At 43.2% G+C, this 72089-nt stretch overlaps 1 protein-coding gene across 1 annotated transcript; it reads right to left on the bottom strand.

Moving 5' to 3' along the window:
• Positions 1–30956: 30956 nt before the first annotated feature.
• Positions 30957–53561, bottom strand: LOC126195280 (actin, cytoplasmic type 5-like). Its single transcript, XM_049933818.1, has 7 exons — positions 53401–53561; positions 44482–44721; positions 41208–41346; positions 36579–36814; positions 33406–33645; positions 31589–31738; positions 30957–31328 (listed from the first exon to the last, which is right to left on the bottom strand). Exons 1-6 carry the CDS (start codon positions 53524–53526, stop codon positions 31589–31591), a joined length of 1131 nt encoding a protein of 376 aa, XP_049789775.1. The 5' UTR covers positions 53527–53561; the 3' UTR covers positions 30957–31328.
• Between the last annotated feature and the right edge of the window lie 18528 nt (positions 53562–72089).

Raw genomic sequence — 72089 nt, 5'->3', positions numbered from 1 at the left:
TGTATAAAATAAAAAAGAAAGAGTACTGTAGTTTTATCAGAGAAACTAAAGCATCATTCATCAGGATGTCTATAGATAAGGGAAAGAACTACTCAAAAGGTTTATGGTCTTTCATTAATGAAGAGAGAGGAAAAGTAACAAATCGGGCAGAGGACATCTGTCCACTGATGAGTGGGAAAAGCAACGCAAACCCTCTAGAAGTAGCCAATACTTTTAACAGATATTATATTACTGTAGCAGACGAATTAATAAGTCAAAATAAAACAAATGCAGTAAGTAAATTGTTAAACCCCCCACATACAAATCATACTATGGTTTTCATACCTACAACAGATGCAGAAGTGTCAAACCTAATAAAACAACTTAAAATTAAACATTCTTCTGGCTTGGATGGTGTCACATCACATCTCATAAAGGAATGCAGAGAATGTATATTAAAACCATTGATACACATGCTGAATGCTGCGATAGAAGAAGGTATATTTCCAGATTCACTGAAAGTAAGTAAAGTTAAGCCAATATTTAAGAAAGGGAACAGGGAGGAATTAGGAAATTACAGGCCAATATCATTGATCTCAACATTTGCTAAAATCTATGAAATGATAATAAAGAATAGAATTGTAAGTTTTATAACAAAGTACAGTATACTGCATTCATCACAACATGGTTTCAGAGAAGGGAAGTCAACAAAAACAACATCAACAGATATAATTGAGCACATTCTTAATTTACTTGACAGGCAACAAAAGACTTGTGGGATTTTTATGGACCTATCTAAGGCATTTGATTGTGTGAACCACTCAAAATTAATGATGAAATTATATCAGTATGGAATTAGAGGAAAATGCTATGACATACTTAAATCATACATTACAAATAGGAAACAATGCACAGAAATCAGACATACTAGTGGGGGAAATATAACAAACTACATATCAGAATTACAAATAGTTAAACACGGTGTGCCGCAAGGGTCTGTGCTTGGGCCAATACTATTTGTACTCTACCTAAATGACTTCCCTAGCTATATAAATCAGAAACTTATAATGTATGCTGATGACACAACAATCATTTGCACAGCTGACACAAAGGAGGAGCTTGAGAAGGAAGCACTCCTGACTATTGAAAATGCAAATAAATATTTCACACAAAACAACCTGTTTATGAATCAGTCTAAAACAATGAATGTAGTATTTCAGACCAAGCATAGTGAAATTTATAATATAAATGTTAATATAAATGGAAAGACTATTAAAGAAGTAACCAGCACAAATTTTCTAGGAACTATAATAGACAAACATTTGGCATGGGGGGAGCACATAGATGCACTGTGTAAAAAGATAAACAAACAGATCTTCATCATGCATAAAACAGCTAAGACTGTGGATGATAAAGTCCTCAGATCAATGTATTATGGACTTGTCTTCCCACATTTGTCTTATTCAGTTCATATATGGGGAAATGCACAAGCTGGCTACCTAAAAAGAATATTCACAATTCAGAAAAGGGCAGTGAGATGCATTGCAAAAATACCACCAAGACAGACCTGTAGGCAAGCTTTTGTACACTATAATATAATGACATATTCACTGTATATATACCAAAGCATAATGGTGGTAAGGTCAAGTGATAAACACCTCCTAAATAAAGATGTACACAAACACGGTACAAGAGGAAATGAAAATTACTACATGATAAACAGAAATCTAAAACTGTCTATGACTGCCCCAGAAGAAGCAGGCAAAAGGTTTTTTAATAAACTCCCCAAAATCATTAAAAAAGAAACAGATCTAAAATGTTTTAAAAATCATTTGAAACTATATCTCACAGAGAAATGTATATACAGTTTGAGTGAATACTAAGATGGTGTTTAAATATATCATTACTGAAATGTACCTGTAAAAATTATCATTTCTGTATGTTGTTTGGATTTGTGTGTACGTATAATGTGAAACATGTAAAACCTTTGTATGATTATGGACTATTTCTGTTTAATCATTTGTTTCATTTATATATATATTGAAATCAAGCTTGATGTTAATAGGCTATTGTATGACACACCCAATACTCCCAGCTGGATTTTCAGCTGGAGTCCATGGGCAAAGAATAAATAAATAAATAAATAAATAAATAAATAAATAAAGTGAACTGACTAATTATTGTGGCAGTTTGGCAACAGTGAATGGTTTGGGAGTGATTTTGAGTGCTCTGACTGAAGAAAACCAGCTACAAGGCATGAAGAGTCACTTGTGAGACATGAAGACTTGTAACTGTAGTCATTTTTTAAAAAAGTAGCAGTATTGTTATTGTAATTATTATTATTCTCATTGTTATTATTATTGTTATTGTTTATAGTTATCTGTTACTGCATGGCATCCTGCCCTAATAATACATTAAATAATTTTGTATGCCGTCTATTAAAGTGCAAGGCCCACCCTCGTAAAGATTAGGCCTACTGGGCGAAAATACCTGTTATTATATCTACATGAATAAGGATGATATTAACATTTCTTGTACCTGCTGTTGTATGTATATCTGAAGCCAATTCTGTGACCCTACTTGTTGAAAACTTCTGTCACTGAGTCATAGAATTACACTAATTTCACAGACTTGAGCAACAGTATTTCAGTGGAGAACAAAGTGAAGTGAGAAAGTCTGGTTTTTTACTATTTCAAAGATAAGTTTTGAATACAGAAAATGATCTTTTTGCCAAAGCACTGATTGCAGAATCATTAAAATTAATTTCATTACTTTTGAGGCTTCAAGTACTGCTTCACTGAAACCCCAGGAAGTGAAAAGTTGAGTTTGTCTAAATAGTGGTTGGTTCCACAATTTGTCTGAAGAATATATCATATCCAATTCAGCATACCTGTCACTTAATTGACCCGAAACAGTATCAATGATTTCACAATAAGCAGCATGTACAGTGTTTCTCTGTAGTCACGCCATCTCATTTCTTCTTCATTGGAGGCTCATTGTCACCTTCTTCTAGCTCAGTTTTAGACCACACTTCTTCAGAGTTATCACAAAGTTCCTGTAACTCAGTCATAACCTGGCCAACTATCTTCAAACAATAGTCAGCAACAAAGCGTTTATTTTGCAGTATTTTGTAAAGAGCTGCTAACTTGGGAAGCATAAACGAAAAAAAATATTAAGCACAAAATTGAAACTAAACTGCTTAAGTGTCAGATAAAAGCCTTTGGCACACTAGTGTCTCACTGTCCCATGCATTATTAGAATCATCTTTCATTGACTTGAGAAGCTCTGTGAGTTCAGTCTTATAGTTCACCACTAGATTCACTACTGCTGTTATAACCACCTGGTGTTGGATACTGAAGGAAAACATCATTACTGTGCTGGCATATGCCTTCGCTAATACACCAATCGGCACAGGAAACACTGTATAGCAGGTGCTGAACTAAGTGCACCTATGACAAGAGAAGACCAAGACATGCCCCTAGGCTATGCACTGATAACGCCCTCTGGGCAGTGTGCATATAGGCCGCTGCCACTGACCGAGCTGTCAATCAGTTAATCTCACAATCTGTGTACTTCAGTATGTTGCATCGTAACTCAGTTCGCATTGCACCTCAGTGCATCGCACTGTGCTCTAGTCTTCCACAGTGACAGTCATTGCTTTACACCTGTGAGGGAATGTTGGTCATAGTATGTAGTTGATTGCAGTTAACCACAGAATTTCAGATTGGACATCATCGAAGTTAAGTACTCAACTGGTTCCTGTAATAAAGTGTATTTTAGCCATGTGTGCATTTTGTGTTGTAGTGAGAGGAAACCTGCCACCCACCTGTCATACCAGAATCTCCTCATCCAGCCAGGAACCACAAATCATTACAGGAGGGCACAGCTAGAACAGTAACATTGTTTGTTCAATTCATACAAAACATTGACTCTATTAGATGATTTGGAGAGAAAAAAAGGCAAAACCAGAAACTGTGTGAAAAAAGATTTTGCGCTCCCATATATGTTCAATAGAATGTTTCAGCACTAAATTCAATTTACAAGCATAGCAATGTACAAAGAGAGGTGAGGGGTATTCGCCTCTCACAAGTTTTTGTCCTTCATTACATTGTCCAGCCATGAGCTACAAATTTTCTGTCACCATCAATTTCACAACTACAGTTAAACAGATGCTCTTCTAGGCTAACAGCACTTCGTTTTTGACTGACATAAACAAATCCCATAGTCCCTCACATATTTCACCAGAGTATTATACATCTCACAAAATAGTTAGAAGTTGGAACTGACTTGAAACATCTACTGTTTCATCCATAATAACCTCAACAAATGCCATTTCTTTTACTTCTTTCAAAATATCTGTACAAATGACTCTAGCAGTGGAATCAATAAGAGTCATTCTGTATGTCACCTGGGATACCTTGGAGAACACCTGAAGTCTGCAAGAGATTTGACAAACATTAATTTTTTGTGCCAATAAGTGTAACATTTCAAGATAATTGCTTTGATTATTACTCACCTCTGTTTCATCACATCCTCTGAAAGGAAGTTTTTGGGCAGCTAGGAAACGTGAGCTCCAATGTGCCCATTTTTCACTTGTTTATTATGCTTCTGAACATTTAATAACAAGGTATTGTTCAAATAAAAATCTATCCTTGTACTGCCAAATTTAATGAGTAAAAAACACACACACACAGTTATGCAAAGACTAATTCAAATTCGTTGAAAATATTCCTGCTCACTAAAACTATAATAAATAAATAATATATGTACTAAACACTAGGCAACGGCCTTGCCACAGTGGATACACCGGTTCCCGTGAGATCACCGAAGTTAAGCGCTGTCGGGCGTGGCCGGCGCTTGGATGGGTCACCATCCCGCCGCCACGTGCTGTTGCCATTTTTCGGGGTGCACTCAGCCTCGTGATGCCAATTGAGGAGCTACTCGACCGAATAGTAGCGGCTCCGGTCAAAGAAAACCGTCATAACGACCGGGAGAGCGGTGTGCTGACCCCATGCCCCTCCTATCCGCATCCTCACCTGAGGATGATCCGGCGGTCGGATGGTCCCGATGGGTCGCTTGCGGCCTGTAGACGGAGTTAGTATAGTATAGTATATAGTATGTACTAAACACTACAAAATACTAAAATATATACACTGATTTATATCTGAACTCTTTCAGCACTGTAGTGTGCAAAAGAATAACACACACATCCTTAGAAGTGGTAGAGAATCATAGGTGCTACACAATTATCAGCAGCCTTTAACAGATGCACAGCCCTCCTTGTCTTTCTACAGCAGAAGTGAGAGAGGGGATGGATCTTGCAATGGGAGGCACATGAACCATTAACCACTGTTGCTGGGAAGTTATAGGGGTGTAGCGTGTAGCTGATCAGCCCCTGTGGTTGTCGAAACTGGTGCCTGTTACACAGACAGCCATTAATGTCTTACGTGCCCCCAGGGTAACTGTGTGTTTTACAAGTGTGGAATATGCCTGCAACTGAAATTGTAGAAAATATATATACCAAGGTTATTTAAATGTAAAAAAAATTATGAGTCTTACTTCTAACTGCAATTGGCAGTTGCAGCAGTTACTAGCACACCTCATCTCTGTGAAGCCTCAACTATAAGGTAATTTTAACCAGACTACACTCAAAGTTTTCAGTAAGATAATATTTACACTGCTACTCAACATTTCAGAGGCTCCATAGAAGGTAAACATTTAATGGTGTTCACTGACCATGTTCTCCTGATGCCATTTTTTTCGCAAGATAACAGGCCTTGTCTCACCCCAACAATGCAGACAGGCAGCGTATGTATCACTGACATGTGGAATATTTGTGGCAGCAGCAATATGGCTGCAGATTACCTTTTGTGCTGCTGCATGAGCATGAAAGCCAACCCTTGGCAACAACCTGCAGTGGAACAAGAAACAGGAAGCGATTTCAAATGTTACAGGAAGACACTACACACAGTCTCAATCTGTCACCAGTTTACGTGCAAGAACTCATAACTTTTTTATGGTGTGACACATCACACAGCTTACAGTGGATATTCACACCACAGAAACATCAATGCATAATCTTCAACACTTTTCACAACATGGTGCATCCTGGAATGCAGGCTACCATGGAACTTTGATATGCTGATGGCTCACTTCTTGCACATTCCTGTTGACCTAGCATGCTCCGGGTCAGGTAACTACACCCTGATGGTGGTGATCAATTTCAGGGTCATCTATGAAGTTCATTACCAAGGGTGAACCCTTGTCAGTCTTATTGTAAATGTTTTCTGGGCTAGTTTTATTTTGCTCATTCTGTACAAAAGTAATAGAATTTAGATGATTACTCTACCATTTCATTGTTTTATCTACAATGTAGTAGTTTATACATAGTGCTATAATTTGTAAGACCAAGGTTTGATAAGAAAGTGAATGTTGAAGCAAGTTTGAAGTAATTTCATGGGTGGAGTGATTTGAGTCTGTTTTAACTTTGGGGAATGGCTGGAGCTCTAACTTTACGTAAGTGGACACAATAGACTCATGGCATAATTTTTGTGAAAATCAAATTACTGTTTGCATTCTGTGGGTCTAATTGGTTTTCTTTAACAGTTCTTGCACAAAAAAGCATTAAATACACTGATAATCATTTTCTCATTCTACATGATTATTAATTATACTATCAAGCACTGTAACTTTTTCTGTTGAGATTTAAAATTTGATGTCCTAGTATCTCCTCTTTGTATGGTGCAGTATTTCAGTGCGAACTTCAAGTACATGTTAATAATCTAGAGTAGATGAGATTTTTATAAATTGCAGCAAAACATGATTTTTGCTAGAGTAATACTGATTAGTTTGGAACTACATACGTACATGAAGTGGTATTTTAACAAGACATCTGGTGAGAGAGCCAATTGTTTGCTGCTAGGCAATATCATTAAAATTAGCTGTCTGTGGTTTTATTCATTGGCACAGAAGGCACAAGAGAATTACAAACTGTTCCACTTCTGTAAAATAGTACAAGTCTTGTATATAATTATTTTTAAAATTTTAATCTGTTACTTTAAGACTGCTACCTCCTTTCCTCATAATGGCAGGCTTCACAAACCCACATTGCACATCTCATACTTGTTGATGTCAGTACACCACTTTGTTGGTCCTCCACATGGTTGTATGTGAAATAACTGCACACACAAATAAGTACGTGCATAGAATGAATACCACTTTAATGAGAAAGCAGTTTAGAAGGTCCATACAAAGTCCAAGTACAATGCCAAGCTGAATCCAATTATATACAGAGCATCCTGAGAGCAGAGGCAAGTGAACACAGACTGAAGCTGAGTGCACTCCACTCTGGAATTATAACATGTAGATTGCTTGTCAGTCTCTCAAGGTGACATTATACATTGGCTGCATTCACTAATCTTGGTGCAATGCTGCCTTCAATATTTGATTATGCCACCTGGTGGTCACCTGTGTTGCTGGGTGCTGGCACAGGCTAGCTGAATCATGACAATATGTACTGGTGCCTTGCATCCTGTTATGATAGTGGCCACTGTGGTGCCAGCTCATTTCCACTGTATGACAAGTCTGCTCATGCATTTTCAACATTGGACAGCATTCTCCACCCAAATACCTATTGAATGGACTACAGACTAGTACATTTTTGTCTTTAGATATTGGGGCACCTTTTTATCACAGGGGACTCAGAGACTTGTCTTTGCTTAAGCCAAGCTGTGTTTACCCTCACCTAGGTATCAGAAGTTTCATCAGAGTGGGGGTAGCAATGGTCTTCTGCAGTCTTCACTTGATCCAAGCTGTATTTACCTATGCCTAGGTATCAGAAGTGTCATCAAAGTTTGGGGTAGCAATGGTCTTCTGTAGCTCCTGACCACTGATTCTGATAAAAACAATGGTTTGGTGGGAAGGGGGATGGGGGTAAATTCCAGGTACTCAGTCTTCGGGTATTGAGATGCAGCCCATTTTAAGCCAATCTGTCTGTCCAGGTTTGCACCTCATGTTGGAGTTAAATACATTTTTCATGGGATAGGATAACATGATCTGTGTAAAGAATGTTCCCGGGGTGTGGTTTATGTTAGTTAGCCACTGCTGTACACACACAGAGAGAGGATGAATAACAATGGTGATAGAGCAGAGCCCTGATGAACACTGACAGTGATATCAAAGGGTGAAGAAATTAAATGTGGGACTTGAAGACAAGAAGAGCTCACCATGTGATGTCATGCAAGACTCAATCAGATGCTTGTTCTTGGTCCAGAAATGTCAAGTGCACACTCTTCTGTTTCTCACTACATGTTTCCATCAATAGGCATGTGACATGGATTACACTGAATGTGCTGCAGCACTTAAGAAATATCTCTGTTTGGGTGTAAACTGTGTCACGCAAATATTTTCAGTGTATGGAAGAGCAAGTTGAACAGGTGTTGAATTGACTAACCACCCATGTCTCCTTTACCCTCCAGAGCAGAATTGTTATGGTAGTTGTCCATGTGGTTGTTCTCAGTGGTGATCTGGTTGTAAAGTGTGTAGGAAGGAATTCTGAAGCAGGTGTCCTTAGTATTTTCCAGATTTCCAGTGGTACAATGTCTTGATCAATTGCTTTATCCAGTTGCTATACCATTTTTTCTTCTTCTTGATGGCAATAATTACTTCCAAATATAATATCAGAGCTGTAATTGGTGTATGTGCAAATTATTCATTTCTGACCATTGTTGGAGAAGAGCTTGTTGGTCTCCATAATTGTTCAGTATCTCATCAGTCCCTTGTATTTATGTTCACAAAACAGTGTGGTTTTTTATGAAAATTTTCATTATTTATAAAAAATAAAGACATCAACCATCATCAGTCCTGTAATTCCACTGATGTAGCTACAGTTAATCAACAGCTATATAAGTGACACAGCAGTGTAAGGCATACAGGAATTGTTTTATATGACAGTGACAAAAGGTTAAGGTCAAATAGAAAAGAGTTGAGAGCAAGCATTGTTAGTTTATAGCTGATTCAATGCACTCAACAAGTGTAGCTTCTTTTTCTTATTGTGAGTTAATTATAACTTTTGTACAAATTGTAATTGTAGCTTGTGCCATACCCATATATAAGAACATACATACAGGACTTCTGGGACCAATAAAAATCAAATCAGAACAAATCAAGCTGTCTATTTCAGCAGGGAGAAGCTTTAGGGATGCAGAATAAGTGGTGAAAAAATACTAATATTAACTGGTGGTTGAATCTTAGAGATAATAATTTCTAAAATGAAAGTACACTCAAAGAAAATAATGACTTCTGTTCATCAGGAAGCAACAAATAAATCCAAAACTAAAAGTGGTCATACAATAGACTTCAATGGCCATATTAGAAACTGATATTAAGAAGTTCAGATAAACCTCTCTCTGAAAGATCACTAATACGGGCAGTGGTTCACAATTACAGGCATCAAGATTGTAAAAAGCTTTCTGCAAAATTAACATGGCTGGTCAAGCATGGGTACCACATTGACACCTCTTCATTCATTATGTTCAAAAGCTGAAGATAATCACTTCCAGAAAGTTTCCATTCTACTCAACTAAAAAACAGGAATATGCATGTGGACTTGATACACAGGGTTTCTCTCCTAAGAGTCATCAGATGTTTGAGGACCATGAAAAAAAACATAATGAATGTAAATTTTGGGATACTTTTGTGTAGATAATATATTTAAGTGATTAACATTGCAAGATCAAATTTTAATGTAAGTTCAAGCTAAGCCATTGCAAATGTGAAATGCTAGCACATTAATAGCTGGTCCAACCCCCAGAATGTTGAAAGCAAGCATGCTAAAGTGCATGCATAGTGTTTTACAGGTGCTGGATGTCAGTTTGTGGGATGGAGTTCCATGCCTGTTGCACTTGGTCAGTCAACACAGGGACAGTTCATGCTGACTGCAGATGATGCTGGAGCTGTCATCAAACAATGTTCCATATGTGTTTGATTGTGGACAGACTAGGTGGTCAAGCAACTGAGGCAACATGTCGACACTCTGTACAGTGTGTTGGGTTACAACAGACGTCTTTGGATGAATGTCATCCTGTTGGAATTCTGTTCATGAATGGCTGCACAACAGGTTGAATCATGGGACTCACATACAAATTTCCACTCAGGGTGCATGAGATAACCACAAGAGTGCTCCTGTTGTCGTACAAAATTGCACCCATGACTATAACTCCAGGTGTAGGCCCAGTGTGTCTAGCATGCAGACAGCTAGGTTGCAGGCCTTCAACTTGCCTCCTTCTAACCAACACACAGCCATTACTGGCACCCAGGCAGAACTATCATTCATCAGAAAACACAACAGACCTCCACCGTGCCTTTCTCTGAGTTCACTTGACATCACAGAAGTCACAAATGGCAGTGGTTTAGGCTCAGCAGAATGCACGCTACAAGACATCTGGCTCAGAGCTGTCCTTGAAGTAACCAATTTTTAACAGTTCTTTGTGTCACCTTGGTGCAAACTCTGCTCAGATAATTGCTGCTGTAGATGCAATATGATATTCCAGAGCCCCATACCAAACATGATGGTCATTTCTCTCACTAGTGTCACATGGCTGTCTGGTCCTGGTCTTCTTGCAATCATACATTCTCATGACCACCATTGCCAGCAGTATCACACACAGTGGCTACATTTCTGCCAAGTCTTTCTGCATTATTGCAGAAGGAACATCCAGCTTCTCATAGCACTATTATATGACCTTGTTTGAAGTTGATGAGGTGCTGATAAGGGTATCTTTGTTGCCTTAAGGGCATTCTGAAGGGAAAGTAAGCTCACAAACATTACTGACTGTATCTAAAGCAAACCCGATTTGCATCATCATAGTGGCACTAGACTGGCATGAAATTTGAATAATAAACTTTCAGATACAGAAATACACCTACTAACTTTCGTCTGTGTCACACAATTCCTTCTTGGTGTTGCAACTTTTTTCCGTCAGTGTATTTGCAGTTTGGTTTTGCAATATGTAGCTGAAGTCAGTCCAAACAAATGATGCTCATCACGTATTTCATGCAACGTGCTGGTATTCGTGACCAGCAGGGGAAGGACTGCATAGCTTCTCTGCCTGTAACACTGCCACTCAAAGGGTAGGAAGACAGTTGGCTTGTTCATGGTGGTGATGCCTGTCAACAGTGGCTTTGATGTCCCTCCACATCCTGTTGAGCTTCCTCCTCATGGATGTGTGTTGTGTCATCTGCCATTCCCAGCAGAGGTTATTTTTGGTGGTAATGCCATACATAAGATGTGGAGGCAGCTGCCTGGACTAATCAGGCTGACCATTCCTGGGTGGTGGGGTAGCAAGGTGCACCACATGGACTGTAGTCTCCATTACGTAATGCATACTCTAATTGCTGCTGACTTCATCAGCTGCAGGGAACGGTGAAGAGTTTCTTCCAGCTGTGATTTGCAGGCAGTCCATCGATGCTGATGCCAAAGATGACAGGAAGACGGTCACACAACAGTGCCATGCACATACTACTGCCTTTTAATGATGGAGTGATATGTAGAACATCTGGTTTTCTGCCATTGGTTGGATACATGGTGGGCTCGTAGGGGACAAGGATGCCAGAAGCATGTTGTTTAACAACCCAAAGACATCGTCCATCATTATGGGTCAGATAACTGTGCCAGGCAGCATGCTTCAGTAACCATGTTGCTGAGAGGTGACAGTAAGTGTAACATTATCTGGACTGAGGAAACCTTTTGGAGGTTGGTAAGCACCCACAAATATAATATGATTGTAGGAAGTCTCTAAGGCGATGGAGGTGGCCTCCATTCATTGCAGAGTTGGCAGCAAGGTTGGGTCTGAGTGAGCAATGTGAATACATAGACAGTGGAGCCTCCTCCAACCATGGTCTGTCCACCCTGTAGCAAACATAATCTGCAATGTGGAGATCGGCACCAGTTTTAGGTGTATCTCCGATACTAAGCAGACACTGATGGCCTCATCACAGAGAAGCTGTCTGCATTCACCATCTTGGGTGCAGAAGCCATAGGTATTTCACATACACAGACACACACACATGTACACATAGTGATGCATCTGCAGACAATGATGAGTAGGTGTAGAGCTGGTGGCGATGGTCTGGATGCCCACTTTGACTGCAGCTTCAATATGCTGTGGGATGTCCCTGATGAACTACTGAACCATGGGAAGCAGTTCCTTCAATTCAGCCACACTGCGGGCAGCATCCTGTGATAGCACTGGAGCAGAATGTGGGATCTGAGGCTGGAGTTCCACTGTGTCTTCCTTTCTGCCACTGACAATGTGGTGTATGGTGCCCTTGTCTTTTCCATTTCTGCTGTTGCAATGACTCGCCTTGACTGATCACTCCTTCTTCACCCCTGTGGTGTGGGTGGCCATTAGTATATAGTCATTAGCAGGTGGAGCCCCTACAACATTTGAAGGCTCAGCCCTGTGCAGACTGGCACAGGCATCTTGATGGTGACAGGAAATTGGTCTCAACTCCTTGTGACTACTCTCTTGAATCAGGAACAATCCCAGTAGCAAGTGATGAGCCTTTCTTCACAGCCATCACATGTGGGTGGACTGTTGGTTTCCATCTTGCGCAGGCACAGCTGGCATTTGCACCCACCCATTTGACACAGTATGGGGGCATTGTATAGAACTGTGTGACATGTCCCACTGCCTGCTAATTGTAGCAATGTGGCCCTCCACACTTTGATAGTAGGTTCTTCATGGTGACAGGTGCCACTGCAATCTTTGTGACTTTCCAGGAGCATGGTTGTGTGGAATATCAGCGGTAACCAGAAAAACAAAGAATGATTCTCTCTTGGTTTTGAGTGAGAACACGGGTCACAGAATGCAGGCCAAACCTGAAGCCTTCTTCCAGTTATTGCTGGCTGTGGTCCAGGCTGTACTTGTGAGGTAAACCTAAAAAAAAATCTTGAGAATCTTGTCAGCTGAGGAAGAATATGTGGAGAAGGGCATCTGTAATTCCTCCCTGAACTTGGCAGTGGCTTTTCTATAATCCTCTGCTGTCTTCAGCATCATCTTATAAAGCTCAGTCCCTGAAGGTTTGGTAATGACACTGACCTGGCCAACAAACCAAATAAACATCCTACAGAGACCATCATAGTCTTCATTATACTGTACAATGATTAGAGGTGGGTTTGGGTCCTTCCTTGCCAGTTGTTCCATGCCCTCCACAAACTCTTCAAAAGCTTTGGTCATCTCCACTTGTGGTGTCAACAAAAGCTGTGTGTTATCTGATGAATACAAAGCCATTGGCATTATTGTTGTTGACTGTTTCACTTTCTTCCACTTAGGCAAGTTGTGAGAATTTCCTGGTGGAGCTTGCACCCTCCCTTTGTCTTAGTTAAAGATGTCAGAGGCTCCTGTTATGCTGATGATTCATCTTCCAAAACTGGCAGCAGAACTTGCAAAGCATACACATCACAGTCCATACCCATAGCCATAGTCTTTGCCTAGTCTGACATAAAAGGGGGGCTGGATGGGGCTGTGAACAGTGTGTGCTTCACCCGCCAAGGATCCGCCACACTCTCCACAGTGCTTAATGCCTCTCTACGCATTGACATCACGTCGTAAACAGGGACAAATGAACTAGGACATGGCAGTCTGTGGCTGTACTTAAATATGCTGTGAATATATCACCATGTGGCGTGGACCCAGGAAGTATATCCTTCCACACTGAACATACTGATCTTCTCTGAGATCTGCATAACTATATCAAGTCATCCATCGACTTGTCTGGTGGGATTAAGAGAATATTCACACAGTAGAATTATGTGGCAGACTGGCATGTCATCTACACTAAGTGATCAAAAGTATCCAGATTCCTGGCCGAAAATGACTTAAAAGTTTGGGGCGCCCCCCCATCAGTAATGCTGAAATTCAATATGGTGTTGGCCAACCCTTAGCCTTGATGACAGCTTCCACTCTCGCAGGCATACATTCAGTCAGATGCTGGAAGGTTTCTTGGGGAATGGCAGCCCATTATTCACAGAGTGCTGCACTGAGGAGAGGTATCGATGTCAGTCAGTGAGGCCTGGCATGAAATCGGTTTTCCAAAACATTCCAAAGGTGTTCTGTAGGATTCAGGTCAGGACTTTGTGCAGGGCAGTAACCACTCCGCCACAGGCCGTGCATTCTGGACAGGTGCTCAATCATGTTGAAAGATGCAATCGCCATCCCCGAATTGCTCTTCAGCAGTGGGAAGCAAGAAGATGCTTAAAACATCAATGCAGGCCTGTACAAGCTCCCTCCATGAAGAACACAACCACACCATAACACCACCGCCTCCAAATTTTACTATTGGCACTATACATGCTGACAGATGACGTTCACATGGCATCGACCATACCCACACACTGCCATCGGATCACGACATTGCGTACTGTGATTCATCACTCCACACAACATATTTCCACTGTTCAATCATCCAATGTTTACACTCCTTACACCAAGTGAGGCGTTGTTTGGCATTTAGCAGTGTGATGTGTGGCTTACGAGCAGTTGCTCAATCATAAAATCCAAGTTTTCTCACCTCCCATCTAATTGTCATAGTACTTGCAGTGGATCCTGATGCAGTTTGGAATTCCTGTGTGATGGTCTGGATAGATGTCTGCCTATTACACATTACGACCCTCTTCAACTGCTGGCAGTCTCTGTTAGTCAACAGACGAAGTCGGCCTGTATGCTTTTGTGCTGTACATGTCACTTCATGTTTCCACTTCACTAACACGCCAGAAACAGTGGACCTGGGGATGTTTAAGAGTGCAGAAATCTCATGTACAGACGTATGACACAAGTGAACCCAATCATCTGACCGTGTCCAAAGTCCATGAGTTCCATGGAGCACCCCATTCTGCTCTCTCACAATGTTTAATTACTAGTGAGGTCGCTAATATGGAGCACATGCAGTGGGTGGCACCACAATGCACCTAATATGAAAAACATGTTGGGGTGTCCAGATACTGGCGACCCCCCTGCAGGTCCGGGGTAAGAATAGGCCCGAGGTATTCCTGCCTGTCGTAAGAGGCGACTAAAAGGAGTTTCAACCGTTTCGGCCTTCCATGTGGTGGTCCCCCTTGGGGTTTGACCTCCATTTTTCAAAATTCTACAGAAATACGAGCCTTTTGGGGAAGGACGCCTTACGTGGTGTATCACTGGTCCTCAGTGCACTAAGACCTTGGCACTCAGCATTGTAACGGTGTTGTAACCACACCCACTATTCCTCAAATTGGGCCTAAACGCCTGATGGGTTGCACAAGTTACGCCCATAGTGCGTCCCCATCTGCACCTACGATCATGATGGACTTTCCATGGCACCCGAAATCCAGCACGGTAGCCAGCCCGTTGTGGTGGGGTCGTCATGTACCCTCTAGGTTGTAGCCCCCTGACAACACAGGGATCGTACTGCCGATACCTGAGCTGCACCCTCCCCACGTCGGCCAAGGAGTAGATGCCCGTCTCCTTGGGGCATCAGGACTCCCGGCAACGGTCATCCTGCCAGGTGCCCCTTGCTGAGGCTGGGTGGCGCCCGTGGGGAGAGCCCCTGGTCGGAGTGGGTGGTATCGGGGCGGACGTTTCGCAGATGAAACGTCAACATGTATCAGGTTGCTCTGCGGCCGAGTCTTTTAAAAAGAAAGTTACTGTCTCTGGTTCCGGTTCTCCTGCCCTTTACCCCTTGGCCACTCCCTGGGAGGAAGGACAGGCCCGCCGGCTTGGGGCGAAGTACTTCCCCTGCTATTTAGTCTGTTCTCGGACCGATGGAGGGACGTTCGCCACCTCCAAGTCCATGTTCTTTGTCCAGCACATCGAGGACGTCTTCGGGGAAATCGAGGCTCTCAGTAAAATGCGTTTGGGGTCCGTTCTTATAAAGACCACCTCCGCCACACAGTCGGCGGCGCTCCAGGCGTGCGACCGACTAGGGGACATCCCAGTGTCCATTGTCCCGCATCTGGCACTGAATAGGACGCAGGGGGTTATTCTTCATCGGGACCTCCTGCTGCAATCTGATGAGGAGCTCAGGGCCAACCTGGAGTGCCGAGGCGTGCATTTCGTCCGGCGAGTCCAGCGCGGCCCCAAAGACCGTCGCATCGACTCTGGGGCCTTTATCCTCGCCTTCGAGGGGGACGTTCTCCCAGAGAAGGTAAAGGTGATGTGCTACCGGTGTGACGTGCGACCTTACGTCCCGCCTCCTATGCGCTGCTTTCGGTGTTTGCGCTTTGGGCACATGTCGTCACGGTGTGAGGCTGAGCCCCTTTGTGGCGATTGTGGACGTCCTCTTTGTGAGGAACATACATGTACCCCACCACCTCAGTGCGTCAATTGTCCTGGCATCCACTCGCCTAGATCTTTAGACTGCCCCGCGTATCAGATGAAGAAGAAGATTCAAGAATTAAAAACTTTGGATCGTCTCTCTTATTCTGAGGCCAGGAAGAAGTATGACCACCTCCATCCCGTGACGTTGACAACTTCGTTTGCCTAAGTCGTGTCCACTCCTTCCACAGCATCCTCACCCATATCCTGTCCCCCCTCCGCCTCCTCATCCCATCCGGGGTCTATGCCTCCGCCTCCCAAATCCCTCCCTTCCAAATCCTCCTCCCTCGTGGCCCCTGTCCCCTCTGCCCCAGGGGCCACCCTTCCTCCTTCTCTCCCTCTGCCGCCTGAGAAGCGATCCTCTTCTCAGGCGTCCATCGGGGAAACCCGGCTTCCGAGGTCCGGCGTTCCAAAATGGACCCCGCGCGTGAGGACCTTCTTCGGGTCCAGCCCACCATCCCCGTGCCTCATCAGACTTCCAAGAAGGCCTCCAAGAAGAAGTCTTTATCCCCCTCTCCACCCCGGCGCGTTTCGTCTGACGCTCCATCCGTGAGTCGCCGCTCCCGGCCGTCCTCAGTTTCGCCAGGACGCTCTGCTGCCAGGCGCTCAGCTGGCCTCTCGTCGGCGAATGATGATGCCCCTCCTACGCAACCCGGGAGAGCGGCCGCAGCTGGCGACGACTCAATGGAACAGGATCCGCCTCCTGCCGGTTGTAGCGTTGTTCCCTCGAAACCTGGCCCTCCGCGGCCGTCGAGGTGACCAGCTCTTCACGCGTTTCATTCCCCCTTTTTTCTGACTAGCGATGGCTTTGTTACATTGGAACATAAGAGGTATTCGATCTAATCGGGAGGAATTACAACTGCTCCTCCGCCTGCACTGTCCGCTCATCCGTGGTCTCCAGGAAACCAAGTTGCGCCCAACTGACCGTATTGCTTTTACCCACTATACCTCGGAGCGGTCTGACCTCACCCCTGTGGACGGTGTTCCAGCTCATGGTGGGGTCATGTTGCTCGTTCGGGACGATGTCTATTACCATCCCATCCCATTGACCACCCCACTCCAAGCAATAGCTGTCCGTATTACTCTTTCTGCCTTTACTTTTTCTGTTTGTACCGTCTACACTCCATCGTCATCCGCTGTTAGTCGGGCTGACATGATGCACCTGATTGTTCAGCTTTCTCCGCCGTTTTTATTGTTTGGCGACTTCAATGCCCATCATCCTCTTTGGGGCTCTCCTGCATCCTGTCAGAGAGGCTCCCTCTTGGCGGATGTCTTCAACCATCTCAATCTTGTCTGCCTCAATACTGGCGCCCCAACTTTCCTCTCGGACTCTACTCATACCTACTCCCACTTGGACCTCTCGATCTGTTCTACCACTCTTGCCCATCGGTTCGAGTGGTATGTCCTTTCTGACACCTATTCGAGCGACCACTTCCCCTGTGTCGTTCGTCTCCTGCACCACACCCCATCCCCACGTCCTTCGAGCTGGAACATACCGAAAGCTGACTGGGGACTTTACTCCTTTCTGGCGACCTTTCCGGACCACGATTTTCTCAGTTGTGATAGTCAGGTCGAATACCTCACGGCTGTTATCATCAATGCTGCCGAACGTTCCATTCCTTGTACTAACTCTTCTTCACGTGGCGTTTCCGTCCCCTGGTGGAATGAGGCTTGTAGAGACGCTATCCGTGCTCGACGACGTGCTTTACGCACTTTTCGCCGCCATCCTACGTTGGCGAATTGTATTGCATACAAACGACTCTGAGCGCAATGCCGTAGAGTCATCAAAGACAGCAAAAAAGCTTGTTGGGCCTCTTTCACCAGCTCCTTTAACAGTTTTACTCCCTCTTCTGTCGTCTGGGGTGGCCTGCGCCGGCTGTCGGGCATTAGGGCCCACTCCTCGGTACCTGGCCTGACTTCAGGTAATGAGGTCCTTGTTGATCCTGTGGCTCTCTCCAACGCCTTCGGCCGCTTTTTCGCGGAGGTTTCAAGCTCCGCCCATTACCACCCTGCCTTCCTTCCCAGGAAAGAGGCAGAAGAGGCTCGGCGACCTTCCTTCCACTCGCTGAATCTGGAAAATTATAATGCTCCCTTTACTATGCGGGAACTCGAACGTGCACTTGCACTGTCCCGGTCCTCTGCTCCGGGGCCAGATGCCATTCACGTTCAGATGCTGTCACACCTTTCTCCGGCAGGCAAAAGCTTCCTTCTTCGTACCTACAATCGCGCCTGGACCGAAGGTCAAGTCCCCATGCGTTGGCGTGACGCCATCGTTGTTCCTATACCCAAACCCGGGAAGGATAGACACCTTCCTTCTAGTTACCGCCCCATTTCTCTTACAAGCTGTGTCTGTAAGGTGATGGAGCGCATGGTTAACGCTCGGTTAGTTTGGATTCTTGAATCTCGACGGCTACTTACCAATGTTCAATGCGGCTTTCGTCGCCGCCGCTCCGCTGTTGACCACCTTGTGACCTTGTCGACATTCATCATGACCAACTTTTTGCGAAAGCGCCAAACGGTAGCCGTGTTCTTCGATTTGGAGAAGGCTTATGATACCTGTTGGAGAGGAGGTATCCTCCGCACTATGCACAGGTGGGGTCTACGCGGTCGTCTGCCCCTTTTTATTGATTCCTTTTTAACAGATCGAAAGTTCAGGGTACGTGTGGGTTCCGTATTGTCCGACGTCTTCCTCCAGGAGAACGGAGTGCGTCAGGGCTCCGTCTTGAGCATAGCCCTTTTTGCCATAGCGATCAATCCAATTATGGATTGCATTCCATCTAATGTCTCAGGCTCTCTTTTTGTCGATGACTTCGCGATCTACTGCAGTGCTCAGAGAACATATCTCCTGGAGCGCTGCGTTCAGCGTTGTCTAGACAGCCTATACTCATGGAGTGTGGCAAATGGCTTCCGGTTCTCTAAAGAGAAGACGGTTTGCATCAACTTTTGGCGATATAAAGCGTTCCTTCCGCCATCCTTACATCTCGGTCCCGTTGTTCTCCCATTCGTGGAAACAACTAAGTTTCTAGGGCTCACACTGGACAGGAAACTTTGTTGGTCTCTGCACGTCTCTTATTTGGCTGCCCGTTGTACACGTTCCCTCAATGTCCTCAGAGTTCTTAGTGGTTCATGTTGGGGAGCGGATCGCACTGTCCTGCTTCGCTTGTATCGGTCCATCGTCCGATCGAAGCTGGATTATGGGAGCCTCGTCTACTCGTCTGCTCGGCCATCCCTCTTACGCCGTCTCAACTCCATCCACCATCGGGGGTTACGTCTTGCGACAGGAGCATTCTTCACTAGTCCCGTCGAGAGTCTTTATGCTGAAGCTGCCGAATTACCATTGACCTACTGGCGCGACGTACTGCTTTGTCGGTATGCCTGCCGGCTGTTGTCAATGTCCGACCACCCCTCTTATCAGTCCTTCTTCGCCGATTCTCTCGACCGTCAGTATGGGTTGTATGTGTCTGCCCTGCTGCCCCCTGGAGTCCGCTTTCGTCGCCTGCTTCGACAATTGGATTTTGCCCTCCCTACCACCTTCAGAGAGGGTGAGAGCCCGACACCACCTTGGCTCCAGGCTCTGGTTTATATTTATCTCGACCTCAGCTCGCTGCCGAAGGAGGATACTCCGGCTGCAGTGTATTGCTCACGGTTTGTCGAACTTCGTGCACGACTTGCCAGTCACACCTATATTTACACTGATGGCTCCAAAACTGACGATGGTGTCGGCTGTGCCTTTGTCGTCGGGGCCGTCACCTTTAAATACCAGCTCCTCGACCAATGTTCCAGCTTTACGGCCGAGCTTTTTGCTCTCCATCAGGCCGTTCAGTATGCCCGCCGCCACCGCCATTCATCGTATGTACTCTGCTCTGATTCACTCAGTGCTCTTCAGAGCCTTGGAGCTCCATATCCGGTCCATCCCTTGGTGCAACGGATCCAGCAGTCCCTCCATTCTTTTGCTGATGATGGCTCTCCTGTCAGCTTTCTGTGGGTTCCCGGCCATGTCGGAGTGCCTGGGAATGAGGCTGCTGATGCTGCAGCCAAGGCTGCAGTCCTCCTGCCTCGGCCAGCCTCCCATTGTGTCCCGTCATCTGACATTAGTGGGGTTGTTTGTAAGAGGCTTGTGTCATTGTGGTGGGATACTTGGTCATCACTTCAAGGAAACAAGCTCCGGGCAGTAAAACCGTTCCCAACTGCTTGGACAACCTCCTCCCGACCATCTCGGCGAGAAGAGGTCCTTCTGACCAGGTTGCGGATTGGGCATTGCCAGTTTAGCCACCGCTACCTGCTGTCCGGTCACCCAGCCCCGCAGTGCCCTTGTGGTCATGCCTTGACAGTGCGCCATGTTTTATTGTCGTGTCCCCGTTTTAGTCAATATCGTATTGTCCTGTCTCTACCATCTACTTTACAGGATATTTTAGCTGATGACGCTCGAGCAGCTGCTCGTGTTCTTCGTTTTATTACTTTGACTGGCTTGTCCAAAGACATCTAACTCTTTCACTTATTTTATCTGCATCTTTGTATGAACTTTCTGGTGTCCCCCCCCCCCCCCCCTTGAGTTTTACTAGCTTCTATGTGCTCTAACAATTGTGACTGGGCGCTAATGATCTCAGTAGTTGAGCGCCCTTAAACCCCTCCCCCCCCCCCCCCAAAAAAAAAGAGGGAAGAAAAAAAGATACTGACGATCACGTAGTGTATCTGCTATACAAGATGTGAAGTTGTGTCAGTAAGGAACTATATACAAAGATTGTACTCTTCAGTTCGTACTTGAGTGATGTAACACTACTACCAGGTAATTCTACAAGACGAAAATTGGTATTTAAATGACAACAGAAAGATATGAGGTTCATTGTAGGATTTAGCCTGCATGGATCATATAGAGATTACTGCAAACAAGTTATTATAACTACAGTATCTAGCCTATATATCTACAACTGTCTGTCATTGTTACGTAAGACCTAACTACACTACTGGCCATTAAAATTGCTACACCAAGAAGAAATGCAGATAATAAATGGGTATTCATTGGACAAATATCTTATACTAGAACTGACATGTGATTACATTTTCACACAATTTGGTTGCACAGATCCTGAGAAATCAGTACCCAGAACAACCACCTCTGGCCGTAATAACGGCCTTGATACGCCTGGGCATTGAGTCAAACAGAGCTTGGATGGCGTGTACAGGCACAGCTGCCCATGCAGCTTCAACACGATACCACAGTTCATCGAGAGTAGTGTCTGGCGTATTGTGACGAGCCAGTTGCTCGGCCACCATTGACCAGAGGTTTTCAGTTGGTGAGAGATCTGGAGAATGTGCTGGCCAGGGCAGCAGTCGAACATTTTCTGTATCCACAAAGGCCCGTACAGGACCTGCAACATGCGGTCGTGCATTATCCTACCGAAATGTAGGGTTTCGCAGGGATCAAATGAAGGGTAGAGCCACGGGTCGTAACACATGTGAAATGTTACGTCCACTGTTCAAAGCGCCGTCAATGCGAACAAGAGGTGACCGAGACGTGTTACCAATGGCACCCCATACCATCACGCCGGGTGATACGCCAGTATGGCGATGACGAATACACGCTTCCAATGTGCGTTCACCGCGATGTCGCCAAACACGTATGCGACCATCACGATGCTGTAAACAGAACCTGGAGTCATCCGAAAAAATGACGTTTTGCCATTCGTACACCCAGGCTCGCCGTTGAGTACACCATCGCAGGCGCTCGTGTCTGTGATGCAGCGTCAAGGGTAACCTCAGCGACGGTCTCCGAGCTGATAGTCCATGCTGCTACAAACGTCGTCGAACAGTTCGTGCAGATGGTTGTTGTCTTGCAAACGTCCCACTCTGTTGACTCAGGGACCGAGACGTGGCTGCACGATCCGTTACAGCCATGTGGATAAGATGCCTGTCATCTTGACTGCTAGTGATACGAGGCCGTTGGGTTTCCAGCACGGCATTCCGTATTACCCTCCCGAACCCACCAATTCCATATTCTGCTAGCAGTCATTTGATCTCGACCAACGCGAGCTCAATGTCGCGATACAATAAACCGCAATTGCGATAGGCTACAATCCGACTTTTATCAAAGTCGGAAACGTGATGGTACGCATTTCTCCTCCTTACACGAGGCATCACAACAACGTTTCACCAGGCAACGCCGGTGAACTGCTGTTAGTGTATGAGAAATCGGTTGGAAACTTTCCTCATGTCAGCCCGTTGTAGGTGTCGCCACCGGCACCAACCTTGTGTGAATGCTCTGAAAAGCTAATCATATGCATGTGACAGCATCTTCTTCCTGTCGGTTAAATTTCGCGTCTGAAGCACGTCATCTTCGTGGTGTAGCAATTTTAATGGCCAGTAGTGTATGACCTGAGGTAGTCAGTCCATGACCACAACAGAAGAACGGCATACTATTAACATTCCACATGCCCAGCTGGCAAAGACCCATAATAGCTACAAATATCTTGGTTTTGCCTACGTCAGTGAATTACTTGAAAGTGTCCTGACATTGAATGTAAACATATTTAAAACCAACATAACAAAATGGATGAAAAATAGAGAACTTCATGCTGCTCGAGAATTACATGGCTGTGTCCAAATGAACTACAGGGTGTTTCAAAAATGACCGGTATATTTGAAACGGCAATAAAAACTAAACGAGCAGCGATAGAAATACACCGTTTGTTGCAATATGCTTGGGACAACAGTACATTTTCAGGCGGACAAACTTTCGAAATTACAGTAGTTACAATTTTCAACAACAGATGGCGCTGCAAGTGATGTGAAAGATATAGAAGACAACGCAGTCTGTGGGTGCGCCATTCTGTACGTCGTCTTTCTGCTGTAAGCGTGTGCTGTTCACAACGTGCAAGTGTGCTGTGGACAACATGGTTTATTCCTTAGAACAGAGGATTTTTCTGGTGTTGGAATTCCACCGCCTAGAACACAGTGTTGTTGCAACAAGACGAAGTTTTCAACGGAGGTTTAATGTAACCAAAGGACCGAAAAACGATACAATAAAGGATCTGTTTGCAAAATTTCAACGGACTGGGAACGTGACGGATGAACGTGCTGGAAAGGTAGGGCGACCGCGTACGGCAACCACAGAGGGCAATGCGCAGCTAGTGCAGCAGGTGATCCAACAGCGGCCTCGGGTTTCCGTTCGCTGTGTTGCAGCTGCGGTCCAAATGACGCCAACGTCCACGTATCGTCTCATACGCCAGAGTTTACACCTCTATCCATACAAAATTGAAACGCGGCAACCCCTCGGCGCCGCTACCATTGCTGCACGAGAGACATTCGCTAACGAATAGTGCACAGGATTGATGACGGAGATATGCATGTGGGCAGCATTTGGTTTACTGACGAAGCTTATTTTTACCTGGACGGCTTCGTCAATAAACAGAACTGGCGCATATGGGGAACCGAAAAGCCCCATGTTGCAGTCCCATCGTCCCTGCATCCTCAAAAAGTACTGGTCTGAGCCGCCATTTCTTCTAAAGGAATCATTGGCCCATTTTTCAGATCCGAAACGATTACTGCATCACGCTATCTGGACATTCTTCGTGAATTTGTGGCGGTACAAACTGCCTTAGACGACACTGCGAACACCTCGTGGTTTGTGCAAGATGGTGCCCGGCCACATCGCACGGCCGACGTCTTTAATTTCCTGAATGAATATTTCGATGATCGTGTGATTGCTTTGGGCTATCCGAAACATACAGGAGGCGGCGTGGATTGGCCTCCCTATTCGCCAGACATGAACCCCTGTGACTTCTTTCTGTGGGGACACTTGAAAGACCAGGTGTACCGCCAGAATCCAGAAACAATTGAACAGCTGAAGCAGTACATCTCATCTGCATGTGAAGCCATTCCGCCAGACACGTTGTCAAAGGTTTCGGGTAATTTCATTCAGAGACTACGCCATATTATTGCTACGCATGGTGGATATGTGGAAAATATCGTACTATAGAGTTTCCCAGACCGCAGCGCCATCTGTTGTTGACAATTGTAACTACTGTAATTTCGAAAGTTTGTCTGCCTGAAAATGTACTGTTGTCCCAAGCATATTGCAACAAACGGTGTATTTCTATCGCTGCTCGTTTAGTTTGTATTGCCGTTTCAAATATACCGGTCATTTTTGAAACACCCTGTAAATTTCTTAAGCAAAAGAATTATAAATAAAGAAAAGACTGCTATACAGTACAGTCATAAGTCATGTTATGTATGCAACGTATATTTTGTTCCTTACTAAGTGTCATTGTCATCAACCCAACTTTTAAATTGTTTATTGTCTTTGCGATTCACTTATCTATGCATTGCAATTATTTTCAAGTAATCTAATATCTAATTGTTTTTGCTATTGCCATTTACCTAATTATTTTGTTGGATCACACTGGCTGCATGTAAAAATGCCCCAAAGTGAATAAAGCATGTGTGTTTGCATTTGGATCAATGAGGATAAAGCCTGGATCATACGTGCAACTAATTGGTGCCACAGTTGTGGCTTCCTTCAGTGGCATCGTGAGCTACTGTTCACACGACACCACATATTCTATATAGTTGCATGGCTTTCAATATGGCATTAATTGAAATCATATGGGTGGAGATGAATGTTGTCATGCAGGTTATGGCAGTCCTAGCTGGCCACCCAGGTCACCTGATCAGTCAGTGTGCAATTGCTTTGTGTGGGGAGACCTCAAATCTAAGGTGTATCGCAACAACTCTCATAGTCTGCAGCAATTCCAGCAGTCCTGCTTCGATCCACCTTCAGCAACTTGCTGACCATGACTCAAAGGGCTAAGAGATGAATGGTGGTTACTTTCGACATCTGTTATAGTCAAGTTAGTACTGTATTTCCTTCTCCCTGCTTTGTTTCTTTGTACAATGGTACACTGTTCTCTGGGCCACTTGTGTGTCACAATCTGTATAATGAAACATGGTTGAGAACCATGGGCCACATGAATGCTTGATTAAGAGTACGATGATGAAGTACTGTAATTGTTTTCTATCATGTCTATTTTCGTGGTACTCTGCCATTCATTTAAGCATAATCAAACTCTAGAAAACTTTGATGTTATGCCTGTTCTGGTTTGAAACACTAAAGCTCTCTCTGCCTAAGCCATCCCTGTGGTCTTAGGCATTGATGGATACCAACTAAAAATTGTTACAGCTACAGTAGCCAACATGACGAAGAAAGTGTACAGTAAACAGAAGCAGGAGGATATGGACTAACCTTTACTGAAACATCGGAATGATGACACTTGAGTTAATGAAGTTAATACGTGATATACCAAAGCCTACAATGCGTCGTCATTTGAAGGGTTTAAATACGTAAAAATTTGAAAGACAATGATATGACAGCAGAGATGGTAGACAAATTAGCACAAAATATAATTAATTCAGAGCCCAGTTTCTTCTGAGTAACTGTAGCTGAATTAAGGAAACTTGCCTGCCAACTTGCTGAGAAACGTCATCTACCACATCGCTTCAATTGAAGGGTGAGGGGGTGGGGGGTTAACAGATAGCCAGTAAGATATGGTACCATATTAAAGGTGTGTAGAAGATTGTGCCACTTTGTCCTTGCAAGTTCCCAAAGCAATATAAATGGCTCGAATGAATGGGGTTTAATAAAGAAACTGTTTATAAGGTTTTTATATATAAATGAAATACTAGAATGTAGGTTTACTGTTGATCAGATATGTAACGTAGATGAAACAGCATTACCGACAGTTCACAAACTGTCTAAAGTAGTTGCCCAAAAAAGCTGACACCAAGGGCGAAATCTCAAGTTGAGAAAGGGGTCTTACAGTGACATATGTACATACAATGAATACAGCAGGTGATTTCATACATCGGCCATTAATATTTAAGTGCAGCAGAACGAATGATATCTTAAAAAGGGCAGCTCCACCAAACAGCATTTGGATGATCGACACAAATGGATAACATCAAAATTTAAAAACAATTCAGCTGGCTTGTGTTTATGGTATAATCATACTATCATTTCCTGCTCATAAGACTCTTCGTCTACAGCCATTGAACAGATCGTGCTTTGAAACACTAAAAAACCAACTGCAATGAAGCAGCATCTCTGTGGCTATGTTCAAATCCTGGCAGTGTCGTAAAACAAGCTAACATTGGGGAACTCAAGCGTGATACATATTCCAGATCAGTTTGTACAGACATGTCATTAAACAGTTTTAAGGCAACAGGCTTGTGGCCATATAATAGAAATGACGTCAAAAAATATGACTGTTGCAACTACTGTACATGTTGATCAATCAAACCAAGAATCAGCTGTTGGAAATGGAGCAACCGTGCGAAAATCTGGAAGGCCACCTAACTTTGCAACACCACTTTGGTCAGTCTGGACTTTCTACAGTGCCTCAAGAATGTGGACCCCGAAAATGATATGGCAACTGTTGCCGAAATTAACAGTTGACAAAGTGTTGCTTGAACATTATCTCCTATTTTTCTGGAAGAATCAAGTGTGCCAAGATCACTAGCAATTCTTTTAATTACTCTGACTGACTGGTTTTTGACAGAACTACGATATCATCAGTGGATGATAGTGTACATCTGTCGAAACTGGTCATAGTAATAAGGGTGCTACCGATCTTGGCAAACGTTATTCTTCAAGGATAATATAACTTTCAGATCACCTTCACCATGTGATTTATTGTTTCTGATTTGTTACTGTGACATTTTCATGGATTTAGTATGTCGTCACTGACGTCCAGTTCTTAGTAAGTCTTAGGCTATAGCGCGTACAAATTAAGAAACCAGGCGCCTTAATCATATTGGAGGTACAGATTTGAGAAAAACGAAGACTGAACTCATTTTGGAAAAAAAAAATTGTATTGTTATGGAAGCTGGTTGATACCTTAAAAAATAGTCATTGTATGCGAAACATTTAAATTATCAAATACAGTAATTCTCCCTTAAGAGGTACGACTTGGGCAACCTTACCTTAATTTGTATTTCCCCAATCCAAATGGCATCCCCAGCATGATATTTTACTGTGTTGTATAACTACGCAACTATATTTTTCAGAGATTTTGGATGTGACATATTGAAGGTCAATTACATACATTGTTTTAATATGGCCATGTTTGCCATCATTTGAAAACCTGTTCTTAGCACTTTCCAAAAATCACCTGATTCACAGTTCTATTACAACGGACGTTACAGCCGTTTTTGGCAGACATGAATTTTCCGCAATTTAAAAGAGCTTCGTTCGGCCATTATTTTTGCCATACTTGTGATACAATTCTGAAAGTTGATTTTTTCATTCTTTCATGTGGAGCAACTACGCCAAATTTGACAAAAAAGTTTCAGGTGGTTGGGGTGGCAGCTGTTTGACATGGAATTACTCCTTTATCACAATTAGCAAAGATGATTGTGAAATTGAAGTCAATCAGTTGTCATTCTTACAATGTTTACGTAGTAATTAAATTTAAAATATTTCTTGTGCTCTATGTACTGTTAGTGTCGCAGCCAAGTCTAACACTAAGCTACTTGAAACAGTAGCTACTCTTTGTACAATGTATGAACCACTGCACTAAAGCCTGGTTTATGTGACATTATGGTAGCCCTTACTGAAACTAGTTATGGAAAGCCTAGGCATCTGGCACATGAAATGTGAGGGTGATGGCAAACTATATTTTGGTGCTGGGGAGGTGGTGGAGAAAGCTATCCCCAAACTGGAACTTCGATGGCTTTCCTTCTGTTTCCCATACCGGAGATCCACAACCAGCTCAAAGCTATGAATATAATTAACGAACTATATCTTCTAATTGCCATTACAATAGACTGATTTCGCCCAGACGTCAGTAACCTTTTGAGGAAACTAGTAACTAGCTAAGAAATGAAAGAGGAAGCCACCTGGTAGAGTTTTGCACAGAGCATAACTTAATCATAGCTAACACTTGGTTCAAGAATCATAAAAGAAGGTTGTATACATGGAAGAATCCTGGAGATACTAGAAGGTATCAGATTATATAATGGTAAGACAGATTTAGGAACCACGTTTTAAATTTTAAGACATTTCCAGGGGCAGAATTGGACTGACCACAATCTATTGGTTATGAACTGTAGATTAAAACTGAAGAAACTGCAAAAAGGTGAGAATTTAAGGAGATGGGACCTGGATAAACTGAAAGAACCAGAAGTTTTACAGAGTTTCAGAGAGAGCATAAGAGAACAATTGACAGGAATGGGGGAAAGAAGTACAGTAGAAGAATGGGTAGCTCTGAGGGATGAAGTAGTGAAGGAAGCAGAGGATCAAGTAGGTAAAACGATGAGGGCTAGTAGAACTCTTTGGGTAACAGAAGAAATATTGAATTTAATTGATGAAAGGAGAAAATATAAAAGTGCAGTAAATTAAGCAGGAAAAAAGGAATACAGACGTCTTAAAAATAAGATCGACAGGAAGAGCAAAATGGCTAAGCAGGGATGGCTAGAGGACACATGTAAGGATGTAGAGGCTTATCTCACTAGGGGTAAGATAGGTACTGCCTACAGGAAAATTAAAGAGACCTTTGGAGAAAAGAACCACTTGTCTGAATATCAAGAGCTCAGATGGAAACCCAGTTCTAAGCAAAGGAGGGAAAGCAGAAAGGTGGAAGGAGTATATAGAGGGTCTATACGAGGGCGATGTACTTGAGGACAATATTATGGAAATGGAAGAGGATGTAGAAGAAGATGAAATGGGAGATACGATACCACGTGAAGAGTTTGACAGAGCACTGAAAGACCTGAGTCGAAACAAGGCCCCTGGAGTAGACAACATTCCATTAGAACTACTGACAGCCTTGGGAGAGCCAGTCCTGACAAAACTCTACCATCTCGTGAGCAAGATGTATGAGACAGGCGAAGTAACCTCAGACTTCAAGAAGAATATAATTCCAATCCCAAAAAAAGCAGGTGTCGACAGATTTGAAAATTACTGAACTATCAGTTTAATAAGTCACAGCTGCAAAATACTAAAGCAAATTCTTTACAGACAAATGGAAAAACTGGTAGAAGCCAACCTCAGAGAAGATCAGTTTGGATTCCGTAGAAATATTGGAAAACTTGAGGCAATACTGACCTTACAACTTATCTTAGAAGAAAGATTAAGGAAAGGCAAACATACGTTTCTAACATTTGTAGACTTAGAGAAAGCTTTTGACAATGTTGAGTGGAATCCTCTCTTTCAAATTCTGAAGGTGGCAGGGGTAAAATACAGGGAGCGAAAGGCTATTTACAATTTGTACAGAAACCAGATGGCAGTTAGAGTTGAGGGACATGAAAGGGAAGCAGTGGTTTGGAACGGAGTGAGACAGGGTTGTAGCCTCTCCCCGATGTTATTCAATCTGTATATTGAGCAAGCAGTAAAGGAAACAAGAAAAATTTGGAGTAGGTATTCCATTCGATGGAGAAGAAATAAAAACTGAGGTTCGCCGATGACATTGTAATTCTGTCAGACAGCAAAGGACTAGGGAGAGCAGTTGAACGGAATGGATGGTGTCTTGAAAGGAGGATATAAGATGAACAAAAGCAAAACGAGGATAATGGGATGTAGTTTAATTAAGTGGGGCGAGGCTGAGGGAATTAGATTAGGAAATGAGACAAAGTAGTAAAGGAGTTTTGCTATTTGGGGAGCAAAATAACTGATGGTCAGAGTAGAGTGGATATAAAATTTAGACTGGCAATGACAAGGAAAGCGTTTCTAAAGAAGAGAAATTTGTTAAAATCGAGTATAGATTTAATTGTCAGGAAGTCGTTTCTGAAAGTATTTGTATGGAGTGTAGCCATGTGTGGAAATGAAACATGGACAATTAACAGTTTGGACAAGGCGAGAATAAAAACTTTCGAAATGTGGCGCTACAGAAGAATGCTGAAGATTAGATGGGTAGGTCACATAACTAATTATGAAGTATTGAATAGAATTGGGGAGAAGAGGAGTATGTGGCACAACTTGACAAAAAGAAGTGACCAGTTAGTAAGACATGTTATGAGGCATCAAGGGATCACAAATGTAGCATTGGAGGGCAGCGCGGAGGCTAAAAATCGTAGAGGGAGACCACGAGATGAATACACTAAGCAGATTCAGATGGATGTGGGTTGCGGTAAGTACTGGGAGATGAAGCTTGCACAGGATATGGTAGCATGGAGAGCTGCATCAAACCAGTCTCAGGACTGAAGACAAAAATTTTTACCTCTGAACTTAGTATGACTATTACTAGCGTTTTAAAAACTATTTACAAGAATACACAGTAATGGTATTTTTGTCCTTATAATTCCAACTTATTCGAGTCATACTGTTAATGTGTTAAGATGTATGGTAACAGCTGCTGTTTCACTAAAATTCATACTGATCTTACACCTACAGCAGCTTAATAACATCTTAATTATAAAATTTAGAGGCATTTACAAATTATGATCTTTCCAGCATTAGTGTTACCAGATTTCACATTCAGAATCTTGGCCAATATTGCATCACGGGTTATCACGTGACTCAGGGTTTTAAATAACTAGTTCTAGCACGTGCACAACTTTACCAATTAGTATTTTCAAGTGAAATTTCCACCTAGCTGAGGAAATATGGAAGAGTGGAGGGGTCTCAATGAAAATTAAGACTTTTGCAAACAATATATTTATAATAGAAAATGTACAAAATATCTTAACAACATGCTTTCATTAAATAAATAAGGCTAATTGTAAGCAGATGACTTCAGTGAATGAATAACAGCGAACTTTCGAAGGCGTCACAGGTATGTATCGTTTTAAGCTTGTGACTGCAGATTTCGATGTTGGCAGGTGCAGGTATTTTTAGGAAAGGATGCAGGGTGACGTCAGAAATGACGCAAGTACACCTGCGTGGTAATCCGCAGCAAAGCATTGTAGCGCTGTAGACAAGTTGAGGGTGCAGAAGGGTGTGCTTCAAGTTTCATTGCATCCATTGCTCTAGGCGTAGAGCACACGGGAAGGGCCGCATACCGATCAGCAAACCTGAGGACAGAGGTTTTTCAAGTCTTTGTTACAGAAAGTATTAGAGTTTAGTGTTACTATCTCGGACGTTATCAGCGTTAACCTATTGTTTCACGCTGTACCTAAACAAACCACAAAAGCAATACGATTGTTACATGGATTTAAAAATGCACTGGAAGTAGTTTTTCAAAGAGCAACACAATCTGTACTAGCTAATCAATTTTCCGTAGTGAGAAGAAGCAGCCAGTTCTTAAGTACAGTACTATGAACTCAGTACTCACCTAGAAGCACTTGCGATGCACGATGGATGGGCCCGACTCGTCGTACTCCTGCTTGGAGATCCACATTTGCTGGAACGTGGACAGCGACGCCAGAATGGAACCTCCGATCCATACGGAGTATTTACGCTCCGGTGGCGCTATTATCTTCACCTGCAGGAACGGAGACAAGGCTGTCAGCATGGTTAAGTTCTCACGTCAAAACTGATCAACTTTCTTAGTTTACACTTCATGAGAAAGTTATACAGTAGACAGAAGCGACCGCTTGTGAAGGCCCCTAGAAAGTGCTGCTGTGAGCAAGTGCATTTCGTTTCCTGGCCCACATCTGTTAATAAGAGCGACGTATTCAAGTTCTAATCAATTTCGTCGTTGCTATTTATTCATTAAGCTTTGAAGAGATCGCACTGGGGAAGAGGTGAAAATTTTGGGTGGTGCATAGATCACTTCAGCGATTTACTTCCAGTGCTGCAGAAAAATTTGTATATAATCTTTCAGATGATGAGTTTTACATCGCTATCTTCTGCAGTGTCAGATTACCTCAAAAAATTAGGAGTGAATTCAGATACTGGACGTATTTATCTTTATGCCTTATTATTCAATTTTACACCATTTAAGGCTCCATTGGTACAGGCGAAGCTCTATACTCTAGTCTCAACAAACAATGGCAGAAGTCTGTACTGCAGTTTTCCATTGAAGCGGACGTTTCAACATTAAAAAACGAGACCAGAAAGTAACAATTTTTTCATTTTTGTCCGCAGTGTGGAAGGTGCAGTAGTGTTTTTACGTTAGAACGGTGGTAAATAATGAAATCATCCACTTTCATATTTTAAATTTGCGGCCAACCTGGTTCTGTCAGCTTTACAGTGCTCGAGAATTTGTCTAGTTAACTGACTGTTATACCCGTGAGAAATATTACAACACTTTACTCAGCGGTCAAATGCTTCTGTGAAACTTCCTGGCAGATTGAAAGCGTGCCGCACTGGACCCCTGATCAGCTCTGCCTTTTGCAGGTTCTATAGACAACTAACAAAGCACTAATAGCGACCTGCCGTGACGGTTTTACTACCGCAAGTACTTTTCCTGTACCTTCCAAATTTTCAATAGTTCACAGAAGATCTGCTGCATACCTAGCGGTACTAACACTGAAGGAAGTGTATTGTTGAGAATAGACATTTGAGTCTTGCTGCTGAAAATTTTCCAGTAGAGCTATAGCCTGCTGAAGGCCCGAAGTCTTGTTTGAATCCCCATGTGGCACAGTTTTAATCTGCCAGAGCCCCAGATCACTGCATAATCTTCTGCAAATTGAGAATATTTTGCAACGTACAGCCCGACATCACAAAAATTGAATATCTGGTGGATTTAGTAGTTACGAGACATGTATAGTGACTTGCCAGGACCAAACAATTTCCTAACTTTAGTGATTTAATTTGGCCTGGATACTTCATATCAAGTCAGAACTGATGATAAAGTTTTCATTGGTCTTTAAGAAACTTCAGACTTGCAGAAATTGAGAGAAACTACTGGCATCCCAGGTCGATAAACGGACAATGGGATGGGGGAGGGGGTCGTATTGCATCTTGTTGAGGATTGAGGCCTTCCTCCAGATGCTGTTTACATCTTAATATTTCCAAATATATTCAGGATTACTCGTAACATACCATGCCTAGTAAAATATTTTTGTCCTTACCCAATCTGCCTACGAATTATTTGAGAGAGAAGAGCTACATTTTTCCCCACCAGCCGATTCCACAAGAAAAACGAGCTGGAAAGGATTCACACAATTCATTTGGCCGGGAAGTGGCGAAAGTAGGGGAGGTTACCTTCATTGTGGGCGGTGCGAGAGAAGTAACTTCCTTCTGCATTCGGTCGGCAATTCCCGGGTACATGGTGGTGCCTCCGGACAGCACAGTGTTGGCGTACAGGTCCTTCCTGATGTCCACGTCGCACTTCATGATTGAGTTGAAGGTCGTCTCGTGGAGGCCGCAAGACTCCATGCCCAGGAACGACGGCTGGAACATCGCCTCCGGACATCGGAAGCGCTCGTTGCCGATTGTTATCACCTGGACAGGCAAACCACACACATTTAGGCACTGTGTCTTTCGTCTAAATATTTTGACTATATCTACATAAAAATCTGGCTGATATTTTTCTCGCGGTTTAAATTTACAGTTTTGAACTTTTAAATTTCTGTCGATTTTGTGCTGGATTTTGTCCTGCAAAATTTGTAGCCCGCGGCTTCAACCTGTGACAGCGAGAGATTTAGTCTGGAAAATGTCATTAAGATGTAGTTGGAGCATTTAGAAGTGGAATAATAATCATATCCATCATGGAAACAGCACTTCAAATGGCTCTGAGCACTATGGGACTTAACAGCTGATGCCATCAGTCCCATAGAACTTATAACTACTTATACCTAACCTAGGGACATCACAAACATCCATGCCAGATGCACGATTCGAACCTGCGACCGTAGCGGTCGCGCTGTTCCAGACTGAAGCGCCTAGAACCGCTCTGCCACTCTGGCCGAGAACTGAATACTGTGACCACTACGTGTTTTTGAAACTTTCGACACTAGTTGGCTTTCAGGCCACTGCAGGCTGATCGACATTATGGGATTTTACGGATAATTTTCTTTCCTATGTGCAGCTCTTGTTTGGAATTTTGGCAATTTCGTAACAGTGAGTACCCGGCGAATAGAAATTTCTGTAAAATCCCACCCTTGCTGGTGAACTTTCAATTGCCAGTAAACTAGCTACTATGCAGGTCTTTCAGGCAAAGTGACTGCTTGCCATTTTAATTCGTATCATTCCGTTTTTCGTTTGAGTTGGGTTGGGTTGTTTGGGGAAGGAGACCAGACAGCGAGGTCATTGGTCTCATCGGATTAGGGTAGGATGGGGAAGGAAATCGGCCGTGCCCTTTCAAAGGAACCATCCCGGCATTTGCCTGGAGCGATTTAGGGAAATCACGGAAAAACTAAATCAGGATGGCCGGACGCGGGATTGAACCGTCGTGCTCCCGAATGCGAGTCCAGTGTCTAAACACTGAGTCACCTCGCTCTGTTTTCGTGTAAGTATCCCAGATTCTGTAGAACTATATGACTGCTTCGTCTTCGTAGGCAGTATGTTTAACGTTAGGGAATAGAGATGCACTTATTTCCAGTATAGATCGAGTGCGAATGTTTACTCGTTACCTGTTGACTCCGCGACGAACTGTTTGCAAATCTTACATGAAAAATTTTCCACGAATGGACAGTCTTGCGCTAAGATTAGTTAAACTTAGCATTTAGGTGGTTATGCATTCTGAAGTTTAGCAGAATTAGGCTAGACATTAAGTGAAACGTCAAATTTTTACAGTCATCGTCGCTAGCGAATGCTAAAGTCAGACATGCTCCGCAGGTAATTTAGTTCACGGAATGTGGACAAGTGCGTAAGTAAATACACACTAGCGACACTAGTGTCATTTTTTCCATTGTACAGCGACCTATATAAATTCGGCATAATCACATTGGCACTTTCGTCTTCACGCCGATTGAGATGAAGGCATTTTTTCGTAGTTGCCACTTTCACAAGCAGGCCTTTTCAATAGATAGCTGGTATAATATTTGCGTAAACCAGACTACTGCGAAAGTACCGACTAAGTCCTAGTTGCAGTGAAACTAGTACTTCCACCACTGTATATTACGTAACCAATTAAAGCCCGGAAACAGTTTTCTCCCTTCATTGTACCCAATCAAGACTACAGAAGTCAGACACTAGCGAGATGCGTTTGTGATTAATTGTAAAAATCTGATTGCAGCTAATTAGAAGAATAATTGGGAAGCACTGAGGTGAGCGCACTTTCTGGATTAAAATTCTGAACCCATCAAGAAACTGGAAAATTCTAAACGTAATAAATGCAAAATATTACTAAATTGTTACCGAAGTACAATTTTATATTAGTGTCTTCTGAGATTAAGTTGCTCTTTAAGGAGCACTTGTTCTATTGAGTAATATCGTGTAACACTACGTTGCACACAATATGAACTTATTTCGCACGTACACATAACAGTGCCAGAAACCAGCTTAGCGCCTTCGAGCTCAACAAATGGGTGCTGTGGTAGCAGTAGAACTTCTGTCAAACATTCACCGATTTAAACACTGGTAGTAAGTAAATATACCGATCCAGGTGATAATTCTGGAGAAATTATATTGAATCTGAACAAATTGGTGTCTATTACGTTTCAAAAATTCCAGAACAGCTACAGAGGTCTCAAACCTGGGACTGATGGTACCTCACCATCACTGGAAGTACTGCGCCTAACTAGTTTAAAATCAGGTTATGGTACACGGTAGTAGTTCCCGGAAATTGATACTGCTTGGTTGAATGGATGCTTAAGGGATGACGTTTGGTTTGTGGGGTTCTCAACTGCTCGGTTATCAGCGCCCGTACAAATTCCCAACCTTTTCTCAGTCCAATCTCGCCACTCATGAATGATGAAAACACAAACACCCAGTCAGCTCGAGGTAGGTGAAAATACTGACCCCGCCGGGAAACGAACCCGGGACCCCGTGCGCGGGAAGCACGAACACGGCCGCGAGACCAAGAGCTGCGGACGGATGGATGCTTAATAGGTCCAAACTACTAGGTTATCGGTCCCTTTACCCTATGTGACTGGATCACATATAGCTTACCGTGTAAAACCCAGGGGAAAACCCTAAGGTCTACCAATGTAGCTGAGGTAAGGGATAAAAATAAGGGAAATAGCTGCAATCCAAGCTAATCTGAACCTAACCTTTTGTTACATACAAAGCTAACACTTCGTGCTGGTTTGGAGATTTCGTAAGTACAGGGATACCACTTATTTACGTGCCAGTTTGTAAAGTGTGTGCGCGCGCAATTGCTAGTAGCAAAACGATTCAGACGGGCTGTTACATTGCTAGACTACGTCGAGGCCGACAACAGGGACGGTAAGCAGAGGCAGAGAGAGAGAGAGAGAGAGAGAGAGATAACTGACCTGGCCGTCCGGCAGCTCGTAGGACTTCTCGAGGGAGGAGCTGGCGGCGGCGGTGGCCATCTCTTGCTCGAAGTCGAGCGCCACGTAGCACAGCTTCTCCTTGATGTCGCGCACGATCTCGCGCTCGGCCGTCGTCGTGAAGCTGTAGCCGCGCTCGGTCAGGATCTTCATCAAGTAGTCCGTGAGGTCGCGCCCGGCCAGGTCCAGACGCAGGATCGCGTGCGGCAGCGCGTACCCTGCAGCACACCATCTTTAATAGTGCCGCAAAGTCACTTAAAGTCAGTACAAAATGTTTTAAGATTGCCTTCATGCACTGGGCCTCTAGACCAGTCTCAGCACCTAACATACGACAAGAGGTTTCTTACGCTACAAGACTGTCTTTATACCAACTACAATAAAGACAATGGAAAGCAAATCCTGTTGTCTTCAGTACTAAGACTGGTTTGATGCAGATCTCCATGCTACTCTATCCTTTGCAACCTTCTTCATCTCCCAGTACCTACTGCTACCTACATCCTGAATCTGTTTCGTGTATTCATCTCTTTGTCTCTCTCTACGATTTTTACCCTCCACGCTGCCCTCCAATACTAAATTGGTGATCCCTTGATGCCTCAGAACATGTCCCACCAACCGATCCCTTCTTCTAGTCAAGTTGTGCCACAAACTTCTCTTCTCCCCAATCCTATTCAATACCTCATTAGTTATGTGATCTACCCATCTAATCAGCATTCTTCTGTAGCACCACATTTCGAAAGCTCTTGTCCAAACTATCGTCCATGTTTCACTTCCATACATGGCTACACTCCATACAAATACTTTCAGAAACGACTTCCTGACACTTCAATCTACACTATGTTAAATTCCTCTTCAGAAACACTTTCCTTCCCATTGCCAGTCTACATTTTATATCCACTCTACTCCGACCATCAGTTATTTTGCTCCCCAAATAGCAAAACTCATTTACTACTTTAAATGTCATTTCCTAATCTAATTCCCGCAGCATCACCCAATTTAATTCGACTACATTCCATTATCCTCGTTTTGCTTTTGTTGATGTTCATCTTATATCTTCCTTTCAAGACACTGTCCATTCTGTTCAACTGCTCTTCCAAGTCCTTCGCTGTTTGATAGAACTACAATGTCATCGGCGAACCTCAAATTTTTATTTCTTCATGGATTTTAATACCTATTCCGAATTTTTCTTTTGTATCCTTTCCTGCTTGCTCAATATACAGATTGAATAACATCGGGGGTAGGCTACAACTCTGTCTCACTCCCTTCCCAACCACTGCTTCCCTTTCATGCCCCTCGACTCATAACTGCCATCTGCTTTCTGTACAAACTGTAAATAGCCTTTCGCTCCCTGTGTTTTACCCCAGCCACCTTCAGAATTTGGAGGAGAGTATCCCAGTCAACATTGTCAAAAGCTTTCTCTATGTCTGCAAATGCTAGAAACGAAGGTTTGCCTTTCCTTAATCCGTCGTCTAAGAAGTCGTAGGGTCAGAATTGCCTCACGTGCTCCAATATTTCTACAGAATCCAAACTTATCTCACGAGGTCGGCTTCAAGTTTTTCCATTCGTGTGTAAAGAATTCGCGTCAGTATTTTGCAGCTGTGACTTATTAAACTGATAGTTCGGTAATTTTCAGATCTGTCAGGCACCTTTCTTTGGGACTGGAATTATATTCTTCTTTAAGTCTGAGGGAATTTCACCTGCCTCATACATCTTGCTCACCAGATGGTATAGTTTTGTCAGGACTGGCTCTCCCAAGGCTATCAGTAGTTCTAATGGAATGTTTTCTACTCCCGGGGCCTTGTTTCGACTCAGATCTTTCAGTGCTCTTGTCAAACTCTTCACGCAGTATCATCTCCCATTTCATCTTCTACATCCTCTTAGCAAATCCTAAGTGATCAAAATAAATGGTAAACATTCCATCTGCTGACATACTAGTTGTCTTCTCGGAAGAACACTCAAATTTTGACGCCTTGGATAATCGTAATACCAGAACCTTGGTGGATGAACAGAAGATTATCAAGACAGGAAAAAAATGCTAATGAAAGTAATCCATTTTTCCTACTTTAGAGTAGCGTGGCTGATTAACATCATGGATATTAAAAGAATTTCAAGGACTAAGCATTCTGAAATAGTAAAATAGTAATTTATAAACAACCCTCTTAGAAGGGAGTAAGAAATTGATATTTCGACCATTTGAAGTTATGGTCTGAAAGGTGGGCTCGATGAATCATTAGAAGTTTTAGCTTATGTTGAGAAGACTCACGAAAAGATCGTGGATTCGAACGTAAGTCAGTGAACTATTACTAGAAGAAATTAAAAGGGAAGGGCATTAGAGTGATATGAAGAGAAACTAAATTTGATAAGTCATTCAACTGGTTCAAATGGCTCTGAACACTATGGGACTTAAGTTCTGAGCTCATCAGTCCCCTAGAACTTTGAACTACTTAAACCTAACTAACCTCAGACATCACACACATCCATGCCCGAGGCAGGATTCGAACCTGCGACCGTAGCGGACCCGCGGTTCCAGACTGAAGCGCCTAGAACAGCTCGGCCACCCCGGCCGGCGATACGTAATTCAAAACATCTTTCTAAGAAGATTTTTGGAAGGAAATATCCTGGGGGAGAGGGGGAGAGGGAAGAAGAGAAGAGGCAAGCCCGGAACCTACGACGAAGGACTTCAAGGAGTTGCCCATGACGAGCCATGTAATTTTCATTGAATTCTCCACTACGCTTTACGTTAGATACACTGTAATTACACTAATTTTTCAACAATCTAGTCTCTGAACAACTAACAATGTTTCCCCAACGTTTCAGTTCCTCCACTATAGAAATCCGCTCCTTTGTCAGTCTTTCGAGAACTGTGAGTGTCCCTCCTTCGAAAATCTCTCAGACGTTTCAGCTTGCCGAAAACACGAAAATTTAATGGCGCAAGATCTACTCTGTACGGTGCGTAGACAGATCCGTACGGCATTGCTCAAGTTCTTGGGACTACGGCTAGACACGTTATCTCATTTGGTCAACATACCGCCACAGTTTCACGGTTGATGTACACAATTTATACGTTTTGTCCATCAAAATGACTGTCCCACATATTTTGACCTATCCGAATCTCAACAGGCTGTGTCTGAAGGATACCCAGAATATTTTCACTTCGAACGCCCGAGTATTATGTAATTGTCTTGGCGTGGGACCATGTGTAATTTTCTGGATGCCTTACGTACACGGGACTATCAGTAGAATGAATTTCAGGACGTACAACCTAATGATACAAATAGGAAAGAAGGATGGCTTCAACAAGATGTGCCTTTAATGTCTAATGATCATGTATTAATCTTCTGCCAAGACTTCAGGACGGATGAGGTATCATTGTCATCTGAATTATCTGTAAGATTTGAGAAAAGAACACATACTGTTACACTACAGTCAATCCGATGCAGAGGAGTTTCTTCCAGTGTGGTATTAAACTTTTAGGGCTATTCTTATATAATCACCACGGATATTTACAGAGTGATCGGGCGGCGGCGGCAGCAGCAGCACCAGCACCACATATGAGCACGAATTTACGACAAAAAAAATGGACGTACTAGAAGTGTTGTATTTATTTGTATTTTCAGCATTAAGGTATAAAGTGCTTCTTGCAGTATAAACTGTTTAACTGTTTCCTTGTGGAAAAGCTATGAATGAATAGCAGTCAAAAGATTAACGGGTTGATCTTAAAACCGAAGCACTTTTCCTGAACCGACACTGCATAGCTACTCTATTTTAACGTCTTATTACAAATCAAACGTATTTTGCTATGTAAATTGTTCCTTACATACAGGATGTCCCAGAGGGAATAGTCAGTATTCTTGGTTACGACAGGAACTATCTTTCGAAGCAAAGAAGTCTAATAAACACTTTCTAGAACACATACCTTAAGAGCTATGAACGTTTGTCTTCCCTTCTTTGGAACATTCCTATTGAGTAAGTGCTTCTAGATCTTAAGGTATGCATTTTTGATCCCATGTTTATGAGACATGTTGCTTCTAATGATTACTTGTCATATTCCTGACTACCATTCTTCCTTGGACACCCAGTGTGTTTCACCTGTCGATTGGGTGTGACCACACTGGCGCCCCCAGCTGATTAAGTCACCTTCAGTATTACTTTAATGAGCCTATTAAACATCTTAACTACTTAAAAGTTTAGTTCAAAAGTGGCAACATATTTAAGTTTTGAGTACAGATTGATGATTATCTCAGTGGTTAACTGTGATGATTATCTCAGTGGTTAACTGTGTTCTCAGCCTATTTCCTTTAGCCGGCGCCCAAGAAACATGCACACCTTTCACCCCAATTAGGGTCGCTTATTCTTTTTACAGCAGCTGACATCGCAGGACGTGGGTAATAGATTTCACGCGTAAATTATTGCTGCATACGCACCAGTACTCTGAGTTTACACTTTCTACCTAATCCCAAAATTAAAGTAGTGCAGCCTTACGAGATGGAGAAGTTGTCGGCTAGAAACGTGGATGCATTTCGTAAGTAACAATGTTAATATTACTGCAGCAGAACTCGTGGTTCACTGCCTATCTCCACAACGTCGGTGAAGGCGTGGGAAAGCAGGCCGTACCTTCATAGATGGGCACGGTGTGGGACACGCCGTCACCAGAGTCCAGGACGATTCCAGTGGTCCTTCCGGATGCGTACAGCGACAGCACGGCCTGGATAGCAACGTACATCGCCGGCGTGTTGAACGTCTCGAACATTATCTGCAACAGCACCAGAGAGTCACCACCCACCTCAGTCACAGCCACTTAAGTTTAGCTTTTTGCCACCGTTACTGATTTAACCGACAGGAAAATCAGTTATGCGATTATTCTAATAGGCCGTTAATTACGATGAAGGAATGAGGTACAATCTGGAGAACAAGACAGTGTGCCTCAGATTGCAATAAAATGCTACACTCCTGGAAATGGAAAAAAAACACATTGACACCGGTGTGTCAGACCCACCATACTTGCTCCGGACACTGCGAGAGGGCTGTACAAGCAATGATCACACGCACGGCACAGCGGACACACCAGGACCCGCGGTGTTGGCCGTCGAATGGCGCTAGCTGCGCAGCATTTGTGCACCGCCGCCGTCAGTGTCAGCCAGTTTGCCGTGGCATACGGAGCTCCATCGCAGTCTTTAACACTGGTAGCATGCCGCGACAGCGTGGACGTGAACCGTATGTGCAGTTGACGGACTGAGCGAGGGCGTATAGTGGGCATGCGGGAGGCCGGGTGGACGTACCGCCGAATTGCTCAACACGTGGGGCGTGAGGTCTCCACAGTACATCGATGTTGTCGCCAGTGGTCGGCGGAAGGTGCACGTGCCCGTCGACCTGGGACCGGACCGCAGCGACGCACGGATGCACGCCAAGACCGTAGGATCCTACGCAGTGCCGTGGGGACCGCACCGCCACTTCCCAGCAAATTAGGGACACTGTTGCTCCTGGGGTATCGGCGAGGACCATTCGCAACCGTCTCCATGAAGCTGGGCTACGGTCCCGCACACCGTTAGGCCGTCTTCTGCTCACGCCCCAACATCGTGCAGTCCGCCTCCAGTGGTGTCGCGACAGGCGTGAATGGAGGGACGAATGGAGACGTGTCGTCTTCAGCGATGAGAGTCGCTTCTGCCTTGGTGCCAATGATGGTCGTATGAGTGTTTGGCGCCGTGCAGGTGAGCGCCACAATCAGGACTGCATACGACCGAGGCACACAGGGCCAACACCCGGCATCATGGTGTGGGGAGCGATCTCCTACACTGGCCGTACACCACTGGTGATCGTCGAGGGGACCCTGAATAGTGCACGGTACATCCAAACAGTCATCGAACCCATCGTTCTACCATTCCTAGACCGGCAAGGGAACTTGCTGTTCCAACAAGACAATGCACGTCCGCATGTATCCCGTGCCACCCAACGTGCTCTAGAAGGTGTAAGTCAACTACCCTGGCCAGAAAAATCTCTGGATCTGTACCCCATCGAGCATGTTTGGGACTGGATGAAGCGTCGTCTCACGCGGTCTGCACGTCCAGCACGAACGCTGGTCCAACCGAGGCGCCAGGTGGAAATGGCATGGCAAGCCGTTCCACAGGACTACATCCAGCATCTCTACGATCGTCTCCATGGGAGAATGGCAGCCTGCATTGCTGCGAAAGGTGGATATACACTGTACTAGTGCCGACATTGTGCATGCTCTGTTGCCTGTGTCTATGTGCCTGTGGTTCTGTCAGTGTGATCATGTGATGTATCTGACCCCAGGGATGGGTCAATAAAGTTTCCCCTTCCTGGGACAATGAATTCACGGTGTTCTTATTTCAATTTGCAGGAGTGTAGTTTTCTGGAAATGACACCTAGAACGCGACTAAACTATTTCTTCACGATATGCTCTCTTCCAGCAGTGTTGGTCCCGCAAGTTATGCAGGGCAGGTGTGAAGTTTGAAAAGCAGGAAAGACACTGGCAGAAAAACCTGCTGGGCTGGTCTTCAGTGTTGCCTAGCTAACGAGCTAGCTAGCTAGGTTATAGCACTGCCCGCCAAAAGTAAGGTTTCGGTTAGAGTCCATGTACAGTTGAAATTTCAAACTTCGTGAGTCATGCATTATTACCAGGCGTGTTCACCGAGTTTAATACCAGAATGTGGTACATGGTAAAGGTCATGGGGAGTTATGAGAGCAAGGTTTTGCCACAGTTACATACGGTAAAGTACGAGACAAACCACAAGCCATCACGTGTTAAATGATAGCACAGGCCACTAATAAAAGTGGCGTTTCGAGTATGGCAATTTACGTGGAAATAACATTGTTCTATAATAAACTGGTCTGCAAGGAAATTTTGAACCCTCGAGAGAACGTTTGTCACAACACACTAGATACGAAAAATCTAAAACTTTGTGGCAGATTAAAACTGCGTGCCGGACCGAGAAAGGCAAAAGGTCCCTAGTTCGAGTCTCGGTCCGGCATGCAGTTTTAATCTGCCATAAAGTTTCTTATCAGGGCAAACTCCGCTGCAGAGAGAAAATTTCATTACAAAAAATCTATCCACTCTTACACTATAATTGAGCTTAAGGAAACTTCGTGGAAGTCCTTCCCAAAGACTTCCAACTTCAAGTAGATATATGCCAGGAACTTCCGCATCAAAAGCGATGTTTAAGGAAGGCACATTTATCTTCACAGAACGTTCGAAATATATTTCTGTTTCAGGAAATAAAGCCTTAAAGTTAACTTTCCGAACAGCCACCATTTTTTCCCCCTAAACATTTCAGGCAAATTCAGTGACAAAGTGAGAGCGTTCACGAATGAGTAATAAAGACGGCGTTGGAATACCAATCTGACAAGACGCTAATCATTTCACAACCAAGTACAAGAGGTGATTCGGAGAAGTGTATAAGATGCTTTAATGAGGAACTTAACTGGTTTCACATTAATACTTTAAATACCTAACACTGAAAATACGTCACCCCAATTGCACGTATTTAGCTAATTTTCTAAGTTATAGAAAAGGCATATTGCGAAAACAGAAGTCAGATAAGATTTCAGTGCCGAAGAAAATCATGGGACTAAGCAGCTAAGCAGTCAGGAAGTATTTTTCCGCTTCAATTTACATGCTCGTGATTTTTCTGTAGTGTGGAAATCAGGAATGTGATGTGAAGCCTTGGTTTTCATAAGATGCAGAAAATACTGAGCAGAGAGATCAGCGGTTGCTAGATTTGTTCACATAGTTTGTGACATGGTGTAAAGGCAGGAACAACGTAAATGCAGAAAGTACCCGCTTGCAGTGGACAGGATCCCTGAACATTGTATGCTGATGGACGGATGCCTACACGAAGAGCTGTGTACAGGTGGAGACCACGGAACGTACCTGCGTCATCTTTTCGCGGTTGGCCTTCGGGTTGAGCGGCGCCTCGGTGAGCAGGACGGGGTGCTCCTCCGGGGCGACGCGCAGCTCGTTGTAGAAAGTGTGGTGCCAGATCTTCTCCATGTCGTCCCAGTTGGTGACGATGCCGTGCTCGATCGGGTACTTCACCGTCAGCACGCCTCGCTTCGACTGCGCCTCGTCGCCCACGTAGCTGTCTTTCTGGCCCATGCCCACCATGATGCCCTGGAACCAGCCGTAATTACATCAGCCTCGTGCTGTACATTTCGAGGACACCACTCAAATTTATTACTGTATTGTTGCGTCGAACTTCGTTACCGGGAGTGAGGGGTGGATTTTACGGTGCAAACGAATACTCCCCTCCCTTCCTAGACCTTTCAGTCCACAGCATACACAAACTTATTCCTACAGCAACCAAATACTTGCACTTCATGTCACTAACAACCAAACCACGAAAAGTCAGTTGAATTTGCTTCCTTCAAACCGTGGTACACTGGGAAAACCACCCGGTTTGAGCAGTACTAGTTGCATGTTCTCTAGATCACTTTAGTGATTCATCGAAATCTATGTGGAACGAGTTAGTTTGCAGGATATGTATACATGATTAATCTTCACAATTGTCACATTTCAGCCCTACTCATGTAAAACAAGATGTTTTTAAGTGTAATGGAATAGAAGTTCTCAATGAGAAATGATGGTAAGTTAGATTCACTGTTTGCTTTGCCATCTGTCAGACTTATTAGGAAAATGGTCAAGGATTTAGTTGCTGCACATTTAACTCTTGAGCTTCTGCCAGCTTTAATGATGGGTAGTAAACGTCTTTTTCCCACTAGTGTAGGTATGGAAGTCACTTCTCAATTTGAGATTTATGACCAATTTATTAGTGAATATGTGCTGTGTCAGCGAATTTTAAATGTCTAGTTTCTTGAACAGGTACCTACATGACGCCAGTAAACATTTTTACTGCTCGCTTTTGTGCAGTCAGTACTAAGCGACGAGTTACCCCAGAAAATTATTTTGGGGAGCGAGGGGAAATATGCAAATTATGTTAGGTTGATTCGCTTGTTTAAAATATTGGCAGTTACACAAAGAGCAAATCAGTGTTCTATGATCTTTTAGATTGATGCATAATACCTTAAGGAAAAACTATATGAACTCTTACAGACAATTTGTATTCTGATTTTATGGCAAGACCATGTCCCCTCATTGGGACACTGGAAACATGAAGATACGTCGGACTTCTGAAGTGTAATAGACCACACGTCTACGCTGTCTTGACGTGCTGCCTTGTAGGAAAGACCGCCCTGTAACTTAAGATTTTTCCAGTTTTCAGTCACGAAATCAGGTCTGGTAGCAGGGCTAAACTGATGAAGGTAACCTAGTTACCCGGCGCTCAAATATAAAATTTTAGTTCAGGGTATTAATGGTGGGAACCTTTGACAGCAACGTACTTCGTACTAGTTAAGTTTCAAAAATGTCATGGGACAAGGGTAAACAATTTCGATTTAAACCAGCGGATTTCATGGGAGTGCTTATGATTGATTGCAAGGGTTGCCCAGCGCACCATGTAGAGCTACGCGGTTCCTGCAGAAAAGGGAAGCAAAAATGCAGAACCGTGATAATTTAACCAGTCTCATGGATTCCTGTGCATGTTACACCGAGAAAACTTCCTATCAAAAGCTGGTTAGTTTATTGTACATTACGTAAAGTATTTGAACATTCACGCACTATGTATTGACAAGACTAGAGGGGGGGGGGGGTGTCTATCACGAACTCTTGTGGCTGATTATACACAAACTATTTATGAGTCGCGTATGTTATGGTGCAATACACGTACTTGCTGCCAGTGAATATGACGTCAGCATCGCTTATTTTCAGTAACAGCAGGCAAATAGCTTTTAGTCCTACTAGCACGAACCATTGCAGCATACCCAGTATCTTACTTCTATCGCTTCTGCTAACTGATTATGCTATCACCAGTGATACTGGAGCATTTATAACAGAAGTTAGGAAACAACAAAACTACCTTTTGACAATTTTCCCCATGAAAGACAGCTGAGTTAATCCTAGGTATTAACCAATTTTTCGTTCAGATGCCTATCACCAAACAGGGTTATACTAAGTACTACTGGAACTAATTACAGTGACTGGAAGGACCGACTTCCGGCGCAATAATTTCTTCACCATCACGTAGCCACGTGACAAAATTGCCCGAGACAACACTAGTGGTGATTTGTCACACGTCCCTGCGTCAGGTTTTCCTCAAGCAGTGGAAATAGAAACAAGTTGATCGTCTTATCACGGTAGTTATGAAGATGCAGGTAATTAGCGTCTAGACCACTTAGCAGCGAGCTGCTCAGCAGGTGGTCGCTCTTTACGCGAGTTTCTGCTTCGAAGAGCGGACACGCAGCTTTGTCGGTTACGGCCTTTAAGAGCCGGATGCGGCGTGCGCCGGCATCGCTATACGCTCGCATTAGAACGGCTCGCCGTGCACCTTCACGGCAATTAAACGCGACCGCCGAGTGCAGCGGCTAGCCATTATTCTGCAGCAGGCGTCCGCCTGCGCTCTGCATATGGGCCAGCAGAGTCCCTGTTCCACTTTCTGCGTGACACCCACCTGTCGTCACACCCGATCTTATTTCGTATTGTTACTAAGATAGCAGCGAGTTAAATGGCACAGCGTTTCGGATCGATACTGAGTGGATTCCTCATATATATATATATATATATATATATATATATATATATATATATATAACACGTGACAACGTCCTCTACTTCTGTGTGCCTTCCCTACATTTTAACCATCTGTTGCTCCTTTTAGTGACAGTTATGCTCCTGTATTGTAACGTAGACTATCACCTATAGTTTTCCACATTACTTTCCTCCCAGTTTCTGCAGAAGTTTTATTTGTCCAAATTTTCCAGTATCTTAATCCCATATCTCTTGCTATTTGTTTCTTTTTCCAATTTCCTCAGTCCATGATTCACATTGATGTGCTTCAGGCTGCTAGTTTAAGCATTATTTTAGACGAAGGTGCTAACCGTCATACTTCAGGTATTTGAAGTACTTTGCTAGTTCTGTCAGACCTGAGCGTCTGACAACTCTGATGAAAGTCACCATTGTTGGTGCAGAGCGGTGATTTAAATCGCTAAACTGTTGCCACCACAGCACGTAAGATCTGTTAATGCTCGCGCTTGAGAAGCGAAGACTAGTAAAGTACATGACCTTTCGCGGTTTACTTATGCAATACAATAGCCGCTGACATTTCCGTAGGCGTTGTCCTAAGTTTGTGTATTATGCCTTATGAAAGTGTATTAGCTCACAAATGTGATGACTAGAGGCGCAGGAGACATTCTACGTCCATTACAGAACATTGCTTCAGAAAGATATTTATCAAACCGACTATTTTAGGATGATTACATAGATAATAGCTCCAAGTCGACAAGTGCGCAGTGGGCGCTCAGGATTTAACGGCTGCCCCCTGCAAGTTTAAACCACAAGAAATGGAACAGGAAAATTTACACGAAATTTTCTATGGAAGCGTCTTGTCAGTCGCCGTGAGTCATAGGAATCCCGTAACCTGACGAAGTAGAACCACTGTTCCCGAACGAGATAGTCCAGCGACGTTAATGCCCTGCTTCGACTCCCAGCAACTGCAGTTTTAGTAATGCAGGAATTTAGCAATTTAAGACAAAATGTAATGGCAACATTTTGGAAATTTGCTGATGGTACTCAAATCTACGTGACCTGTACTAAGATAAGGGAGACAGGTCGTTTCGTCCAGTATTTACTCTTTACTTTGCAATGTATCTGCCGAACAGCTCTAAGGATAGCAGTTTTAAAGGAAATATGCAAAATAAAAAACCCGAGAGAAATTGATATTACTAAATATGGGTAGAGGAAAACCAAAAACTTTCGACAGTGTATCACAGAAACTAGGTGTTTTGAACCAAGGCGGGTTCCTCCCTGCAATAGTCTGTACTACATAATTTTTACCTGCTTACGTGCTTCTGAACAGTTAAGATACGTACTTTATTAAACTAACATATGTATTTATCTGTTATTGCAAGGTCGAAATATTAAATATGAGCGGTAAAGATGGGTTGTTTGAGGGAAAAGACCAAACAGCGAGGTCATCGGTCTCATCGGATTAGGGAAGGACGGGGAAGGAAGTCGGCCGTGCCCTTTCAAACCATCCCGGCATTTGCTTTGCGTGATTTAGGGAAATCACGGAAAACCTACATCAGGATGGTCAGACGCGGGATTGAACCGTCGTCCTCCCGAATGCGAGTCCAGTGTACGAGAGGTAGAGTAAAATGTTTGAAGGGAGATTCTTGGGCAAATTAATCGAGAACTTCTGTGGCTTTAGCAAGGTGTGGATCGAGGTCCGTGAAGCAGTAAAATTAACTAACGCGTGCTGTTTGATAAGTTGGGATTTTTGATAAATGTGCCCGGATGCACCTAATTTTATCAACGAAATTGAAGGGCAGCAGTGGATTTTTCCACCATCAATACGATTCATTTGTGTTATTAACGACTGGGTTAACAGCGAGGTAGCTTGCCTGCTAGACCTGTTTTGGCCGTGTGTGGCTGAGGCGGGAGACCAGCTGTGGTCCCGTAGAGCCGTGGTGCTCGGTAGCCAGCTAAGCAGCTGACTCATCTCTGCGACCGCCTGCTCGTACGTAGAACCGGTTTCCAGTTTGGATCGCAGCTGATTTCGTGTTGTCAGAGGCACACCCACTGCCACTAGGCTTCGGCAACCTAATTACTGTTCAAGCGAAGATCAGTTTTGTGTATGGTAGTCAACAGACATCGATCCAAGTATTCGTTGAATAGTTCAACGTATTCCTGAAAAACCGAGTCATTTGCTTTGATGCTAGGCGGCAATTTGAGAAAGTATTATATAGGCACAGAATGATTGTATTATTAACATCCCATTCAGTGTGCACTAATCCGTTTGCACATGTGACGGTTGTCTCACATCTTTGTACATGACAAACGTTTACTGCTTCCTACTGCAGTAGGTTTCTAACTAAAGTTTAGGAAGGTAGCAGTTACTCATAAAGAGTTTAAAATCCCTTATTCGAGCGTGAAACAGCTAAATTGTTTGAGGGGGTACTGTGGCCGTTTTGGGACGAGTTTGGTCTCATTGGCCAACGGCCTTGCCGCAGTGGTAACACAGGTTCCCGTCAGATCATCTAAGTTAAGCGCTGTCGAGCTGGGCCCCCACTTGCATGGGTAACCGTCCGGTCTGCCGAGCGCTGTTGCCAAGGGGGGGTTCACTCAGACCTTGTGAGGCAAATTGAGGAGCGGCTCCGGTCTCTTTGACATACGGCCGGGAGAGCGGTGTGCTGACCACATGCCCCTCCGTATCCGCATCCAGTGACGCCTGTGGGCTGAGGATGACACGGCGGCCGGTCGGTACCGTTGGGTCTTCGTGGCCTGTTCGGACGGAGTTTTGGTCTCCTTACTTGAGTTCTTTCACACCTGTTTTTTCGTGTAACAAGATGTTTCAGTTAATATACCAGCAGTTCAATTTAAGACTAGTCCCCATCTCGACAAAATTAGGCATTCACTGAACTTTCAGTTTCCTAACTCCATAGCCACAGTACTTTCCGACTAACATCTACAGTAGTACCGCTTTCAGAATTCAAAAACGCTAAATTTTACTAATACCCCTCCATCGGTATCAGTATATTCGTACTTTTCCATATTTACCACTTCCGAACTGAAGTACTGTATTTAAATTTTTCATTAAACATCTTTAATGAACTATCATAAGCAATCGTTTGCCGCCAAGTTTTTAAAATCCGAGCCAATATGACAGTATGTAGAACCATTTAATCTTTCCCGATGAAACGCGTTATACGTACAAGCTACCGGCATAATAGTTTCTCAGTACTTTACAAATAAAGTTCTGTTACTGTGACAATCCAGGAGTCTTGCGTTTTATACTTCTTAAAAGTCATTTTGACGCTTTCCTGATTTTAAGTGAACAAAAATTTGATAACGCACCAACTACAGCGAAAATTCTATCGTACCACATCAAGATCTGCAGTTCTGGTTTTTCTTGCAGGAGGCATAGATACGGCATCCCGGTGGATACCGTCAGAAACCAAGCACTGCACGTACCACTCGATGAAAATATCTTCAGATAAATAGGGGGCACGCCAGAACGATATGAGTAACTTCTTCCCAGGAAGAAAGAGACATTTTGTAAATAGTCCCACATTGTAGTATGGCCAATGTGGGGGGGGGGGGGGGGGGGGAGCGTTAAGCCTAAGGACTGAATGATCCTCTAGGAACAATCTTTCCCATCAAACAAAATTTTAGTTTTATAGTATTTCTTAAATGTTTGTCAAATATGACTGACAGTTACTAAACAGACTTATTAGGGCTGTGCAATATTGGAAAATGCATACGTCAAGCTTTGATCAGTTCATCGTTTGAAAAACGTGAGGATGCTTTCTCCTCTTTCGAACCCAAAGCTGTAAGTTGTATAGTTGTCAGAGAAGGCGGGAAGCGACCGTAATTGAAACAGTGAGATGTGTCGGGTTCGATGGGATTCACGCTTTACAATGGTAGGGAGTTTGAGAACGCCCCAAAGCTGCAACTGTATCTGTATTATTTACTGAAGTCAAGCTTTGATTATCCTTATTTAACACATTTATGGCTACAAGTGGTTAGCGGGACAATCTAGTTAAAAGCGCGTAAACATCCAAAACAATTCTACGACTATGTCTTAATGACATCCGATTTCGTAGATTTTACGTCAAATGTTTTGTAGACAGTCGTTCAAGAGTGCAATTAAAATTAAAGTTCCTTGGCAGTTCCTGCCTCTAAGGAGTCTAGTTTCCGTTAACACTTAGTTTGCAGACAATGAACTGTCTTAACTGCCAGTGCCGTTATTTCCAACTATACGAACGATGTTAAGAGGCATTACGTATCGACTTCATTTCCTAAATACACAAGCACACTACGGTTTTTCTGCAATTACGCTTTTTATATATCTTCGTGTACCATATAAGAGTAATAGCTAAAACACTTAGCGTTGCTTTAAGAGTACTCAAGTTTTCACAATAACAAAAACCAGAGCTGTGTACTGCTGTCAGGAAACAGCTACACGGTGATCTCGTTAAAGCGAGAGAGACACTGCCATGACCATCATCCGCATCGTAAGAGTCCGACCTTTCTCGCATTTAATCTAAATATTACCATTTTATATTTAGACAACGGTTACAGTCTAATTAGAAGCATGAGGACAGAAGATAAACCCCGCTCAGGAACAAGGCTTCAGTGTAATTCGAATATGCGGTGACGGAAGAAACAATCGGTATCAACTTTATTAATTTCTGCGTTAGTTACGTCCAACGTAAATTAAGCTTTGATAAATTTAGTGCAAACGCACATATGACAAAGCGAAGTGAACGGTAAAAAATGGAGTTTCACTGGGACGTAGCGATGGTTAATATGAATTTTTCCGATTTCCGTTTCCATTGTGACATCTTTAAGCTGTGACTAGTTCCAATGCGTTATGTGCCACACCAGAAACAAAGTACTTTCCTACGAATAGCACGTCATTGTGAACTGCAGTATCTTAAGCAGCAGATGGCTGCAATTCAGACAGATTTTTCTGTTACTGGTCATTAAGCCCTGCCGAGTTTCTCTTCTGGGTTATCAGGCGCATTTTTTGATATGTCCACAGGTATCTGAAATTTCGTTTTTGCAATGTATAGGTGTCGTCACCCTAAGTAAGTTACGCTTATCAGATCTTTTATACGACGGCCAGAGTCAACGCGAAGTGCCGGTTTGTTTCCCCATTGTAAACAACTATTTTTCCAGGTGAATTTTACTTGCCAATTCAACAGGGCAGTCCCAGATTAGTCTAGGGAGTTATTCGTTTTGTCGATGTGTATGAAAATGAACAGAAAAACACTAAGAATAAACAGAACTCCAGCAGGGACGGAGCAGCGCTTCTGCATGGCGGTAAAAGTCAGCGAGGGCCAAAGCTGTGCCTTCGCTGCTGGGCGTTTATTCTTTGTGTTTTACTGTTCCTTTTAACATACATCGATCTTTAATATCGCACTATACTAATCTTTGTTTAATAGGCATGTAGAATTTTATATTGAAAGTCAGTTTGGTCGTAACGGGAAACAGACCGACACTTCCCATGGACGCTCGGCGTCGCATTAAAGACGGCATCTGTTCTTTCGGACATGTCCGAAAGAACAGATACCATCTGTGACCATGCAGCTCGTTAGAATGAAATTACAATGAGCTGAACACCCTTAGCTGCTTACAGGCGTTGACATACGTCAACGTGGACAGATGAAAATGTGTGCCCCGACCGGGTTCGAGTCCCGGTCGGGGCACACATTTTAATCTGTCCCCGTTGACGTATGTCAACGCCCGTAAGCAAGTAAGGGTGTTCAGTTCATTGTACGATCAACAGTACTTGTCTGGGCTGACTCCAACTACACGACGAAGAAACACTGGAGAAAACGCGCCTGACGAGCTTAGAAACACCATATATGCATACCAAAGGTGTCAGGCATTACAGGACACGCGAGACTATGCAATAAAAAATTTGGAAGCACCTACAACAAAAGAAGGGTATACAAAATTCGGTTTCCACACACTACCGCAGCATGTGTATTTAAAACTCAACCAGTCCTACTTCAACTGTATGTAAATAAAAATTGGAACCCACGAAAGGTGGATAAAAATGGAGCGAATGTCAAGTAGTTTCACTATTAGACACACGAGAAAGATGTTGATAAAAAGGGGTAACTTTCCAGTGTGGGTATCCAACAGGGATTCTGCTATCTAGGAGGGGTGGTGCTGAAGACAAACTAGGTATCCTGTTTGGAGACGGCCTCGCCGGACAGTAGCTGTACACACCTGGTACCTAGGCCGGCCCACGATGGAGGGAAACACGGCCCGGGGGGCGTCGTCGCCGGCGAAGCCCGCCTTGCACATGCCGGAGCCGTTGTCCACGACGAGCGCGCTGACGTCTTCGTCGGCCATGTCTGCAGAATGCTGTGTCTTGTTGCGGTGCTGGACTGGAGCGCAGTGCGGCTGGAGCACCGGAGGCCAGCCTTATATAGCGGCGCTCGCCACGCCTGGCGGCCGCACCGCCATATACGCACACGGAGAGGCGAAGCGCCGCTCTGCGGACAAGGCCCTCTACGTCTCACTGGCGCCAGTACGGCTCGTGCTGCCACTCCGACCAGGGCAGCTGTCGAGATAAACGACTCACACTTCGTTTACACGTGGATCCAAAATCCGCTTTTCCGTAAACCGATCCCCAATACCGCTTCTCATCTACATCCACATTCCGCAAACCTCTGTGAACTTTCGCAGAGGACACGTGATATGAAGCAAACGACCCCCCTTAAAAAATTTACTGTGCTGTACAGGGGTTGGACAAAAATTTACAAACACCAAAAACAAGACACATTACCATGCCTAATACTGTATAGGATCCGTATTTATCTACTCCGAGACAGCTGGAAGATATTTTGCACCATTGGTATCCAAAACATCTTCCAGCCGTCTCGGAATAGATTAACACAGGCCGTGTGCAGTTTCAAGAGGATCTTATGCCATTCTGCTTGCGTCATAGAGACAAGTTAAGATAATGGTGGTGGAGATGTACAGAGATCATGCATCCTTCTCTCCAAAGTAGACCACAAAGTCTCAATAATATTGAGGTCTCGTGACTGACGGGTCCAGGAGAGATATTGAAATTTATCCTAGTCTTGGACCATACGGGCTGTGTGAACAGGTGCCCCGTCGTCTTGGAACAAAGCAGCACCATTGTGGAACGAACATTGTACCATGGAATGGACCTAATCAGCCAAAACGTTCGATAATGCCACCTTGCAGTGTTACCATGGGGCTCATGGAATACCATGATATGGCTACCAAAATCATCACCAAACCTTTCGCCATTTGTCAGTCTTGGATCGTTAATTCAGCCAGAAGATGGAAACAACGTGAGACAAGACTCATCTGACAACATGACTTTCATTTTCACATAGTCAGGGTTTTATGGGTTAGGCACCACGCTCTCCTATTATGGGCATTTCCATAGTTTTGGAATTCCAGCTACCTCTGCAATTCTGTGCTTACGGACCTCCTTTCGTATTCTTTTCGAACTGCGAGAGTGCGACATTTCGTTGTGCAACGACGTATATATATATAAAAGGTTCAAATGGCTCTGAGCACTATGGGACTTAACATCTGAGGTCATCAGTCCCCTAGAACTTAGAACTACTTAAACCTAACTAACCTAAGGACATCACACACATCCATGCCCGAGGCAGGATTCGAACCTGCGACCGTAGCGGTCGCGCGGTTCCAGACTGTAGCGCCTAGAACCGTAGAGCCACACCGGCCGGCGACTTTTACAAGTATAGTTTTCATACTCTTATTTTTCTTCACCAGCTGCTGTAATCACCGTCTGTCACGATCACTCAACATACACTTTCGTCCGCGTGACCTAGCTGATGATGTTTTCGCACTTTCCCTTTATACGCTATAAATCTTCCATGAGGTGCCCCTTGAAACACATTGGCTCCCATGGTTACGGAAGCACCTACCATAAGAGCATCAACAACTTGCACACGTTCGAGTTCACTTATCTCCGGCATAACTCACTCACAACTGCACAGAACATTTTTCGACCACGACTGGCATTTGCAACGTATTGAACACACTGCTCAGGTGGCTTTCGTTGTCAGTTAAAACAGCGCAATCTGCAGGCTTGTCTGGGATCTGCATTTATATTCAAACAAACATTTCTGGTGGTGTTTTAATATTTTTGTCCAACTCCTGTATATGAGGACAATATAATTACATCCGCATCCCCGACTGAACTGAGAGCTTCTACTGTCGTAAAATTCGATGTGATTCGCAGTATTGGTACAAACTGTACAATGATGGTTCCAGGAAGTGTGCTTCTGCATGAGCTGCCTTTCTTAATGACCATGACCAACAGTATGTGGACAATCCTTCCTGGTGGCAATAGAAGTTTCGATATTAACCGTAGAGCTGTGTGCCATTCATCAAAGTATTCTGTACGTAGTCGACTTTTAAATCGATAAAGTTCTAATAGGTGCTGGTTCGACGAGAGCCCTACAATCTCTTAAGGGGAGACGGAAGGCAAGTGGGGTTCAAAACTTCGATTTTTAGATTTTAGCGTATTTGAAATGCCTGGTCTTTCCTGTGTGAAACAGTTCTTGTTTTATATAGAAACGACAATTTTTTCGTGAGATGTGATAGTTTTCCTGACGCTCTGTGCAATCTGGGGGACGGTGACAGCAAGGCCTATGACCGGGTATGTGCAGAACAACCCTATGGTCCTAAGGTCACAATTTCTAAATTAGAGTGCATTGGGCATGTCCAGAAGAGAATGGGGTCCAGGTTGAGAAGATTATTGAAAGAAAAGTCAAAAATAGTATTGGAAGATGGTAAGAAGATAGGTGGTAAAGGTGACAAATGTTGAAATAGATTACAGAATTATTATGGCTTGGCCATAACAAGAAATGTAGGGAATTTAGAAAACATGAAAAAAGCTGTATGGGATATCTTTTTCCATAAGCTTTCCACAAATGAAAACCCAGTGCATGGTCTTTTCCCCAATAATCATGACACTTGGTGCAAGTACAGGAGAAGTGCCAGATAAGACTACAAACATTCTTTAACTGCATCAGTGATGAATGAAATTAAAGCCATATTTATAGAATTTTGTAAAGATACCTTGTTGAAGAAATGTCTTCATGGGAAAACCCAAAATTTAAATGAATGTGTGAATTCTGTCATTTGGAACTGATTACCGAAAACTATATTTGTTCAGCTTACAACTCTCAAATTTTGTGTTTATGATGCTATTTTATGCTTCAGTGATGGTGTAATTAAAAAACTGGATGTTTTCGAATTATTGGACGTAAAATCTAGTGGAAATACTGAAAAATCCTTGGTGCAAATAGGTAAAGAGAGAGTCCGCAAAGCAGATATTGCTAATTTAAAATGCACAAAAGAAGCCAGACAGAAAAGAAGAGGGACCAAGAGAAGAAAAGGTCAGTATGATTCAGATGATCCTCAGCATGGTGCATGAAAATATTAGTGGTAAGTAATTCTCATCAATAACTATACTAGAATTTCAATACTAAACTTCAAAGGGATTTTTCTCAAAATTACATTTTTTTTTACTTTCTGGTACCATTATTTGATAAACTAATGGGGTTAGAAACAGGAAGTTTGGTCAATTTGTACTGCAGATGGTAATAAGATATTACAAGTACATTGAGAACCAGCAAACAATCAGAAACTGGTTTATAATAATTAATGTACAAAAAAAGTTAAATTTTAGTAGTTAAAGAATAAATTTTTTCATCAAAACCATAAGAGGTATTATGTTCATTTTACTTGAGGCATATATATATATATATATATATATATATATATATATATATATATATATATATATATGCAGTAAAAATTTCATTGTTTTATCATTTATAGTTCTTTTGAAAAGTGTACCTATTCTAAGGGCAAAATAGCATTGGCAGAACAGGGATAGAAATTGTCTTCCGTCTCCCCTTAACTATGGCAGCCGAAGAAAAAACTGGATCCCTTGGCACATGGTATGCTTAGAAGTCTCAATCGAGCAAAGGAGCTGTGTCAGTTGAGTCATGTACAATGGATACGGTAACACGCTGGAATTAGGAACAACGAACGTGCAGTCTGACTGGCGAAAATGGTGCAGCACCGCTATACCTCTGCCTCACTGGTAGAAGAGCCATTACATTGCACTGTGAGAAGTACCCTCTGTCACGCCCTTCGTAGTATTTATTTTTAATCAATAGATACGATTATTGGACATAATGATACGAACAGGACATCGGTCCAACTTCGTTACAAAATAATTGAAGGAGATGATTAATAAACGAAGTACATTAGTCTGACTGAGCCATGACAATAAAAGCCACAAAATTTTAACACAAAATCCAAATACACTCCTGGAAATTGAAATAAGAACACCGTGAATTCATTGTCCCAGGAAGGGGAAACTTTATTGACCCATCCCTGGGGTCAGATACATCACATGATCACACTGACAGAACCACAGTCACATAGACACAGGCAACAGAGCATGCACAATGTCGGCACTAGTACAGTGTATATCCACCTTTCGCAGCAATGCAGGCTGCTATTCTCCCATGGAGACGATCGTAGAGATGCTGGATGTAGTCCTGTGGAACGGCTTGCCATGTCATTTCCACCTGGCGCCTCAGTTGGACCAGCGTTCGTGCTGGACGTGCAGACCGCGTGAGACGACGCTTCATCCAGTCCCAAACATGCTCAATGGGGGACAGATCCGGAGATCTTGCTGGCCAGGGTAGTTGACTTACACCTTCTAGAGCACGTTGGGTGGCACGGGATACATGCGGACGTGCATTGTCCTGTTGGAACAGCAAGTTCCCTTGCCGGTCTAGGAATGGTAGAACGATGGGTTCGATGACGGTTTGGATGTACCGTGCACTATTCAGTGTCCCCTCGACGATCACCAGTGGTGTACGGCCAGTGTAGGAGATCGCTCCCCACACCATGATGCCGGGTGTTGGCCCTGTGTGCCTCGGTCGTATGCAGTCCTGATTGTGGCGCTCACCTGCACGGCGCCAAACACGCATACGACCATCATTGGCACCAAGGCAGAAGCGACTCTCATCGCTGAAGACGACACGTCTCCATTCGTCCCTCCATTCACGCCTGTCGCGACACCACTGGAGGCGGGCTGCACGATGTTGGGGCGTGAGCGGAAGACGGCCTAACGGTGTGCGGGACCGTAGCCCAGCTTCATGGAGACGGTTGCGAATGGTCCTCGCCGATACCCCAGGAGCAACAGTGTCCCTAATTTGCTGGGAAGTGGCGGTGCGGTCCCCTACGGCACTGCGTAGGATCCTACGGTCTTGGCGTGCATCGGTGTGTCGCTGCGGTCCGGTCCCAGGTCGACGGGCACGTGCACCTTCCGCCGACCACTGGCGACAACATCGATGTACTGTCGAGACCTCACGCCCCACGTGTTGAGCAATTCGGCGGTACGTCCACCCGGCCTCCCGCATGCCCACTATACGCCCTCGCTCAAAGTCCGTCAACTGCACATACGGTTCACGTCCACACTGTCGCGGCATGCTACCAGTGTTAAAGATTGCGATGGAGCTCCGTATGCCACGGCAAACTGGCTGACACTGACGGCGGCGGTGCACAAATGCTGCGCAGCTAGCGCCATTCGACGGCCAACACCGCGGTTCCTGGTGTGTCCGCTGTGCCGTGCGTGTGATCATTGCTTGTACAGCCCTCTCGCAGTGTCCGGAGCAAGTATGGTGGGTCTGACACACCGGTGTCAATGTGTTCTTTTTTCCATTTCCAGGAGTGTACAACATGAGCGCCAAGGACCCTTACACGCTTTCATTGGTCACACCCGAAGTTACTTCTACATCTATCGATGAATCTCCATTCAAGACAACATGTTGCTCCTTCCTCAGTCCAGTCACAAATTTAGAAACAATCATACGTTCGATAAAAAGCGCAGGTGTTGCACTGAGTGAAATGTTGTTCAGAAGTCAAGAAATACAGCATCTGCCTGACTTCTTTGATCCGTGACTTTAAGGAAGTCATGCGAGAAAAGCGCGAATTGGGTTTCGCATCATTAATGTTTCGGAATCCATGCTGGTTGTTATGGAGGAGATCAGTCTGTTTGAGATACCCCATTACGCTTGGTCTCAGAACGGCTTCAAGGGTTCAACAACAGATGGGTGTCAAGGGCACTGGACGATAATTTTTTGGCTGGCATCTCCTTTCCTTCGTAAACGTGTGTGACCCTTGCTTTATCCCAACTACTGGGCATAGTTTTCTGTTCGAGTGATCTACGGTATATTATCGTCAAAACAAGGGCTGGTTGGTCGTTGCTACGTATACAAGCTACACATTTTGGAAAGACAAAAACCGAATGTTGGGAACTGATTTTCGTTGACAAGTTTACGTGTTAAGACGGGAATCTTCTTTGCTAGCCCGGTCAGCTACCGGTTTTCCGATTGTCTTACAAGAATGGGCTCTTAAATCATCGGTTCCAGTTTCTCAAGTAGTTTGCTCTACGTCTATTTCTCTTCAGTTCAGTATAGGAGATAAACAACTTCCTGGTCAGTCCAATATTTCTTATTCTCTTTCGCTGCACTAAAAATTCGCTCCGTTTAGATCAGTCGACGTTTTTAAAACCAAAAAGAAACCTGACAATCGAAGCACATTTTAAAAACAGCAGATGGTTCACGTGGGAGCAAGTATCTATCGCGAAAGAGGAATTCCGGCAGCTGCAATCGCATTTGTAACATAGATATTGGGGTGTGTATATTACCAACCACAAGTGGTACTGGGAAATCGATTTACTAAAACCGGATTTGAGAGCCCATGTAATCGAAGTGTCAGTAAATACTCCAGTACGGATTCTGCACATGCGAGTGTAGCTGCTGGAATCCTTCTTCCGTGGCCGATGTTCACTCTCATGTAAACGGTCTACCGCTTTTAAGAAGTTCTCAGTTCTTTCTTTCCGTCTTACTATTAAAAATTTTGGGTAACTTTCACAAAGCGATTTCACGTGGAGTGAAGAAAAGAGGGAGTATTCAGCTCAGCAGAAAGTTATTCATTTCTTTTATTTTTATTGAACTCAAGCACTATTGATATTTCTTAGATGGAAGCTGATACATAAATGGTTATATTATACTGCATCGACAAAACAGAACTGATTGGCAATAGCCCTACATTCAGAAAAGCTGCATAATTTATAAACTGTCTCTCTTAGAGTGGAAAAGGTTCTTGTTCACAATCAGTGGCTAGTGACAAAATACTTGCTAATTCCGTGAGCAGGAATATAAATGTTTGTTCACTCATTCGGAGGTTTACTAGACGTTTCAAATCTGGCAAACGTTAGAGTTCAATAATGTACCACCAGTGATCACATTGTATTTTCCTCCACAACGCACATAAATTAAGTGGTTTGATATGACAGTTTCTAAGGCATTAATTGGCGCGGATAGTATGTTTAAATATCTATTCTTGTACAGTCTCCTTCTCCTTACGAGTTCACCGACATCCACAAGAAAAACGTTCTCTTTATTAAAAATGTAACGATAAGTACTGATCAGCCCACTTCACTGTGCTGACGAAATCAGACACTTTTCGTGTATAATAACCGACGCTTGGAAAACCGCTTTTTGATTGCACTAGGAAAACCGATTCAGGTCTAACACATACATTCGTCAGCGAAAATCAATTCCCGAAATCCAGTTTTTTGTCTTACACACGTTGAGTAAGATGAAAACATGCTTCCATCATTCCAGATATGTGTAGAGGAACCAAGTGAAATGTACTGGTTTAATTCAATGGATCATGATTGAGGTCTTTCGCTATGATATGGAACGAGTTGGTTTTGCAATTGTAGTACACTTAGAGAAAATACGCTCACATTCTGAAGATTTACATGTTTATCTTCAGCTACTTTTCTATATGCCTACTTCCTTGCCTGTCTGTCTGTTCGATTCAGATTTTGCTATTGATCCTAAACCAACTACAAGATGAGCTACAGACTTGAAATTTTGAACGTAGCTCAGAACTGGATGACAGTGCAACATTAACTCTCATTCTTATCGGTCTGTCCGGTATGGTTGGGGTGGTAGTGAAAAAGGTTGGTAGTGCTTGACATCTAGACTGCTCTGTATGACAGGCATGTTGTGCAGGTAGTATCAGAAAGTGTTTTGGGATGAAGATGTGTGGACAGGTGTAGTTGACCAGAGAGAGGGGGAGGTGGAAATGGATAGTGCGAGGATGGAGGATGAGGTGGACAGAGAGAGATGAGGGCAGAGGACATGTAAAGATAGAGGTCAGAGGAGGAGATGGAGGAAGAGAGTGGGAGAGAGGAGATGGACAGACAGAGAGGAGGAAGAGGAAATAGAGAGAGAGGGGGTGTAGGAGAAGGTGGATAGAGAGACTGGGGAGGTGAAGATTGGCAGATCAAGAAGGAAGCTTGAGGTGGGCTGAGAGAGGGGGGAAAGAGGAGATGGAGAGGGTCAGGGGGGTGGACAGAAAGAGGGGCATGAGCAGGATTGTGCAATATACGTGATATACACGCACAAGGGCGAAGCTGCACATATAAATCTAGTATTGAAATAAAAATATTAGAAGAAATGATATAAAATTAATTTTGCTCGCTTAAGCAAATTGCTATGTTATTGGTAGCTAGGTGTAACATTATTCTGTTTCATACTGGAGAATTGTAATTAATCTGACAGTATTCCGAGAGCTGCAGTGCAGGTTGCATCGGTTTATTATTCCTGTTATTTCCTGTTATAAATATAATAATCGAAAGACGGTTGAAAAATATTGACTCCCTCGGCTTCACGGCACATAGAATCAAAGTATTAAATTAAGTAGGCAAATAAAAGAAAACTTAGCCCGTCCACCGTTCGCTGCTTTTCTCGGAAAGTGAAGAGTGGTTGACTACTACAAAAAATCACAAGTATTCTTCTTTTGATCCTAATTTTTTGAAACTATGCTCAAAAGTCGTGTTGTAATTGGGTTTCATATGACTGCTTGGATATTACGGGAAGTCCGTGCTAAGAGGTGAAAACTGAGTTTTTCAAGGGCTTCAAGCAGATAAAAACATGTTATATAGACACAGCCAGGAGATCAGCCGCTTTCTGTTTTCATTGTAAGCTCTGAATGAACTGTCAAATTTTCTTATTATATTATATCGTAAGTTTGTTGTGGCTCCTCCCGTCTTTAATCTTTTAAAGGATATGGAGCATTGTACTTCATTGATGCTGCACTTTGTAAAATACTGACAGGCTAGGGATGGCGCCACTCCGTTATATAACTGATGTCCGATGTTGATAATGAGAAACTACCATATCGACCAGATGGGTCAAGTTTTGCAAACTGCATGTACATGCATACCACCTAATAGGACATACTACATGGTAGAATGTACGCTATTGTCGAGGCAATGCTGTATCAGTTATTATACAATGTATTTGTTGCTCGTTTCTGTCAGTTTTGTTATTAAAATAGAACTGATCACTCTTCCCTATTTTGTAAATAATAGCAATATTTCAAAGCAGTGCCAATTTCACGAATAAAAATCACTCGTTCCTGAAAAAGTATTTATTCAATAATGAAAAAATTTAGCACTCTGCCATGGCTAATTGATATTTCGGGTTTTTAACTTATTATTAGTAAAAATAAAAACACCTGTAATAACCCAGAGCAAACAAAGATCTACAACACCGGTATCGATATTAACCGGTCGGTTTTTCCATCCCTACCGCGAGTGGCGCCAAAGGCGCCCAAGAGCATAAATTTAAAACATGATAGGAAGAGCTCAAGGACAGGTAACTAATGTCTGATTGAGGAGGGAGGCTAAATGATATATCGCTTGTGTGGAAAAATCTTCTCCAACCGGCCCTGGGTGTAGAGAAAACAGCAGTTGAGCATTTAGGCTTACAAACGGCAAACAGAGCGTCCAGTGAGATTGATGATCCATGGTATGGATGTAAGACCGTTTCAGATTAGGAGGCTTCAAAGTAGGCTTGGCCTCATCGCGATGAGACGCCTTTCAAAGTACCTAGATATATAATGTAACTTATTCTGAGCACAGAATCAACTGAGACGCAATTGGGAGATAAGTGGGCGCTTTAAAATATTCCGCCAACTGTAAATGAAGCATGAGAGTTTCTTAGTCTAATATCGCAAGTATTTGCAGTTCATCAGCCATTGTTAAATAATAATAATAATAATAATGGCGTGTGACAAGGGCCTCCCGTCGGGTAGACCGCTCGCCTGGTGCAAGTCTTTCGATCTGACGCCACTTCGGCGACTTGCGCGTCAATGGGGATGAAATGATAATGATTAGGACAACACAACACCCAGTCCCTGAGCTGAGAAAAATCTCGCACCTAGTCGGGAATCGAACCCGGGCCCTTAGGATTGACAGTCCGTCGCGCTGACCACTTTTTTTTTTTTTTTTTTTTTTTGTAGTTGCGGACGTCGCATGATATAAGGTCAAGTTCGTTTGTTGATCCTTTCACTCAGTTTTTTTATCACAGGGGGCAACCAGCCACTCAGCTACCGGGTGCGGACAGCCATTGTTAAAATATTTATTTGCCATCAGGTAACCCAAATATTCAGAATAACACTTTCGCATAGCTGTACACGTAAGGCCTTGTGAAACACATCTGCCTCTCTCACTATTTTCCAAAAGCCAGAATACTGGACGAACGTTTAAATACAAGCGTTCCATGTGAAACTATCACGTCAAAAATTCATCAGAGAATCTCAAAATTTTGTCGTACAAGAATTAAATATGCAGAAGAAGGAAGAATACTAAAAAGGTGTTAACCCTTAAAAAAGGGGCACCAAAGTCACAAAAGTGTTTATTTCATGTTTTCTAAGCATGATAGGTCATTTACAATCACTCAATTTACATACAGCGGAATTGTGATCTTAATCTTAGCTCTGTCTCTTGCGTCTTCGTAAATATCCAGACACCAGCTAGTTCTGGTTACGATGAGTTTTCGAACACTTACCCTCCAATAGTATTATCGAAGAATTCCCTCAAACGTTGCCTTATCAGCTCATTTGATCATAATACTTCTGTAGCAACATATCTCTGGCGAATCCAGATTCCAAAGTTGTGGAACCATTTAGGAAGGCACTCCAATCCTACTCATTTAGAAGGCTTTATTACTAACTTCATGGCCGGCCGGAGTGGCCGTGCGGTTCTAGGCTCTATAGTCTGGAACCGCGAGACCGCTACGGTCGCAGGTTCGAATCCTGTTTCGGGCATGGATGTCTGTGATGTCCTTAGGTTAGTTAGGTTTAAGTAGTTCTAAGTTCTACGGGACTGATGACCTCAGATGTTAAGTTCGATAGTGCTCAGAGCCATTTGAACCATTTTTTATTAATTTCATGCCTGTTAAATTGGGTTCCTAAAATACGAGTACTTCTCCTTCTACTGATGTTACTGTTTGCTCGTGAATTCTATTTCTTTTATCTATTTTAGTCCATCGAGTCACAAATACGACTCTTTGAGGAGTTAGTCTTCAGTATTAATCTATATCTCTTCTTCATTAGTGCACGCTATTAGATTTGGTTTGCATACATTTATTTTCTTATTGATGTGTCCAAAGAAAACGTCATTTTCAAAAGAGTTAATCGGCACGAGAAAATGTAGGAAATCACAGTAAATGACCACCAAGACCGCACTACAAAGTGAAACTGTTCTGTCTGTGTAGGAAATCAATACTCTTTGCTTCGAAGATGCAACTGATAATGACTAGTGATACGTTGGACCCACAATCACTTTCCTTAGGATATAATGAGTGCTATTTTGCCGAATTTTACAACATAGTGACAGAGGAACGACATTTAGACCCTCTTTTGCAATCCTGGTTCACCGAATGCCACAAAACCAGACAGATTCAGCAGCGTGGAATATGACAAAGCGTTATTTCATGGCTTTTACGATGGCTCCAGGACACAGGTTACGTTTGTACCATGTATGCACGAGAGTTGCCAAAAGCGTCAACTCCACAACATGACAGATGCTAACCTCAACAGCACGATTAAATCCAATCTGTTCCCATGACAATTGCAGCGATATGTAAAACTTAAGGACCAAAGTAATTATCGCATGATGTGTTACTGCCAAGTAACATAGATCATGATACCTGGATCGTACACAGAAAGAACTCCTACAGTATAGAACAGAAGGTAACTGAAAGAAATACATAGTGAGGCGAACAGAAACGACGCTTTCATTCGAAGATAATAATTACACTGAACTCATTGCTAGTCATGATGGTTCTCTGGACAATTCAGAAGGCGGAGCATAGGTCTGAAGAGGGTGTGTGGTCACGACGACGCCAGTGCATGCTCTACAAAGTGCTTCCATTGTGGTCACAAGTTAGATGGCTGCTGTTTCACATGAGTGTTCTGCAATACGCCTCCACACCACATCCCACACGTCCGCAATGGGATTTAAGTCTGGGAAATGGGCAGGCCATTCCATCCGCTGCATATCCTCTCGTTCCAAGAGTTTCGCCACCTGCGCTGTTGTATGTGGTTGCACGTTGTCATCCACTGAAATGAAATCAGGGCTGAATGCATCCCTGAGAAGACGCACGTGGCGTACGAACATAATGTCACAACCATGTTGACAAGTCAGTGAACCATCATGTTCAAAGATTTGGAGGTCAGTACGCCCAAGCAACTTCATGCCTCCCCACACCATAGCACCCAGAACACAAAAACTGTCAAGTTCCACAATGATCCCAGGTGCATTAAACGTTCCCATCTCTCGTCATATGAGGGTATGTCCTGCATTGCTTCCTTCTGTCATTGTTGTATTTGTCACTGCATGACTCTTGGTATTCACTATCATACCAGACCGTAACTCTCCCCTCATATGAACTGCCTTCACATTAAACCTATTCGAAATATACGCCCCAATGAATTAAAATTTATGTTTCAAACTTTGGATTTGTCTTTTTAATGCATTCATACTACTGCTTCCTTAAATTAACCTGCATACTTCGCAATAGTATTTGTCTTTTTAGTGCATTCATACTACTGCTTCCTTAAATTAACCTGCATACTTCTTAAGTCACAGAGTCTCCAGTTCACATATGTTCTTTATAGCAAAACATTTGAACTTCTATCAGTCCCGATTCAGCATCAAGAAGAATGTGAGAAAATATTTTAGTGCAGTCTTACCATTACGATGTGCCTGTGCATAAACGAGGTTTCATGAAATCACGCCAACACACTAAATAGAAGCACCCACAAATAGTGCAAGTAAAATACAGATGTGTGTCAGCAAACTTGTTTGTAATTAGTGAAAAACACAGCACTGGAAACAAACTGTAACATCAGGAATTGTGAAATGACATATCTCAGAAGAATAAATGCAATATTTGCTCAGTAAAGTATGTTTTCAGAGTAAATGAAATATCTGTTATTAATGGAGATTGACTCAAATTTGAAATTCCAGCATCAATAATAGTAGCCTGTGAAAACAGTTCCAATATCCAGCTAATATACCACATACAAGGCTGCTAACTGTTTCAGCCAAGTCATAAATGTCCCCCAAATTCACCATCTTTTAGCTCATAAAGACAGCAATTTGACAAAATAAAAATCTTTTAAAACTCTGATAAGCAAGGATGTAACACTTTTACTAGTATTTGGAAATCCTTCACACCCTTCATTACACTAAGTAATTTCACATATTACTTACCACGAAATGCAAAAACAAAAATCATAAATTAGAAGTAGAACATCGCACAAAGTAAATGTACTTGCAGCCAACAAGACACAAATAGGTTACGCACGGCATATTGCAGTTGACAGTTAGTGGATGCAATGCAGCCAGATATTAAATAGTGAGGAAGCCTGAGATGACCGAATAGTGTTTTCACATATACAAAAGGGCTTTACACTGGCCTGAAAACACGTAATAGCTACAGAACTTGAATTATACTGAGTAATGTTCTCATACATGCCTAAACAGATGTGCAAAAATTCAGAATCAGGATTTGATGATAGTTCACTAGTCCAGCAGACGAGTAATCAGAAAAACAAAAATCCAGATCCTGCCAGGAAACTGACATCTAAGCCTCGTGCCTTTCGTTTAAGATTCATATTACATGCAAATACATATCTTGAAACGCGCCCCGAATAAATGCTCTCTTCTAAGCAAAATTCAGTCCAATGAGCTAATGTGATTACGCTATATGATTACGCTTTTGTAAAAGAAAAAAAAACAATAGAAATAAAGTGAGTAGTTCATTTCACACAGCATAATGATAATGATTAGTATATGAGTATAGTTAATTGACTGAACAATTAAATTTTTCAGTAAAGAACTGGCCTCTGACTATTGCAACAACATCTTTATTGAAACCAGCTGAACAGTTCATAGAATTCGTTTTGAAATTGGCAAGTCCAACGATTCGAGGGCACCTTCATTGATGGTATCCCAAAAGTTGTTGTAAGATTAAAGATCATTATAACTACGAAGCATCCAGGAACAGAAACCCATGTAACGTTATGTTTTTTGTTAGAAGCGGCGCTTTCATCGGAATGAAAGCTTTTTTTTTTGGTCATCAGTCTACTGACTGGTTTGATGCGGCCCGCCACGAATTCCTTTCCTGTGCTAACCTCTTCATCTCAGAGTAGCACTTGCAACCTACGTCCTCAATTATTTGCTTGACGTATTCCAATCTCTGTCTTCCTCTACAGTTTTTGCCCTCTACAGCTCCCTCTAGTACCATGGAAGTCATTCCCTCATGTCTTGGCAGATGTCCTATCATCCTGTCCCTTCTCCTTATCAGTGTTTTCCACATATTCCTTTCCTCTCCGATTCTGCGTAGAACCTCCTCATTCCTTACCTTATCAGTCAACCTAATTTTCAACATTCGTCTATAGCACCACATCTTAAATGCTTCGATTCTCTTTTGTTCCGGTTTTCCCACAGTCCATGTTTCACTACCATACAATGCTGTACTCCAGACGTACATCCTCAGAAATTTCTTCCTCAAATTAAGGCCGGTATTTGATATTAGTAGACTTCTCTTGGCCAGAAATGCCTTTTTTGCCATAGCGAGTCTGCTTTTGATGTCCTCCTTGCTCCGTCCGTCATTGGTTATTTTACTGCCTAGGTAGCAGAATTCCTAAACTTCATTGACTTCGTGACCATCAATCCTGATGTTAAGTTTCTCGCTGTTCTCATTTCTACTACTTCTCATTAAGTTCGTCTTTCTCCGATTTACTCTCAATCCATACTGTGTTCTCATTAGACTGTTTATTCCGTTCAGCAGATCATGTAATTCTTCTTCACTTTCACTCAGGATAGCAATGTCATCAGCGAATCGTATCATTGTTATCCTTTCACCTTGTATTTTAATTCCACTCCTGAACCTTTCTTTTATTTCCATCATTGCTTCCTCGATGTACAGATTGAAGAGTAGGGGCGAAAGGCTACAGCCTTGTCTTACACCCTTCTTAATACGAGCACTTCGTTCTTGATCGTCCACTCTTATTATTCCCTCTTGGTTGTTGTACATATTGTATATGACCCGTCTCTCCCTATAGCTTACCCCGACTTTTTTCAGAATCTCAAACGGCTTGCGCCATTTTATATTGTCGAACGCTTTTTCCAGGTCGACAAATCCTATGAAAGTGTCTTGATTTTTCTTTAGCCTGGCTTCCATTATTAGCCGTAACGTCAGAATTGCCTCTCTCGTCCGTTTACTTTTCCTAAAGCCTAACTGATCGTCACCTAGCGCATTCTCAATTTTCTTTTCCATTCTTCTGTATATTATTCTTGTAAGCAGCTTCGATGCATGAGCTGCTAAGCTGATTGTGCGATAATTCTCGCACTTGTCAGCTCTTGCCGTCTTCGGAATTGTGTGGATGATGCTTTTCCGAAAGTCAGATGGTATGTCGCCAGACTCATATATTCTACACACCAACGTGAATAGTCATTTTGTTGCCCCTTCCCCCAATGATTTTAGAAAGTCTGATGGAATGTTATCTATCCCTTCTGCCTTATTTGACCGTAAGTCCTCCAAAGCTCTCTTAAATTCCGATTCTAATACTGGATCCCCTATCTCTTCTAAATCGACTCCTGTTTCTTCTTCTATCACATCAGACAAATCTTCACCCTCATAGAGGCTTTCAATGTATTCTTTCCACCTATCTGCTCTCTCCTCTGCATTTAACAGTGGAATTCCCGTTGCACTCTTAATGTTACCACCGTTGCTTTTAATGTCACCAAAGGTTGTTTTGACTTTCCTGTATGCTGAGTCTGTCCTTCCGACAATCATATCTTTTTCGATGTCTTCACATTTTTCCTGCAGCCATTTCGTCTTAGCTTCCCTGCACTTCCTATTTATTTCATTCCTCAGCGACTTGTATTTCTGTATTCCTGATTTTCCCGGAACATGTTTGTACTTCCTCCCTTCATCAATCAACTGAAGTATTTCTTGTGTTACCCATGGTTTCTCCGCAGCTACCTTCTTTGTACCTATGTTTTCCTTCCTAACTTCTGTGATGGCCCTTTTTAGAGATGTCCATTCCTCTTCAACTGTACTGCCTACTGCGCTATTCCTTATTGCTGTATCTATAGCGTTAGAGAACTTCAAACGTATCTCGTCATTCATTAGTACTTCCGTATCCCACTTCTTTGCGTATTGATCCTTCCTGACTAATGTCTTGAACTTCAGCCTACTCTTCATCACTACTATATTGTGATCTGAGTCTATATCTGCTCCTGGGTATGCCTTACAATCCAGTATCTGATTTCGGAATCTCTGTCTGACCATGATGTAATCTAATTGAAATCTTCCCATATCTCCCGGCCTTTTCAAAGTATACCTCCTCCTCTTGTGATTCTTGAACAGGGTATTCGCTATTACTAGCTGAAACTTGTTACAGAACTCAATTAGTCTTTCTCCTCTTTCATTCCTTGTCCCAAGCCCATATTCTCCTGTAACCTTTTCTTCTACTCCTTCCCCTACAACTGCATTCCAGTCGCCCATGACTATTAGATTTTCGTCCCCCTTTACATACTGCATTACCCTTTCAATATGCTCTACACTTTCTCTATCTGTTCATCTTCAGTTTGCGACGTCGGCATGTATACCTGAACTATCGTTGTCGGTGTTGGTCTGCTGTCGATTCTGATTAGAACAACCCGGTCACTGAACTGTTCACAGTAACACACCCTCTGCCCTACCTTCCTATTCATAACGAATCCTACACCTGTTATACCATTTTCTGCTGCTGTTGATATTACCCGATACTCATCTGACCAGAAATCCTTGTCTTCCTTCCACTTCACTTCACTGACCCCTACTATATCTAGACTGAGCCTTTGCATTTCCCTTTTCAGATTTTCTAGTTTCCCTACCACGTTCAAGCTTCTGACATTCCACGTCCCGACTCGTAGAACGTTTTCTCATGGTAACCTCCCCCTTGGCAGTCCCCTCCCGGAGAACCGAATGGGGGACTATTCCGGAATCTTTTGCCAATGGAGAGATCATCATGACACTTCTTCAATTACAGGCCACATGTCTTGTGGATACACGTTACGTGTCTTTAATTCAGTGGTTTCCATTGCCTTCTGCATCCTCATGTCGTTGATCATTGCTGATTCTTCCGCCTTTAGGGGTAATTTCCCACCCCTAGGACAAGAGAGTGCCCTGAACCTCTATCCGCTCCTCCGCCCTCTTTGACAAGGCTGTTGGCAGAATGAGGCTGACTTCTTATGCCGGAAGTCTTCGGCCGCCAAAGCTGATTATTTATCAAAATTCAGGCAGTGGCGGGGATCGAACCCGGGACCGAAGCCGTTTTGATTAAGAATCAAAGACGCTACCCCTAGACCACGGGTACACTTGAATGAAAGCTATTAACAAGAAAACAAATAACTGTAATAAATGCACTGAGAGCGAACAAAGACAGGAAGTGAAGGATATGAAAAAAGAATTGCAACATAAATTCCCAGAATACAGAAAAGAAAAACAGTTAAAGGTTTTGGTGTGTAAATAGAAAACGTGATTTATATTATTTATGTAATTATAACAGACATGTAAAATTTAAAAAAAAATAATTTTTTGTTTTAAAGAATGATATTATTGGGGGTTTCTCTGCACCACCGATCTACGTGGTCTAAGCCTATAAAAGTCTCTTTCCCCGCAAAAAACTACTGTGCTCTGGAATGCTGAAAGGGGCTGACGTTCTTTGGAAGCCATATCACCGATCATAGAAAAATAACCAGAGGCTCAGACGATTCTGCGGAGATCTGGGGTGCAAATTTCTCGACCTCCGCTATCGGGTGGAGAAATGTAGGGTCCCCCTGAATAGGTCAGGCGTGCACTACACGCCGGAAGCGGCTACATGGGTAGCGGAGTACAAGTGGAGTGCACATGTGGGTTTTTTAGGTTAGAGAATTCCCTCCCTAGGCCCGACAAGACGCCTCCTGAGACGCGGCAAGGTAGGAGTAGGCAAAATGCAACAGGGAATAACAATAGTAATGCGCTAACAGTAAACTGCAGGAGCGTCTATAGAAAGGTCCCAGAACTGCTCTCATTAATAAACGGTCACAACGCCCATATAGTACTAGGGACAGAAAGTTGGCTGAAACCAGACGTAAACAGTAATTAAATCCTAAACTCAGATTGGAATGTATACCGCAGAGACAGGCTGGACAGTGAAGGGGGAGGCGTGTTTATAGCGATAAGAAGTGCAATAGTATCGAAGGAAATTGTCGGAGATCCGAAATGTGAAATAATTTGGGTGAAGGTCACGGTTAAAGCAGGCTCAGACATGGTAATTGGATGTCTCTATAGGCCCCCTGGCTCAGCAGCTGCTGTGGCTGAGCAACTGAAGGATCATTTGGATAATATTTCGAGTAGATTTCCCCACCATGTTATAGTTCTGGGTGGAGATTTTAATTTGCCGGATGTAGACTGGGA

This window comes from Schistocerca nitens, chromosome 7, assembly GCF_023898315.1.
Source record: "Schistocerca nitens isolate TAMUIC-IGC-003100 chromosome 7, iqSchNite1.1, whole genome shotgun sequence".
Lineage (NCBI taxonomy): Eukaryota > Metazoa > Arthropoda > Insecta > Orthoptera > Acrididae > Schistocerca > Schistocerca nitens.
This window is presented reverse-complemented; position numbering and strand designations above follow the sequence as displayed.

Excerpts from the sequence above, each read along its gene's own strand:
- LOC126195280 (XM_049933818.1), bottom strand. The coding sequence starts at position 53,526 with ATGGCCGACGAAGACGTCAGCGCGCTCGTCGTGGACAACGGCTCCGGC. Across the intron at positions 41,347-44,481 it reads ACCGCGAAAAGATGACGCAG|ATAATGTTCGAGACGTTCAA; the intron begins GTACGTTCCGTG and ends GTGCTGTTGCAG. Across the intron at positions 36,815-41,207 it reads CACCGTGCCCATCTATGAAG|GGTACGCGCTGCCGCACGCG; the intron begins GTACGGCCTGCT and ends GGTGTGCTGCAG.